Raw genomic sequence first — 69456 nt, 5'->3', positions numbered from 1 at the left:
GTGGTCCCAAAGGCATGAAGAGACAAGGACAGAAAGCGACTCACTATGAGTGTCAGTGATGAGCCTCTGATCAGCTCCTGCCCTAAAGAGACGACGTTTACATTTTCGTGGAAAATACAAGAAGCTCTTCCTCTGGTGGCAGACTAGACGTGGCCTGAAGCCCATCTCCCAGGTCAGTGACTCCTTTGTCTGCTGTTGACCTTAACAAGAGTCTGTCCCCTCGGGTGGACGCTGAGGCTCGAGGGAGCTAGGAGCACCACAGACACATCTCTCAGGGAGCAATTACCCCTCCTGAAGGCAAACAAGGGCCTCTGTGGGCACAGTCCCCAGGCTGAGCAGAACCAGGACCCCAACAGGCCCAGCGAAGGGCCAGGGTGCCTGGTGCCGTAGGAGACGGGGCTCCAGGCAGCAGAGCTCAGTGTGAACACAGCGCTAGCTGGCGGCCTCTCTGCCAAGGGTCTTTCCCGTGTGTAAGACAGGAGCTGTGTACAACCAGATCCTGTGAGAATGATGGGTTTCATTTTAAATAGATATAATTTTTAAGGCAGTTTTTAGATTAGTTTTTAGATTTCTGTAAAAGTTGAGAAGACAGCACAGAGAGTTCCTTTAAGCCCCATGCCCAGTTTCCCTTAATGTTTAAACCTCACTTTAGTATGGTATACTTGTCACCATTAATGAACCAACATTGACATCACCAACTGAAGTCCACAGTTAATTCAGACTGCATTATTTTTCACTCAACGTCCTTTTTCTGTCCCAGGATCTCATCAGGACACCACGTGACATTTAGGGTTCTCTTGGCTGACAGTGTCTCAGACTTTCCTTAGTTTTGGCAACCTTGGCGATTTTGAGAGGTGCTGGCCAGGCATTTTGTAGCTGTTCCTCTGTTGGGACTTTGCTGTTTTTCTTGTGATCAGACTAGGGTGAAGGGTTTGGGGAGGAGATCACAGAAGTGAAGAGCTATCCTCAACACATCATATCAGAAGACACACCATCAACTAGACTCTCACCACTGATATCGGCCTTGTCAAGATGTCTGTGGCTCTTGGAAAGATAAAAAGTGGCATTTCAAGAAGCCACTTTTAAAAGGCTGAGGCTGACAACTGCAGCACCAGCACATATAGGAAGCAGCTGTTTCCTGAGCCTGGGTAACAAACAGGGTCAAAAGGGAAGCAGAGGAAGGTGTGACCCCTGCCCCTCTCAGTCCGCACCCAACACCCTCAGCTGCAGGCAGCGCCCAGCTGGGGTAAGGGGCTGTGCTCCTCCCCGAGCCAAAGCCCCTCACCTGTCCTTCATCAGTGCCTTCTTCACCACCTCCCCTTGGACAGACAGCAATTGGCCCAGAAGCCCACAGAACACATCTAGAAAGCAATCTCAGGGGTTTCAACCATTTCATTATTAAAATATTATTTTCACAGAAATATAACAGACAATATTAAAATCTGTATGGACCAAAAAAGACCCAGAATAGCCAAAGCCATCTTGAGAAAGAATTACAAATCTGGAGGCATAACACTTACTAATGTCAATCTATATTACCAAGATACAATAATCAAAAGAGTATGGTATTGGCATAAAAACAAGTATAAATATCAGTGGAACTAAATAGAAAGTCCAGAAATAAGCTCACACAAAATGGTCAAGTAATTTATGACAAAGGATCCAAGAATATATAATGAGGAAAGGACAATCTCTTTGATAAATAGTATTATAAAACTAGGCAGCCACATGCAAAAGAATAAAACTACTTTATTCCATATGCATAAAGTAACTCAAAATACATTCAAGACTTGAATATAAGATCAAAAACCATGGAATTTCTGGAAGACAACGTGGGCTAAAAACTCCTGACATCAGTCTTGGCAGTCGTGTTTTGGATGTGTCACCAAAAGGCAACAAGAGCGAAATTAACAAGTGAGACTACATCAAACTGAAAAGATTCTGCAGAGCAAGAGAAACCGTCAACAAAAGGAAAAAGCAGCCTACTGAGTGGGAAAACGTATTTTCAAAGCATATATACAATGAGGTATTGTAATATACAAAATATATATTTTTTAAAACTCCTACAACACAGTTCAATTCAGTTCAGTCGCTCAGTTCTGTCCAACTCTTTGCAACCCCATGGACTGCAGCACGCCAGGCTTTGCTGTCCATCACCAACTCCCGGGTCTTGCTCAAACTCATGTCATCCAACCATCTCATCCTCTGTTGTCTCTTTCTCCTCTCATCTTCAATCTTTCCCAGCATCAGGGTCTTTTCTAATGAGTCAGTTCTTCACATCAGGTGACCAGAGTATTGGAGCTTCAGCTTCAGCATCAGTCCTTCCAATGACTATTCAGGGCTGATTTCCTTTAGGATTGACTGGTTGGATCTCCTTGCAGTCCAAGGGACACTCAAGAGTCTTCTCCAACACCAAAGTTCAAAAGTATCAATTCTTCAGTGCTCAGCTTTCTTTATGGCCCAACTCTCATATCCAAACACGACTACTGGAAAAACCATAGCTTTGACTAGATGGACCTTTGTTGGCAAAGTAATGTATCTGCTTTTTAATATGCTGTCTAGGTTGGTCATAGCTTTTCTTTGAAGGAGCAAGTGTCTTTTAATTTCATGGTTGCACTCACCATCTGCAGTGATTTTGGAGTCCAAAAAATAAAGTCTGTCACTGTTTCCATTGTTTCCCCATCTATTTGCCATGAAGTGATGGAACCTGATCCATGATCTTTGTTTTCTGAATGTTGAATTTTAAGCCAAGTTTTTCACTCTCCTCTTTCACTTTCATCAAGAGGCTCTTCAGTTCCTCTTTGCTTTCTACCATAAGGGTGGTGTCATCTGCATATATGAGGTTATTGATATTTTTCCCAGCAATCTTAATTCCAGCTTGTGCTTCTTCCAGCCCTGCATTTCACATGATGTACTCTGCATATAAGTTAAATAAGCAGGGTGACAATATACAGCCTTGACATACTCCTTTTCCTATTTGGAACCAGTCTGTTGTTTCATGTCCAGTTCTAACTGTTGCTTCCTGACCTGCATACAGGTTTCTCAAGAGGCAGGTCAGGTGGTCTAGTATTCCCATCCCTTTTGAAATTTTCCACAGTTTCTTGTGATCCACACAGTCAAAGGCTTTGGTATAGTCAATAAAGCAGAAATAGATGTTTTTCTTTAACTCTCTTGCTTTTTCCATGATCCAGCAGATGTTGGCAATTTGATCTCTGGTTCCTCTGCCTTTTCTAAAACCAACTTGAACATCTGGAAGTTCACGGTTCATGTATTGCTGAAGCCTGTCTTGGAGAATTTTGAGCATTACTTTACTAGCGTGTGAGATGAGTGCAATTGTGCGGTCGTTTGAGCATTCTTTGGCATTGCCTTTCTTTGGGATTGGAATGAAAACTGGCCTTTTTCAGTCCTGTAGCCACTGCTGAGTTTTCCAAATTTGCTGGCATATAGAGTGCAGCACTTTCACAGCATCATCTTTTAGGACTTGAAATAGCTCAGCTCCAATTCCATCACCTCCACTAGCTTTGTTTTGGTGATGCTTCCTAAGGCCCACTTGACTTCACATTCCAGGATGTCTGGCTCTAGGTGAGTGATCACACCATCGTGATTATCTAGATCATGAAGATCTTTTTTGTACAATTTTCTGTGTATTCTTGCCACCTCTTCTTAATATCTTCTGCTTCTGTTAGGTCCATACTATTTCTCTCCTTTATTGAGCCCACCTTTGCGTGAAATGTTCCCTTGATATCTCTAATTTTCTTGAAGGGATCTCTAGTCTTTCCCATTCTATTGTTTTCCTCTATTTCTTTGCGTTGATCACTGAGGAATGCTTTCTTCTCTCTCCTTGCTATGCTTTGGAACTCTGCATTCAGATGGGTACATCTTTCCTTTTCTTCTTTGCCTTTAGCTTCTCCTGGAACTGTTTTGGAGAAGGCAATGGCACCCCACTCCAGTACTCTTGCCTGGAAAATCCCATAGGCGGAGGAGCCTGGAAGGCTGCAGTCCATGGGGTCGCTAAGAGTCGGATACGACTGAAGCGACTTAGCAGCAGCAGCAGCAGCAGAACTGTTTAGTTCTTCCTACAACTCAGTAGCAAACAAATCAATTTAAAAATGGGCAGAAGATTCGAATAGACATTTTTTTCCAAAGAAGACGTACAGTGGCCAACAGATCCATAGATCATTAATCAAAACCACCATGAGTTATCATCAAACACCAAACATCAAACACTAAAGTGACTATTATGAAAAAGACAAAAAAATAACAAATGTTGGTGAGGATACAGAGAAAAGGAATTCTGGTATACTGTTGGTGTAAATGTAAACTGGTACAGCCACTGTGAAAGAGTATGGAGTTTCCTCAAAAATTAAAGATAAAGCTAGTATATGGTCCAGCAATTCCACTTCTGGGTATTTCTCTGAAGAAAATGAAAACATTAATTCAAAAAAATACATGCACTCCAATGTTCATAGCTGCATTATTTACAACAGCCAAGACATGGAAACAATGTAAGTGTTTATCAACGGATAAATGATATACACACACACAATGGAATATTATTCTACCATAAAAAAGAAGATCTTGCCATTTGCAACAACAAAGGTGGGCCTTGGGAGCATTATGCCGAATGAAATAAGCTAGACAAAGACAAATAACATGACCTCACTTACAAGTCCAGCCTTGAAAAGAGAGAGAGTTCTTGGACACAGAAACAGAATGCTGGTTGCCAGATGTGGGACAGAGACAGGGGGGCGACACTGGCAAAAGGCACACATTCTAGTCATAAACAGGTCATGGATGTAATACACAGCAACCATTGTTAACAATGCCAAACTTCATACGTGGAAGTTGTGGAGAGAAAAATCTTAAAAGTTCTCATCATGAGAAAAATATATGTAACTATGTGATAGGACAGATGTTAACTAGACCTACTGTGCTGATCATCTTACAGTGTGTACAAATGAATCATGGTGTATATCTGAAACTGATATAATGCTACATGCCTACTGTACCACAATAAAAATATATTTTATATAGTTCACAAATAAAAAAGAAAAATTACTACAGATACTAATGTAGACTGGATTTTGAGTGATAATGGGGTGTCAGTGGAGGTTCATCCGTCTTAATGACTGCCCCTCTCTGGAGGGGCACTGACAGTGTGGCGGGGGGGCGCTGAGGGGGCAGGAGGTACGTGGGACATCTCTGACTTCCTGACCAATTCTGTTGTGAGCCTGAAAGTGCTTTAAAAATAAAGTCATTTTTTAATTTTTTTTTTATTGAAGGATAATTACTTTACAGAATTTTGTTGTTTTCTATTAAACCTCAACTTGAATCAGCCACAGCCACACAGGACATTACATATGTCCCCTCCCTTTTGAACCTCCCTCCCATGCCCCGCCCCATCCCACCCCCTCTAGATTGATACAGAGCCCCTGTTTGAGTTTCCTGAGCCATACAGCAAATTCCCATTGGCCATCTATTTTACATATGGTAATGTAAGTTTCCATGTTACTCTCTCCATACATCTCACCCTATCCTCCCCTTTCCCCATGTCCACAAGCCTATTTTCTATGTCTGTTTCTCCATTACTGCCCTGAAAATAAATTCTTCAGTACCATATTTCTAGATTCCATGTATATGCATTAAAATACAATATTTATCTTTCTCTTTCTGACTCACTTCACTCTGTATAATAGACTCTAGGTTCATCCACCTCATCAGAACTGACTCAAATGAATTCCTTTTTATGGCTGAGTTATATTCCATTGTACAAATGTACCACAACTTCTTTATCCCTTCATCTGTCGATGGACATCTAGGTTGCTTCCATGTTCTAGCTATTATAAAGAGTGCTGCAATGAATAATGGGATACATGTGTCTTTTTCAATTTTGGTTTCCTCAGGGTATATGCCTAGGAGTGGGATTGCTGAGTCATATGGTGGTTTTATTCCTAGTTGTTTGAGGAATCTTCATACCGTCTTCCATAGTGGCTGTATCAATTTACATTCCCACCAACAGTTCAAGAGTGTTCCCTTTTCTCCACACCCTCTCCAGCATTTATTGTTGGTAGACTTTTTGATGATGGCCATTCTGGCCAGTGTGAGGTGATATCTCATTGTAGTTTTGATTTGCATTTCTAATAATTAGCGATGTTGAGCATCTTTTCATGTGTTTGTTAGCCATCTGTATGTCTTCTTTGGAGAAGTGTCTGTTTAAGTCTTTGTCCCACTTTTTGATTGGGTTGTTTGTTTTGCTGGCATTGAGTTGTATGAGCTACTTGTATATTTTGGAAATCAATCCTTTGTCAGTTGTTTCACTTGCTATTGTTTTCTCCCATTCTGAGGGTTGTTTTTTCACCTTGCTTATAGTTTCCTTTGGTGTGCAAAAGCTTTTAAGTTTAATCAGGTCCCACTTGTTTACTTTTGTTTTTATTTCCACTACTCTAGGAGGTGGGTCAGAGAGGATCTTGCTTTGATTTATGTCATCAAGTGTTCTGCCTATGTTTTCCTCTAAGAGTTTTATAGTTTCTGGTCTTACATGTAGGTCTGTAATCCATTTTGAGTGTATCTTTGTGTATGGTGTTAGGAAGTGTTCTAATTTCATTCTTTTACATGTAGCTATGCTGTTTTCCCAGCACCATTTATTGAAGAGGCTGTCTTTGCCCCATTGCATATTCTTGCCTCCTTTGTCAAAAATAAGGTACCCATAGGTGCATGGGTTTATTTCTGGGCTTTCTATCTTGTTCCATTGGTCTATATTTCTGTTTTGTTCCAGTACCATACTGTCTTGATGACTGTAGCTTTGTAGTATAATCTGAAGACAGGAAGGTTGATTCCTCCAGTTCCATTCCTCTTTCTCAAGACTGCTTTGGCTATTCAGAGTCTTTTGTGTTTCCATATGAATTGTGAAATTTTTTGTTCTAGTTCTATGAAAAATGCCATTGGTAATTTGATAGGGGCCACATTGAATCTGTAGATTGCATTTGGTAGTATAGTCATTTCCACAATATTGATTCTTCCTACCTAGGAACATGGAATATCTCTCCATCTGTTTATGTCATCTTTGATTTCTTTCATTAGTGTCTTATAACTTTCTGGGTATAGTTCTTTGGTTTCCTTAGGTAAGTTTATTCCTAGATATTTAATTATTTTTGTTGCAGTGGTGAATGGGATTGATCCCTTAATTTTTCTTTTTGATTTTTCATTGTTAGTATATAGAAATGCAAGTGATATCTGTGTATTAATTTTGTATCCTGCAACTTTGCTAAATTCACTGATTAGCTCTAGTAATTTTCTGATACTATCTTTAGGGTTTTCTATGTGTAGTGGTTCCAAATAGGAAAAGGAGTATGTCAAGGCTGTATATTGTCACCCCGTTTATTTAACTTATATGCAGAGTACATCATGAGAAACACTGGACTGGAAGAAACACAAGCTGGAATCAAGATTGCCAGGAGAAATATCAATCACCTCAGATATGCAGATGACACCACCCTTATGGCAGAAAGTGAAGAGGAACTCAAAAGCCTCTTGATGAAAGTGAAAGAGGAGAGTGAAAAAGTTGGCTTAAAGCTCAACATTCAGAAAACGAAGATCATGGCATCCAGTCCCATCACTTCATGGGAAATAGATGGGGAACCAGTGGAAACAGTGTCAGACTTTATTTTTCGGAGCTCCAAAATCACTACAGATGGTGAGTGCAACCATGAAATTAAAAGACGCTTACTCCTTGGAAGAAAAGTGATGACCAACCTAGATAGCATATTCAAAAGCAGAGACATTACTTTGCCAACAAAGGTTCATCTAGTCAAGGCTATGGTTTTTCCTGTGGTCATGTATGGATGTGAGAGTTGGACTGTGAAGAAGGCTGAGCGCTGAAGAATTGATGCTTTTGAACTGTGGTGTTGGAGAAGACTCTTGAGAGTCCCTTGGACTGCAAGGAGATCCAACCAGTCCATTCTGAAGGAGATCAGCCCTGGGATTTCTTTGGAAGGAATGATGCTAAAGCTGAAACTCCAGTACTTTGGCCACCTCATGTGAAGAGCTGACTCATTGGAAAAGACTCTGATGCTGGGAGGGATTGGGGGCAGGAGGAGAAGGGGACGACAGAGGATGAGATGGCTGGATGGCATCACTGACTCGATGGACGTGAGTCTGGGTGAACTCCGGGAGTTGGTGATGGACAGGGAGGCCTGGCGTGCTGCGATTCATGGGGTCCCAGAGAGTCGGACACGACTGAGCGACTGAACTGAACTGAGCTGATGTGTAGTATCATGTCATCTGCAAACAGTGAGAGCTTCACTTCTTTTCTGATCTGGATTCATTTCTTTTCTTCTCTGATTGCTATAGCTAGGACTTCCAGAACTATAATAATAGTGAATAATAGTGGCGAAAGTGGACACCCTTGTCTTGTTCCTGATCTTAGGGGGAGTGCTTTCAGTTTTTCACCATTGAAAATAATGTTTCCTTTAGGCTTATCATCTATGGCCTTTACTATGTTGAGGTAGCCATTTTTTGAAGAGTTTCAATCATAAATGGGTGCTGAATTTTGTCAAAGGCTTTTTCTGCATCTATTGAGATTATCATATGGCTTTTATCTTTCAATTTGTTAATATAGTGTATCAACTTGATTGATTTGCATATATTAAAGAATCCTTGCATTTCTGGAATAAACCCAACTTGATCATGGTGTATGAGCTTTTTGATGTGTTGCTGAATTCTGTTCACTAAAATTTTGTTGAGGATTTTTGCATCTATATTCATCAGTGATATTGGCCTGTAGTTTTCTTTTTTGGTGTCGTCTTTGTCTGGTTTTGGTATCAGGGTGATGGTGGCCTCGTAGAATGAGTTTGTAAGTGTTCCTTCCTCTGCAGTTTTTTCAAAGAGTTTTAGAAGGATAGGCATTAACTCATCTCTAAATGTCTGATAGAATTCTCCTCTGAAGCCATCCGGTCCTGGGCTTTTGTTTTTTTGGAGGTTTTTGATCACAGCTTCAATTTCAGTGCTTGTAATTGGGTTGTTCATAATTTCTATTTCTTCCTGGTTCAGTCTCGGAAGATTGAACTTTTCTAAGAATCTATCCATTTCTTCCAGGTTATCCATTTTATTGCCATATAGTGTTCATAATAGTCTCACAATCCTCTGTATTTCTGCATTGTCTGTTGTAACCTCTCCTTTTTAATTTCTAATTTTGTTGATTTGATTCTTCTCTCTTTTCTTCTTGATGAGTCTGGCTAAAGCCTTGTCAATTTTATTTTATCTTCTCAGAGAACCAGCTTTTAGTTTTATTAATCTTTACTATTGTTTCTTTCATTTCTTTTTCATTTATTTCTGCTCTGATCTCTATGATTTCTTTCCTTCTACTAATTTTGGGGTTTTCTTCTTCTTCTTTTTCCAGTTGTTTTAGGTGTAAAGTTAGCTTGTCTATGTGGTGTTTTTCTTGTTTCTTGAGGTAGTATTGTATTGCTATAAACTTCCCTCTTAGAACTGCTTTTGCTGCATCTCATAGGTTTTGAGTTGTGTTTTCATTGTCATTTGTTTCTAGAAACGTTTTTATTTCCCTTTTGATTTCTTCAGTAACCTGTTGGTTATTTAGCAACGTGTTGTTTAATCTCCATGTGTTGGCATTTCTACAGTGTTTTTTTTTTTTTCCTGTAATTGATATCTAGTCTTATAGCATTGTGGTTAGAAAAGATGCTTGATACAACTTCCATTTTCTTAAATTTACTGAGGTTTGATTTGTGACCCAAAATGTGGTCTCTCCTGAAGAATGTTCTATGTGCACTTAAGAGGAAGGTGTATTCTTCTGCATTTGGATGGAATGTCCTGAAGATATCAATGAGATCCATCTCATGTAATGTATCACTTAAGATTGTGTTTCCTTATTAATTTTCTGTTTTGATGATCTGTCCATTGGAGTGAGTGGGGTGTTAAAGTCTCCTACTATTATTGTGTTACTGTCAACTTCTTCTTTTGTGTCTGTTAGTGTTTGTCTTATGTATTGAGATGCTCCTATGTAGGGTGCTTAGATATTAACAATTGTTATGTCTTCCTCTTGGATTGACCCCTGGGTCATTATGTAGTGTCCTTCCTTATCTCTTGTAATCTTTATTTTAAAGTCTATTTTATCTGATATGAGGATTGCTACTCCAGCTTTCTTTTGATTCCCATTTGCATGGAATATATTTTTCCATCTTCTCACTTTCAGTCTATATGTGTCTTTAGGTCTGAGGTGGGTTTCTTGTAGACAGCATATATATGGGTCTTGTTTTTGTATCCACTCAGCCAGTCTGTGTCTTTTGATTGGAGCATTTAATACATTTACATTTAAAGTTATTATTGATATATATGTTCCTATTACCATTTTCTCAATTGTTTGCAGTTGATTTCGTACATCTTTTTTCTTCTCTTGTAGTTCTTGATTATATAAATCCCTTTAAGATTTGTTGTAAAGCTGCTTTGGTGGTACTGAATTTTCTTAACTTTTGCTTGTCTGAAAAGATTTTTATTTCTCCATCAATTTTGAATTAAATCCTTGATGGGTACTGTAATCTTGGTTGTAGATTTTTCCCTTTCAATACTTTAAATATATCCTGCCATTCTCTTCTGGCCTGCAGAGTTTCTGCTGAAAGATCAGCTGTTAAGCGTATGAGGTTTTCATTGTATGTTACTTGTTGCTTCTCCCTTGCTGCTTTTAATATTCTTTCTTTGTATTTAGTCTTTGTTAGTTTGATTAGTATGTGTCTTGGCATGTTTCTCCTTAGGTTTATCCTGTATGGGACTCTTTGTGCCTCTTGGACTTGATTATTTCCTTTGCCATGTTGGGGAAATTTTCCACTATAATCTCTTCAAAAATTTTCTCATACCCTTTCATTTTCTATTCTTCTTCTGGGACTCCTTTAATTCAAATGTTGGTGTGTCTGATATTGTCCCAGAGGTCTCTGAGAATATCCTCAGTTCTTTTCATTCTTTTTACTTTATACTGCTCTTCAGAAGTTATTTCTACCATTCTATCTTCCAGCTCACTGATTCGTTCTTCTGCTTCAGATATTCTGCTATTGGTCCCTTCTAGAGTATTTTTAATTTCAGTAATTGTGTTGTCACTGTATGTTTATTCTTTAATTCTACTATTTCAGAGGGCCGGGGAGGCACCAGCTGCCGCGCGGGGAGGAGGCCGAGGCCGCAGCGTGAGGGAGGCCCCGGACATATTAAAAAAAATAATAATAATAATAATTCTACTATTTCAGTTCAGTTCAGTTGCTCAGTCGTGTCTGACTCTTTGCAACCCCATGAATCACAGTACGCCAGGCCTCCCTGTCCATCACCAACTCCCGGAGTTCACTCAAACTCACATCCCTGGAGTCGGTGATGCCATCCAGCCATCTCATCCTCTGTCATCCCCTTCTCCTCCTGCCCCCAATCCCTCCCAGCGTCAGAGTCTTTTCCAATGAGTCAACTCTTCGCGTGAGGTCTTTATTAATTGATTCTTGCATGCTCTCCATTTTGTTTTCAAGGTTTTTGATCATCTTTACTATCATTATTCAGAATTCTTTCCAGGTAGTTTGTCTGTTTCCTCTTCATTTATTTGGACTTCTATGTTTCTAGTTTCTTCCTCCTTTTGTGTAGTGTTTATCTGCCTTTCATTATTTTTTTAATTTATTGTGCTTGAGGTCTCCTTTTCCCAGGCTTCAAGGTTGAATTCTTTCTTCTTTTTGGTTTCTGCCCTCCTAAGCTTGGTCCAGTGGTTTGTGTAGGCTTTGTGTAGGGTGATATTTGTGCTGAGTTTCTGTTTGTTCGTTTTTCCTCTGATGGGCAAAGCTAAGTGAGGTGGTAATCCAGTCTGCTGATGATTGGGTTTGTATTTTTGTTTTGTTTGTTTGTTGTTTAGATGAGGTGTCCTGCACAGGGTGCTACTGGTAATTGGGTGATGCCAGGTCTTGTATTCAAGTGGTTTCCTTTGTGTGAGTTCTCAGTATTTGATACCACCAGTACTCTCGCCTAGTAAATCCCATGGACGGAGGAGCCTGGTAGGCTGCAGTCCATGGGGTTGCTAAGAGTCGGACAAGGCTGAGCGACTTCACTTTCACTTTTCACTTTCATGCATTGGAGGAGGAAATGGCAACACACTCCAGTGTTCTTGCCTGGAGAATCCCAGGGACAGCAGGGCCTGGTGGGCTGCCGTCTATGGGGTCGCACAGAGTCGGACACAACTGAAGTGACTTAGCAGCAGCAACAGGGTTAGTCCTGGTCCCATCAATTCATGACAAATAGATGGGGAAACAGTGGAATCAGTGACAGATTTTATTTTGGGGGCTCCAAAATCACTGCAGATGGTTACTGCAGTCATGAAATTAAAAGATGCTTGCTCTTTGGAAGAAAAGTTATAACCAACCTAGATAGCATATTAAAAAGCAAAGACATTACTTTACCAACAGAGGTCCGTCTAGTCAAAGCTATGGTTTTTCCAATAGTCATGTATGGATGTGAGAGTTGGACTATGAAGAAAGCTGAGTGCCAAAGAATTGATGCTTTTGAACTGTGGTGTTGGAGAAGACTCTTGAAAGTCCATTGGACCTCAAGGAGATACAACCAGTCTATCCTAAAGGAGATCAGTCCTGGGTGTTCATTGGAAGGACTGATGCTGAAGCTGAAACTCCAATACTTTGGCCACCTGATGCAAAGAACTGACTCATTTGAAAAGACCCTGATGCTGGGAAAGATTGAAGGCAGGAGGAGAAGGGAATGACAGAGGATGAGATGGTTGGATGGCATCACTGACTCAATGGACATGAGTTTGAGTGAATTCCAGGGGACAGTGATGGACAGGGAGGCCTGGCGTGCTGCAGTCCATGGGATCACAAAGAGTCGGACACGACTGAGCAACTGAACTGAACTGAGGTTTAGTTATCTGGTGGTCTAGGGTCTTGGAGTCAGTGCTCCCACTCAGGGCTTGATCTCTCTCCAAAGACCAGCCTAGGTTCAATCTACCATGAGGAATTTCACCCGAAATGTAAGGGCCTTTATTTGAGTTCCAAAAGCCAGTGCACAAGAACACTATGGAGATCTCTGGCTCAGAAGAGACTCTGTACTGTCTGCCACGTGGGCAGGCCTCCGTGGATTGCAACAGATGACTAGCGCGTCTGTCCTTGGCAGTGGTCAACAGAACTAATAAAGTCAATTTTTAAAAAATGATAGACATATAAATAAACACTGAACTTAAGAAACAATAAAAATATCAAAAAGAAAGAAAGAAACTGAAAGGAAATAGGAGAGAGCATTTGATGGAGATAAAAAGAGCAAAGCAGGAACAGTGATCACTGTGAGGCTTGCCTTCCACCATCACCTGTCTGAGGAAACATCCTGATGGTCACTCAGTCCAGGGAAACACAAATTAAAACCACAATGGGGCACAACTGCACAGCCTGGAGTGGCTGATGCTGAAAAGACACAACATCAAGTGTCGGAAACGACGTGGAGCAACTTGAGCTCTCACTTGGTGGTGGGGGTGAAATCTAGTAGAACCACTTTGGAATAAGGTCTGGAAGTATCTTATAAAACTACACATATGCCAATTATATTCATGGTATATATTTATAAATATGTTCCATAAACATATGCCCAAAAAGACTTGTACAAAAATTTTGGAGTGGTGTTATTCATTCACCCATAAAGCAAAAATAGCCCAGTAAGAAAACTGAAAAAACAAACCATTGTGTAGTCATGTCATTGGAGGCTCCTCAGCAATATAAACACAACAACAGATCTCAGAAACATTATGCTAGGTGAAAGAGGCCTTACATCAAGGAGTATACATTGTATGATTCCACTTTATGTGAAATTCTAGAAAATGCAAAACTATCTTATTGTAGAAAAAATGAGAACTGTGGTTCTGTCAGGGGAAGGTATGAGATCTTCCTGTGAAAGAACATGAAGGGACCCTCAGGAGGTGATTTTCCAAAACTTGATAGGTATTGGGTTACACAGCTTTATGCATTTTCAAAGTTCAATGAATATGTAAGATTTTATTATATGCAAATTATACAACAAAAGAAAAATGAATTTTGAATTCTAGTTAACACGTGTTGAGATACTTAGGAGGAAGTATACTGAAATTTGTAATGTATTTTGAAATGCATCCAAAATATATAAATTCATGGGTGAATAGACTGGTGGATATAGAAGGTCTGACATGCTAATGTAAGTATGGAGTAGGTAACCATTCCCTTCTCCAAGAGATCTTCCCAACCCAGGGATCAAACCTGGGTCTCCTGCTTGAAGGCAGATTCTTTACCATCTGAGCCACCAAGGAAGCCTCAGTCTCACTTTACTTCAAAGTAAAAGTAAGTAAACATTAAAGACAAAATATAACAGTGGGTACATGGGTGTTTATTACAAAGTCTTTCAACTCTGCTGTATGTTTGAAACTTTCCACAATAGAATTTTGGAAAAAGACAAGTTAAAGCTTCAGTATATCTGGTTATTTTTAAATGTATGGAAACAAAGCAGAACCCAAAAGACAAAATAATTTTGAAAAAGAAAAATAGAGCTAGAAGAATCAGACGCCCTGACTTAAGGCTGTATTACAAAGCACAGTAATAAAAACAGTATAGTATGGGCACAAACACGGAAATGTAGACCAGTCAAACGGGATTAAAGTTCCAAAGTCAACTCACACCCACAGTCAACCAATCTATGGCGGGGAAAGAGTGCACCATGGAGAAAATATGGCAAGGGGAAAGAGTACACCATGGAGAAAAGACAGTCTCTTCAATACGTTTTGCTAGGAAAACTGGAAAGCTACATGGAAAAGAATAAAATTAGAACATTCTCTAACACTACACACAAAAATAAACTTGAAATGGATCAAAGGCTTAAATGTAAGGCCAGACATTATAAAACTTGTAGAGGAAAACATAGGCAGAGCACTTGACATGAATCACAGCAATATCTTTTTTGACTCGCCTGCCTTAGAGTAATGAAAATAAAAACAAAAATAAAAATGGGGCCTAGTTAAATGTAAAAGTTTCTACACGGCAAAGGAGATCATCAACAAAATGAAAAGACAACCAAAGAATGGGAGAAAATATTTGCAAATGATGAAGCCATTTACAAGGGATTAATCTCCAAAATATACAAAAGATACAGTTCATGCAACTCTATAAAAAATATCAAAAATAGGCAGAAGATCTAAATAGACAGCTCTCCAAAGAAGACATGGAAATGAAAGTGCTACTTGCTCAGTCTGAGTCTTTGCAACTCCATGGACTGCAGCCTGCCAGGCTCCTCTGTCCACGGGATTTCCCAGGGAAGAATCCTGGAGTTGCCATTTCCTTCTCCAGGGGACCTTCCCAACCCGGGGATTGAACCCAGGTCTCCTACATTGCAGGCAGATTCTTTACTGTCTGAACCACCAAGGGAGCCTCAATAGAGATGGCCAAAAGGCACATGAAAAGATGCTCAATAGCACTATTAGAGAAATGCAAATCAAAACTACAATGAGATATCACCTCACAGCAGTCAGAACGGCCACCATCAAAAGGTTTACAAACAATAAATGTTGAAGAGGGTGTGAGGAAAAAGGGAACCCTCCTACACGGTTGGTGGGAATGTAAATTGGTACTGCCAGTGTGGAGAAGAGTATGTGTGCTTCAGTTATGTCTGACTCTGCAACTCCATGGACTGTAGCCAGCCAGGCTCCTCTGTCTATGGGATTCTCCAGGAAAGGTTGCCATGCCCTCCCCTCTCCAGGGGATCTTCCCAACCCAGGGATTGAACACCTGTGTCTCCTGCATTGCAGGCAGATTCTTTACCACTGAGCCACCAGGGAAGCCCCTGGATAACAGTATGGGGATTCCTTAAAAAACTAGAAATAAAACTTCTATGTGAGTCAGCAATCCTGCCAATGGGTACATACCCTGTGAAAACCATAATTCAGAAGGATACATGCACCCCTATGTTTATTGCAGCACTATTGACATAGTCAGGACATGGAATCAACCTAAATGTCCATCAACAGAGGAAAAGACAAAGAAGATGTGGTATATATGTATACAATGAAATATTACTCAGCCATAAAAAGGAATGAAATGTGCTATTTGCAGCAACATGGTTGACCCTAGAGACTATCAGACAAAGACAAATATCATATGGTATCACTCATATGTGAAATCTAATTTAAAAAAAATGCAAATGAACAAACAGAAGCAGACTTGTAGATATTGAAAACCAACTTCTGGTTACCAAAGGGGTGATGGGGAGGATGAGCCAGGAGCTTGGGGTGAAGCTGAGGAGAACCCAGCAGGACTCAGCAGACGTCAGGAGACGTCTGAGGAGCCTCACAGCCAAGTTGCCACAGGGGTGGGGGTTGTTAAAAGAAAAGAAAACCACAGCTAAGTAAAGAAGCTGTGCCTATAAAACCACTCATCTTAAGGACACTGGGAAGGATAAAATGGGTAAGATGAAGCATGAAACAGAGTTCATGAAACCCAAGAGAAACGATGCTTCCATAACTAAACAAGCCCTGACCTCTGAAAACTGATGAACTGCTCCCGATGCTCAGTACTCACGAGCGTTCTTCTTTATTTTCTGTAAGAGGAGGGCAAATACAAGGACCCTTCCCCCAAACACACACAACACTGGCTCACTGTGTCTCATTGTAAGCACTGTTCACTGAACCCATAGTAGGCAAGGGGCGCAGAAGAAGGCTGAAAGAAAATGTGAGGAGCTATAGGAGCTGCAGATGCGTTTATTCTCTCCTGGCTGGTGCAGCTGCCGTAGCAGCAGACATAACATAACACAACACACACCCTCCAGGCCTTTCCAAGTGGAAGTTATATACGCTTACAGAACAAAAGTAGCCCCTGGCCAAGTGAATACCTCGTGACACGCATGTGCAGTGCTATAAGTGACGTCAGCTGTTACGTAATCATTATTTACAAAACGTGGGGTGAGATCAGAGGACACAGGGTTAGACTGCCTGACCGCAGCCACCTTGGCTAATTGCTGTTTCCCGACACTCCACCCCTTCAGGGCTTTCTCACCTCACAATCTGCATGCAGTCCATCTTCTGCTACACTCCCCTGGCGAGTAACGCTGACCTTTGAACCCACATCCTGCAGCAGCGGTAGATGCGACAGCAACAAACAGCTACATTCCCAACACACAGCAAACCCGACGCCAGGCATCACCTGGAACTCACGCTGCAGTCCTTGCCCTCAGGGGGCTAAAGAGCCACCCAGCGCACACGGAGCACCTTCACCTTCCACGGCCAAGTCTCGTCCACCGTCTGTCCTTGCGCAAATCAGCCCGTGTTTGCATCTGTGTCACCCCGAGGGGACCCCTGCGAGCTCGGGCCCCCTTCAGGACCTTCACACTTTCAAAATAGCATCTCACGCGCCGTCCCTGGACTTCTCTCAGTAAGGATCTGCAAAACCCCCCATAGGTGCCAGGCCCACCCCCGTATCCCAGAGTCGCAGAAGCCAAACTGCCAGGGCCTCCCCTTCTTTTGCCAAAACTGCTCATTCAAGTCGACAAACCACCGAGTATATGGTTGATGCGTCGTGAACCCAGGCGCACTGGGAGCCCCTTGAGGATGTCCCCCCAGGCCTAGGCTACTCATGCTTCCTACCTGCTGCACAACACGGCTCGCTGCCAGATGGGGACCTGCAGCCTCACAACATTCATCACCACTGTCACCTACAGCCTCACTGACAGAGGTGCTGGGTCCTTGTTCTAACTCCAATATACGCTGCTCTAGTTCTTCCAACGGAGAAGGCCCTGGCACCCCGCTCCAGTACCCTTGCCTGGAAAATCCCATGGACGGAGGGGCCTGGTGGGCTGCAGTCCATGGGGTCCCTGGGAGTCGGACACGACTGAGTGACTTCACTTCTACTTTTCACTTTGGTGCATTGGAGAAGGAAATGGCAACCCACTCCAGTGTTCTTGCCTGGAGAATCCCAGGGACGGGGGAGCCTGGTGGGCTGCCGTCTATGGGGTCGCACAGAGTCAGACACGACTGAAGCGACTTAGCAGCAGCAGCAGTTGTTCCAAGCGTCTCTGCACACTGCGCACCAGCACAGCATCGCATAGGGCACAATCCACATTCGCCTTCAGGGCAGTCAGGCAAATCCACCCTAGGGTGCCAGAAGCAGTCCGTGCCGCCTTGCTCAAGCAAACGGGAACTCACTGCTCCTAACGACTCTCAGTGCCAGCCAGTGGCCCGTCCATCGCCTCTCTGTCTCCCACTGGAGCCCACGCCCAGAGGGTCGCAGCCACATGGTGCCACATGCTGTATGGTGGCCCCTGGCTTCCTCCATCCAGTGAAGCCTCAGGCTTTTCTACCTGCTGGGTATCCTGCTGGCTACACCAACTGTCTCGCCGTATCTCACTGTGTGCACTGTTCACCAAACCCCTGGTAGGCAAGGGACAAGCTAAAAGGCAGGGAGAAAATGCGAGGACCTGCAGACACGTTTATTCTCTCCCGGCTGGTGCGGCAGCCATTAACAGTAGACACAATATAACACAACACCACACACCTGCCAGGGTTTTCCAGGTGGAAATTATACACGCTTTCAGAACAAAAGTAGCCTGTGGCGAAGCAAGTGCCTGGTGCCACGTGTGCAGTGCTGTGAGTGACCTCAGCTGTCATATAATCATCATTTATAAAACGTGGGGTGAGAGCAAGAGGCCGTGGGGCGAGAGGGCCTCAGCTGTCATATAATCATCATGTACAAAACGTGGGGTGAGAGCGAGAGGCCGTGGGGCGAGAGAGCCTGACTGCCATCTTTCCCTGCACACACGCGCACGCACGCACACACACACCCAGGAGCTGGCCTCTGCTGAGGCCACATGGTCCCAATAAAAGCATTCCTCCTCCCACCAGAAAAAAAGGAACTGAGATATGCAAGAGGACCAAAGCAAATGGAAACCAAAATAGCAGGTCTACTGCCTGAAAAGCATGGCGTGGAGGAGGGGATGAGGGCCTGGGGGCATGAGCACGCAGGCCTGGCCTGGAACCCAGCGCAGGCAGGGCCCCGAGTGTGCAGCACACGTGTGTGTGCACGTGTGTTCCCAGTGCTCGCACAGCTTTGAGGTCTGGATGTGTGAAAGCTGTCGGTTCTGGGCCAGGTGGGACCCCAGTCATCGCTACAGGCTTCATACCCCCTCCCACTCTGGCGTTTCACTGTCTGTATCCTGCCACACACAGAGTGGAGACAAATATATACCTCAGTGCTTCCGCAGGTCTTCTTAGACATGTTTTATTATTTTTACATTTTATCTGTTTAGTTAGCTATTCGGGGCTGTGCTGAGTCTCGGTTGCCAGAGCAGGGCTTTTCTCTAGCTGTGGCACGAGCCTCTCACTGCGGGGGCCTCTCCTGCTGTCGAGCGCGTGTCTCGGGCACACCGGCTCCAGCAGCTGCGGTTCCCAAGCTCCCGAGCACGGGCTCCGGAGTTGCGGCGCACAGGCCTGGCTGCTCCGCAACGCGTGGCAGTGGGCGCCTCCCAGATCAGGGACGGAACCCACGGGCTCTTTACCACCGAGCCAGCGGGGAAGCCCCTCACACGCGTTTTTAAGGAGACAGTCGTTAGCAAGTCTGACCGCAGGGTGAACATTTCTTTCTTCTGATGCCTCTTTCACACATTCTCCTCAAAGAACATCTTGTTTGTAAGAATAAAAATGTTGCCTGAGTAGAAACTATCACAATATTGAAAAATAATGATCCTTCAATTAAAAATAAAAGTCGCCTGAAAATGGAGAACTATCAGGGCAATGGGAAAAAGCGGACCCCCACTCCTCACAAATCATGTGTGCTGGGAACAAGGCTCCGCTGAAGGGTCGGAAGGGAGCGGTGGCCCCCTAAGAGCGGCACAGTGCGAGCGGGGGCACCGCCGGCGTCTGGGACCCAGCCCGCCCACTCAGAGGGGAGGTGGTGGGGGCGAGAGCCCCAGGCCTGGCACCCGTCACCGCTGGATGGGAACCGGCAGAGGCACAGACTGGGCATCTGCACCGTCCAGGGATTCTGTGGTTAATGAACCCATTCCCACGAGCGCAAGGCGGGACTCTTATTAAATCAAGGGAGTTTTATTAACGTCAGGAGAGGAGGGGATTGTTAAGGAAGCGTCCAAAGACAAATCTGTCAAAACTAGGAAAACCGAGGCTCGCCCTGGAAGCGCCCCAGGGCAGAAAAGCCGGTGGAGAAGGAGCGGTGGGCTCACAGCTCCGTGCACGCCGCGCCCACATCGTCGTAGCTGGACCCCGAGGATGCCTGCAAGGGGGGGTTCCTGTCCCACCTGCGGGGGGCCACCTCCCTGCAGCATGACAGGCGTGTCCTCTGCGGGCGGGTCACCTGAGGGCCAGAAGAAGCGTGGGTTACCAGAGCCATCAGGTCCCAGGGGCTCCCACACTCTGTGCCTGGGCAGGGCCCACCCGGAGGCACAGGGGGTTGCCCAGAACAGCCTGGTCCAGTTTGTCCAAAAGACTCACTGGAGTTCAGGCCACGTCCTGGAGGAAGTGAGTAAGGGAGGGGCTGCCTGACTTGTAATGACTGCTCACCAGTCCTCCTGGCCCGGACCCCAGCGCATCCTTGGCGGTGGGCTCTGTGCTGGGCTTCTCTGACCCACCCCAGGAGCTTCGGTTCAGGTGCTTAACTCCCCTGGGTTGATTCCAGGTATGCTCTGCCCCCCAACCCTTAACCACCAGAGCAGAGTGTGTGGGACCCCAGGATGGGCCAAGACTTGTTGACCTGTTGGCACCTTCTATTACTCGTCCTCACGGGCCAGGTGACTGGCTGGCTTGGCTGGGTCTCCTAAGGGCAGAGGGGCCTCGGGGAACCCAGGACAGCTAAGAGGGCGTGCAGCCAGCGAACACTGCATGGGCAGGGGGAGGGGTGCACACTTGTGTGTCCATGAGTCCTGGAGCCTGGCCCTGCTGCTGCCGCCCAAACATCCCCCCACAGACCTCCTGCCACCCTGGGAACACAAGGCTCCTCCCTGCTTCTGGCAAATTGGTCCCCACCCGCCCCTGAGGGCCTGCCCTGTCACCTGGGGGCTGAGGCAGGACCCACCCCATCACATCTCTGTACTTTAACTCTGCTCAGCACATGTCCTTGTCTGACCCCAGAGACCTTGTCCTCCTTGCAGCCTTTACATACAACCAGGCTGCCAGCACCTGCCAGACACTCACGCCCCGTCTGTTCATGACAAGCTCTGCCCACCTGCTGCATCATGGCCATTAGTCTCATCAGAAGTGGCAGAGGGCTTTGGGGAAGGTCATGGTGGCTATGCCTCCCCATCCTGATGACAGCCTAAAACAGTGCAAGGCCCACACGCTCACCAGTCAGGCAGGTCCCAGGCCTCAGGTGTGCACCACATGAATCCACCCATTCCTCAAGGATCTGCTCATAGATGACCTCAGAGACTTCCTCATGCCCTTGGGATTCTGCAAAGGAGCACACTGAGAGACCCCGCCCCGTGACGTCCTGGAAAAAGAAAAACAGCCTCTATACGGGTGGGGAGCAGCCCAACCTGCCAGGGCTGCCTCATGATTAAGGCGGATGTTTGCAGGTAACAGTGTCCTCGAATCAGTCTCCAATTCCAGCCTCAGCACTCTGGGCCCTTGCGGCCCTGGAGCTGAGGACACCTGTCCCAGGCCAGGGGCTCACCGTGTCTTCACCTCACTCCACACAGCACCTCTCCTGTCTGTCGGCCCTTCTGTCCCAGGCCCCTTCTATCCCAGGCCGGGGGTCACAGTGTCCTCACCAGCCCCAGGACCTCTCCTGTCTGTCCCGGCCTTTCTGTCCCAGCCTTTCTATCCCAGGCCCCTATCTATCCCGGCCCTTCTATCCCAGATCAGATCAGATCAGTTGCTCAGTCGTGTCCGACTCTTTGTGACCCCATGAATCGCAGCACGCCAGGCCTCCCTGTCCATCACCAACTCCCGGAGTTCACTCAGACTCACGTCCATCGAGTCAGTGATGCCATCCAGCCATCTCATCCTCTGTCGTCCCCTTCTCCTCCTGCCCCCAATCCCTCCCAGCATCAGAGTCTTTTCCAATGAGTCAACTCTTTGCATGAGGTGGCCAAAGTACTGGAGTTTGAGCTTTAGCATCATTCCTTCAAAAAGATCCCAGGGCTGATCTCCTTCAGAATGGACTGGTTGGATCTCCTTGCAGTCCAAGGGACTCTCAAGAGTCTTCTCCAACACCACAGTTCAAAAGCATCAATTCTTCAGCGCTCAGCCTTCTTCACAGTTCAACTCTCACATCCATACATGACCACAGGAAAAACCATAGCCTTGACTAGACGAACCTTTGTTGGCAAAGTAATGTCTCTGCTTTTGAATATGCTATCTAAGTTGGTCATCACTTTAAGCGTCTTTTAATTTCACGGTTGCACTCACCATCTGTAGTGATTTTGGAGCCCAGAAAAATAAAGTCTGACACTGTTTCCACTGGTTCCCCATCTATTTCCCATGAAGTGATGGGACCGGATGCCATGATCTTCATTTTCTGAATGTTGAGCTTTAAGCCAACTTTTTCACTCTCCACTTTCACTTTCATCAAGAGGCTTTTGAGTTCCTCTTCACTTTCTGCCATAAGGGTGGTGTCATCTGCATATCTGAGGTGATTGATATTTCTCACGGCAATCTTGATTCCAGCTTGTGTTTCTTCCAGTCCAGCATTTCTCAGGATGTACTCTGCATATAAGTTAAATAAACAGGGTAACAATATACAGCCTTGATATACTCCTTTTCCTATTTGGAACCAGTCTGTTGTTCCATGTCCAGTTCTAACTGTTGCTTCCTGACCTGCATACAAATTTCTCAAGAGACAGATCAGGTAGTCTGGTATTCCCATCTCTTTCAGAATTTTCCACAGTTTATTGTGATCCACACAGTCAAAGGCTTTGGCATAGTCAATAAGGCAGAAATAGATGTTTTTCTTTAACTCTCTTGCTTTTTCCATGATCCAGCAGATGTTGGCAATTTGATCTCTGGTTCCTCTGCCTTTTCTAAAACCAGCTTGAACATCAGGAAGTTCACGGTTCACGTATTGCTGAAGCCTGTCTTGGAGAATTTTGAGCATTACTTTACTAGCGTGTGAGATGAGTGCAATTGTGCGGTCGTTTGAGCATTCTTTGGCATTGCCTTTCTTTGGGATTGGAATGAAAAGTGACCTTTTCCAGTCCTGTGGCCACTGCTGAGTTTTCCAAATTTGCTGGCATATTGAGTGCAGCACTTTCACAGCATCATCTTTCAGGATTTGGAATAGCTCAACTGGAATTCCATCACCTCCACTAGCTTTGTTCGTAGTGATGCTTTCTAAGGCCCACTTGACTTCACATTCCAGGATGTCTGGCTCTAGGTGAGTGATCACACCATCGTGATTATCTGGGTAGTGAAGATCTTTTTTGTACAGTTCTTCTATGTATTCTTGCCATCTCTTCTTAATATCTTCTGCTTCTGTTAGGTCCATACCATTTCTGTCCTTTATCGAGCCTGTCTTTGCATGAAATGTTCCTTTGGTATCTCAGATTTTCTTGAAGAGATCTCTAATCTTTCCCATTCTGTTGTTTTCCTCTCTTTCTTTGCATTGATTACTGAAAAAGGCTTTCTTACCTCTTCTTGCTATTCTTTGGAACTCTGCATTCAGATGTTTATATCTTTCCTTTTGTCCTTTGCTTTTCACTTCTCTTCTTTTCACAGCTATTTGTAAGGCCTCCCCAGACAGGCCCCTTCTATCCCAGGCCCCTTCTATCCCAGGCCGGGGGTCACAGTGTCCTCACCGGCCCCAGCACCTCTCCTGTCTGTCCCAGCCCCTTCACAGCTCCAGCTCTGCCTCCAAATGGAGGTGTGGACTCCAGTCATGTCCCAGGTCAGCAGCTCTCTGCACCTATGAGTCTGCAAAGGCAGCTGGGTGCCCACATAGGGTCAGACAACTCAGAGAGATGGGTTCAGGGTGACAATGTGGAATCCAGGTCAGATCCATGGCAGGGGGCTTGCACAACCAACGTGCCATCCACTGCTTGTCTTTGGGAGCATCAGCCTAAACCCAGACAGCAATAAATAAAACTACCTCTTGCTTCAGATATCGGAAGATTTGCAACAGGAATTTGCCTGCCTCCATCCTTCTCTCCTTAAATGTAAGAGGATTCCCAGTGCTGATGGTTATATTTTTATTAACTTGCTGGACAACTTGTAAGGTCAGTGATTAAGTAACAATTTCCTTTCTAAGCATTTACCTACTTCTTGATAAGTCTCTGAAAGTGTCCAGGGCAGCACTACCGTGCAAGTTCCAAATAATCACATTCTGAGAATCTCTTCCTGAGACTGTCGGTTAATTACAAAGGATGGTGAAAACTGGCACAGTGATCATGTTAGAGCTATCGGTGGTTACAGTGAAGGGCCCGTAATAACACCTCACACTGATCGCCTGCGCGTGTGAACACGGGCTGACCTAACTCTACCATGGCTCCGTGAGGGTGAGGGAGCCACAGGGCTCTGGTGGGGCTGGGCTGGGACTCAACCCCACACCCTTAGTTTAATGCATCTCTGGTTGAACCCAGGGTGCTCTGATTCTGCTAATGTACTGAACAGGGGCTGAGACATCACACCCGTGTGCACCCCCTGTCAGAACCTGAGAGACAGGGACATGTCCTGAGGGGCTGTGTCCAACTGAACCCTTACAGCTGCTAACAGGAGGCTTCAAATCACCTCTAGCCCCCTGGCCTCCTAACACAATAGTCAGGCCATTGTCTATAATGAATACTGTTCCTTAAACTACACGTAAATGGAAATTCATGAAATGAACAAGGATAAGCATAACAGTTGATAACACAAAGGAGAATTCCTATCACAAGGATGCAAATACTTGAAGTATAACAAAACTGCCTGAATCATCCTCCAATGCTGCCACAGAAAATCTCAAAAGTGAACAATTTTAGATGAGTGAAATCATCAGTGAATAGAGTGTAAGTGCAACACGAGAAGACTTGCCACAGACAGGTGGACAAGAGTCATAATTACTGAGTGAGCTGTCACCACTCAGGTTAGCAAAACCTTCCCCACGTTACAATTTTGCTGAAATTTATTTTTCCTATGTAGTATTCTTCTCTATAGATGACTCATTATATGTATAATTACTAAGGAGTTAATATCTTTATATTTTAAGACTTTTTACACAAATAAATTCATAAATAAGGAAACTTCATTTGTCAGATCCTACAGGCTGGTGCTGGTTTGGAAGAACGCTCCTCATCCTATCAAACCTGCCTCTGATCCTGGAGTTCTCAACCCAGGCAGCTTTGCCCCCAGTAGACAGCTGGTCGTGTCTGGAGACACTTCTGGTTGTCACAGCATGGGGGGAAGGTGCTGCTCAGCACCCCACAGCACCCAGGATGCCTACGGCAGAGAGTTACTGGCTCCAGACCTCAGGGGTGAAGCCCTGGTCAGCAGGCACATGAACCTCTGGGATTACTGAAGCAGCTCCACACCCTCCCCCTGCCCCCCCACGCTGTGTGGGGCACATGTGTGTCCATCTCCTGCTTTCTCCACTGGGTCTCCTTTCTCACTGGCCTGGATCCCCAGCGCACTCTTAAGGGCCAGGACACTTGAATTCCCAGGACACTTACCCCTGCCCCGCAGCTTCCCAAGTAGAATCCTAGCCACCAGCCCACTGAAGACAAGGCCATGCAGTGACCCCAGGATGATGATGGCCATGATGGTAGGCAGGGTCCCCTGTGATGCTGGCAGGGGTGCCTGGCTGGGCTCCACAGGTCCTGCAGGGAGATGCTCAGAGGGGAGAAGCATGCTCAGTGTGGTGTTCAACTGAAGGCCCTCCTGTGTTCATGCTGTGGGTGAAGCCCTGGGTGTGAGAGGCACAGAGCTGTGAGGGCCTGCCTGGGGGGAGCTCAGGGGACTCTGCCAGGCAGCAGTGATGCCCTTGGGAGACCAGCTTAGAGGTGTGTGTGCGTGTGTATATGTTGTGGGTGTGTGTGTGCATGTGTGTATATGTTGTGGGGGTGTGCATGTGTGTGTATCTTGGGGGGTGCACATGTGTAATGTAGGGGGTGTGTGCATGTGTGTAAATGTGAGGGTGTGTGTGCATTTGTGCATGCTGTGGGGGTGTGTGTGTGAACGTGTATATATGTTTGGGGGTGTGTGCATGTGTGCATATGTTCTGGGGGTGTGTGTGCACATGTGTATATGCTGTGAGGGTGTGTGTGCATGTATATGCTGTGGGGGTGTGTGTGCAGGTGTGTATATGTTGTGGGGTGTGTGTGTATGTCCATATGTTGTGGGGGTGTACATGTATGTATATGTTGTGGGAGTGTGTGTGCACATGTGTATATGTTGAGGGTGCACTTGTGTATCTTGTGGGGGTGTGCATGTTTGCATATGTTGTGGAAGTGTGTGTGCACATATGTGTATGTTGTGAGGGTGTGTATGTGTATGTTGTGGAGGTGTGTGTGCATGTGTGTATATGTTGTGGGGGGGTGTGCTTGTGTACTGGTTCTGGAGGGGTGCATGTGTGTATGTTGTGGGGGTGTGTGTGCACATGTGTGTATGTTGGGGTGCACATGTGTATGTTGTGGGGGTTGCATGTTTGCATATGTTTTGGAGGTGTGTGTGCACATACGTGTATGTTGCAGGGGTGTGTAGGCCTGTGTGTATGTTGTGAGGGTGTGTGTGTGTGCATGCGTGTATATGTTGCAGGGGTGTGTGTGCCTGTGTGTGTTGTGGGAGTATGTGTGCATGTGTATATGTTGTGTGGGGTGCATGTATGTATGTTGTGGGAGTGTGTGTGCACATGTGTATATGTTGGGGGGGTGTGCATGTGTGTATATGTTGAGAGGGTGTGTGTGCCTGTATATTGTGGGTGGTTGCATGTGTGTATATGTTGTGGGGGGTTGTGTGCGTGTATGTTGTAGGGGTGTGTGTGCACGTGTGTGACTGGCGTGAAAACTCTACAGATCACTCTGAAGCAAAGGTGAGGTGCAGCTGGCTCTGCTGGGGTTGGAGAAAGGTTTGTGCCAAGATGGAGCACAGGCCCTGGGTCAACGCCAGGACGTCCAGAAAGGCGGGCTGATCCCTGGACATTAGCCCAGCTCCAGCAGAAGAGCCATAGAGCAACAGGGCATGACCCCACACGGGCCCTGAGGGTGCGCTTCAGGGGAGGGCTGAAGGTGGGAAGACCAGCTAAGAGACTGAGGAAGGTGTCCAGCCAGGGCCGGCTCTGGCCGGACCCTCTTTGAGATCAGGCTTTCCTAAGCCACTCCTCCCCCGTCCTCAGGGAGTCACACAGGCCTCCAGGTGAGGGCAGATGGGGCAGCCCATCTGTCCTTGGGCCTCTGAGATCCTGGTGTTGCCCCAGCAAGACCTCTCTGAGGATGGGCAGAGGGGACGTCTCGAAGGTGGGCTGCAGCCACATTCCAGCAAGGACAGGAGGGGCATGACGACAGCGGGGCTGCAGCCCCTGCCTGAGTCCGTCCTGAGCTGCCCAGCGGCACCAGGAGCCCACCTGCCAGCGCTCGGGTTTGCAAAGTCCTCAGCGCTGGACCTAGTGGAGTTCCCCACCCACTGGAGCCCCAGGGTTCCTGCACGGCCACCTTTATACCCAGAGCAAGTTGGGGATGCCCCCACGGGACATGGACCAACCAGGCCACATGGTTGGCAGCTCAAGAATCCAGCACACACACGCATACACACACACACACAATTTACACATGGACATGGGCACACAGTGCTCACACATTCACAGCTCCACCCATCACACTCACACACTCACAAGTATATCAAACAGACCCCATGTGTGCCACACCTCCTGGTCAGGAAAGGCTGCAGGAAAAGGGCCCGGTGAGTTCCCAAGCCCTGCACTGTGGGACTCTTGTGCCACAGAGACCCCAGTACTCCTCACAGCCACTTGGAAGCTTCCTTGGAACAGGGGAGCAGAGCAGTGGGAAGTATCGCCGGCCCCGGTAACAGTCCCGCCTGGGTAGGACACTCCCACCCACCAGGTCCCCCTGTCCTCAACTGGTTCCCATCCCTCCCACCTGTCTGCTCACCCCATGGAGGGGGCAGACGGAGCACCCCCAGATCACTCGCCCCTGGAGGGGCAGCCGGACCCCCCTGGACCACTCACCTGCACAGCGCACACCCGCGTCCTCCTTATGCCCACAGTCTCCGCGGCCCCACGGCTCCGCCGGGCAGCCCCACAGGGAGGCCTCGCTGCCCCGGCACCCCACCTCATCCAGCCACACGGGCCCCGAGCCTGGTCCAAAGGCAGCCCCCGCCACGGCGTCCACAGCCCGGCCGCACCCCAGCTGCCGGCACACGACCTCGGCGTCCGCCAGGTCCCAGGAGTCATCACACACGGTGCCCCAGGAGCCAGCGTGCCAGAGCTCCACACGGCCCGAGCAGCGGTCCTCACCCCCACGCACGCGCAGCTCGCCCTCCTCTGCAAGAGGGGCCTGTGGTCACCGGGGGGCAGGACCCGGATGGGAGAGGATGGGGAGCCGGTTGCGGGGGGAGAGGGGTACCTGGGCAGCTGCCCATTGAGGAGCAATTGAGGGCCTCCCCGGAATCCTGCGTCGCTGTCCCTGACGATCCTGTTGGGTTTAAATAGCGGTTCACCAGGTGTAAATGCTCAGAGAAGCCTCAGAAGGGAACCTGTGGAGCCCAGTGAGCCCACCACCCCCAGACATGGGTGAATGGCAGCCTCTGTGGATGACCTGTCAGGACACTGAAGCTGCCTCGAGGGCCCCCAGAGTCTGCCCACCTGCAGTAGGTGGCAGGGCCTACCTGCACAGGTGATCCAGACCTCCTCTCCACGGGTGCAAGAGTGCGGGTGCCAGGGGGCTGAGGGGCACTGCCACAGCGTGGAGCTCCGCAGCCGGCGGCACTGGATGTTGTCCACCCAGGAGGTGCCCAGGCTAGTGTGCCCCGGCCTGTTCTCCAGCCAGCCCCGCTCCCCACAGCCCAGCTGCTGGCAGATGATGGACAAGGAGGCGTCCTTCAGGGCGTTACTGCACACGGCCCCCCACGTTCCGTTGTGGAACACGTCCAACCACCCAGCACAGGGCCCGGCGCCACCTCGCAGCCTCAGGGCCACTGACTCTGGAAGACAAGCCACTCGGGTCAGACAATCTCTGAAGGAGGAGGCCAAAACCAGGGGCTCCCAGCACCAACACCCATGCCAAGCTAGGGCATCTGACATCCAGCTCACATCCACCCCACATCCCCATCCACCCCCACCCAAAGACGGGAGCAGCTGCCCACAGGGAGCCAATTTAAGCCCCAGCTCTAACACTGCAATCCCTAGTAACTCCACTGACTGTAGAAACCTGTCCCTGGAAATCACTCACATACAGAATAACCCTTTTAAGCAACTGTAAAAATTCAACAACAAAAAAGGAATTAGCCCGATCTCCGAGTGTGTCACTGGCCCTGGCTGATCAGCGCCCAAGTAGTGTCTTGTCACCCTGGGGCGGCGAAAGCCCAGGAACAAGGGGTGTGTTAAGCCGACGACAATATGACCACATAGTGGAGTAGGACACAGCCCTCTGAAAGTAAGTCAAAAGGGCCCGCAATACATCAAAATACACACATGGGGATAAGCCGAGGCATTGAGGCATGAATTGCATCTGACGGGATCCTAACGAAGTGAAATAAGTTAGAAAATAAATGGCAGGAATCACACCTGTGACAGAATACAAGCGGCCACTCAGACCCCCGCCGTCCCCGCCCCTCACCGAGTGCACTCCCAGCCCTGGGTCTGGGCTGACCTCTGACCTTCCGCCAGCCAAACGCACGGGTGAGGGTGACCGGTGCGCGCTCCACGCCTGGGCCTCATGAGCGCCTGCCTGCCTCTGATCTCCCCTGGGAACCCCGCTGCTGCCAGGCGGAATCGGGACAGCAGAGTCCCCACCCCTGCCAACAGCCAGCCCCCTGCAGAGGCCTGTCCGCCAGCGAGAACCAGCAGCTGCCTGAGGAGCCCAGCGCACAGAGGAAGGAAGAGCTGCAAGCTGAAAACACAGTGGAAGTTAGACCTGCCTCCAAGGACAGAAAGACCAGACCGGCCACGAGCGAAGTGTGAAGTGGACAGCGCCTAGAGACCCTCTCCCCCGAAGCAGGACGAACGAGCAGAGCCCCCACCCCCACCAGATGAGTGCCAAGGAGCGGCCCTGGGACGGCACTCGGGTCTCAGCACCCACCTGAGCAGAGGGCACCGGCGTCCTCCTTGTGGCCGCAGTCGTGTCTGCCCCAGCCCCTCGACGGGCACCGCCACAGCGCGGCCTCGTGGCCCTCACAGGCCAGCTCGTCCATCCAGATGCGCCCGGCCCCGGCCCCGAAGTGCGCGGCCCCCGGGGCGCCGAGCGCGTGCCCGCAGCCCAGCTGCCGGCACACCACCTGGGCGTCCCGCAGGTCCCAGCCGTCGTCACACACGGTGCCCCACTCGCCCGCGTGGAGCAGCTCCACGCGCCCCGCACAGCGGCCCGGCCCCGCGGCCAGGCGCACCTGGAGGCTCCCTGCCGAGGGAGAGGCCGAGTCAGGGCGCGGGGCCCCGGGAGGGCGTCCTGGGGGCTGGGCCCGCACTCACCCGAGCACACGACGCCCGCGTCCCGCGACGCCCCCGCGGACACCAGCGCGGCCGCCGACACGTTGCACCGCGTCAGGCGGGGCTCGGTGCCCGCACAGCGCACGCGGCTCAGCCCCAGGGGCACCGCCCCGCGCGCGGGCGCCGCCGCCTCGTACGCTCGCTCCGCCGCTCCGCAGCCCAGCTGCCTGCACACGACGGCCGCGCCGCGCAGGTCCCAGGCCTCGTCCAGGACGCGGCCCCACACCCCGTCCAGGGACACCTCCACGCGGCCATCGCAGCGGCTCTGCCCGTCCCTCAGCCGCAGGGCGTCGGGGAGACCTGGGGGCGGGGTGCGGGACACTGCAGGGCGGCCGGCCGGCGGGTGGGACCCGGCCCGTCCCGGGCCGAGGACGCCGCCTCCCGGCGCAGCCCTGTGCGCTCCCGGCCTCCCCTCCGGCCGCGCTCGTGCTGACCCACCTGAGCAGACGGCGGCGGCTGCGTCGCCGGGGCCACAGGCGGGCGCCCCCAGGGTGCTCACGGCGCAGCTCCACAGGTAGGGCTCTGTCCCCACGCAGTGCACCTCGTCCGGCCAGGGCGCGGAGGCCCCGCCCCCAAAGTGACCCCCCGGGGGTGTGGCCACCGCGTTCCCACAGTCCAGCTGGTGGCAGAGGACCGTGGCGTCTGCCAAGTCCCAGTGGGCCGCGCAGAGGGGCGCCCAGGCCCCCCGGACCTGGAGCTCCACGCGCCCCTCACAGGCGCTGCTGCCGTTGACCAGCCGGAACTCTGCAGGGGGAGGGGGTGTCGGCGTCGCTGCCCCCGCGGGCCCTGCTGTTTCTTCCCTTCACACCCAGGGTGGGGCTCCCGGGGCCCCTTCTCTGCCAGCTCCCCACCCGCCTCCGCGGCAGCGCCAGCACACACATGTGTGCAGGGCTCTGTGCCGCCTTGGGGTCACATCCCTCTGTCCCCAAAGCCTGCTCCCTCTCCTTCCTGCCAGCAGCCCCCCGAAGCAGCACTTCCTCAAGGGGAAGGGCTCACCTCCTGGCGGAGGCCCCTTGGAGCTGGGCCAGACGCACCCCGAGAGCGTGGGGGCGGCACAGAGGGGCCTGGCAGGGAGGGGGCAGGGCCCAGCCTCGGAGCCCCCCTCCTGGCCTCACCTGAGCACCTGAGCCCCGCATCCTGGCCGTGCCCACACCGGTGCCCCGGCTCCCGAGGGCAGAGGAAGAGCAGGGACTCGGTGCCCGCACAGCGGAAGGCCTCGGCCCACACGAGCCCCGGGCCCTGGCCGAAGTGGGCGCCCTGGGGTGTGGACACGGCCGCGCCGCACTGCAGCTCCCGGCACACCACGTGGGCAGTGGCCAGGTCCAGGTCAGCGTCACAGACGGTGCCCCAGGTCAGGCCACGCCTCACCTCCAGGCGCCCAGCACAGGAGTGCTCGCCACCCACCAGCCGGGCCTCCATGTGTCCTGTAGGCACAGAGAGTTCACACCATCCTTCCCTCCTCAGTGTGTTCATCGGTACTCCCTCCCACCCAGGGACCCCCCGGGGCTGCCCACACCCACAGTGGTCTCTTCTTGCATCCAGTCCCTCTTACAACTTCCTGGGGCCGTTGGAGCCCCTCACTTGCCACAGCGTTGGTCCGCAGTGGTCACAGAGCAGTTGTGCCCAGCCCTCCTAGACGGCCGTGTTCGTGTTCCTCCCCCCACAGCCAGGCTGCCTCTAAGCACTTCGTGGTGGCAAGTGCCTGTGACCCTGAGGTGGCAGGTGGAGACGGGTACACCCAGTGGGCCTCCTGAGGAGCATGGGACCTGGGCTGCCAGCTTCTCGTCCCATCCAGACCAGGGAGCCCTGCGCTGTTTTGTTGGCTCAGGCAGTTGAGTAAACTCTGAAGCTGTCTGGTGTGTTTCCAATAAGCCCCAATTACAGTTGAAGTTAGCCCAGAGATTCTCAAAGCTGGCTGCACCCTCCTCATGTGGGGGGGTGTTGAAAAATCCCCTAAAGGTTCTGATGGATTCTCCCCATGAAGGGCCCAGTGGACCCCCAGAGACAGTGATCCCCCGGAGACAGTGATCCCCCTGAGACAGTGATCCCTGAGCACCACAATGCTGGTCACTGTTGCGCCTCCTGGAGAGAAGGGCAGAGAAAGGCACCAGCCGGCTGCCCTGCACCTACTCCTCCTGCTGCTCCTGTGGCTGAGGCTCTGGATGCCAAGGTCCATGAGCACAGACCTGCCACGCCCCAGCATTCACTGTGCCCCGTGGGTGAGCCTGGGCGTGCTTTCTCATCCCTCCCGCCCCTTTCTTTATTGAGGTCACTGGGGCTGAGCTTCTGTCACGAACAAGCAGGGCCTGGGCCATCGCCTGAGATCAAGGTTGGGCACAGGCCAGCCTCCTCCCACCCCACCTCACCTCCCAAAGCAGCACCCTAAACCATCCAGCTCTTCCTTTAGACACGAAACGCACTTTCAAAATTCCATCCTGCACTGATTCTTTGATGGCAAGGCCTTCAAGCGTGTGTGTGCAGCAGGAGAGCGACCACTTACATGGCTCAGGAGCCTCTCAGAAGAAAGTACTACTACCTCTGTTAGAGAACCCTGGAAAGGCCTAATCCAAGGAGGAGGACCGTGGCATTTCTGGGGAGAGTCCTCTTCCTCCCCTGGCCTCCAGGAAGCATTCCTAAAATCATGAAACACTGGGCACCAGTTCTTCATTGAGAGGTCACCCAGCTAACCCCACAAGGGGACACAGAGACCAAGAACCTCAAAAGTTACGGGCAGCCCCAGGTCAACTGGGGTTAGGCCGTGGACACCGGATCTAAAGGGTCACAGGGCTCTAAAGGATGGGAGAGCGGCCTTCTTACCCGAGCAGATCACCTCATCATTCGAGACACAAGGCTTGAAGTTTGCCCAGTCGATCTTGCAGTTCAGGATGGTTGGCTCAGAGCCCTCACAGACAACAAACTGCTGCCCCTTTCTGGGACCTTCTGTCTCTGGCAGGGGGCTGGGGGCCTGCAGCATCGAGCCACACCCCAGCTCCTTGCAGAGGACGGTGCCAGCCTCGAGGGACTGCGGGTCACAGGAGGTGAGTGTCTGGTTGGAGTGCTGCAGCCCCGGGACGCCAGCACAGGGGCTCCTTCCACCCACCAGCTTTATCACCACCTCCAGACCCCCTGCAAAGCAGGAGTGAGTGTCAGAGAAGAAAGGCAGCCATGCCACCAGCCTTGCAGGCTCACCTCTCAGGCTGCAGGGTCCTGCCTGCTCCTTGGGGACTGGGTTCTCCCTGTTTCTCACGGCCGAGCTCCCAGGCCCCCCTGCCTGGCTCCTCCACTCTGTGTCCAGAACAGTCCCCGGGAGTCCTGGCTTCGCCTCTGAGATCCTGCACCGGCCTTCCAGCACCCACCCCTGCCCTGCCACCCCCACCCACCCCGAACATTCTACCAGAGGAGGACAGGACGCTCACCTCCCCCACCCAATAAACTCCACTTGCCACTCCCGACCCCCACCTTGTCCAGGATCCCAGTCCCACCTCAGCCTTGGGCACAGAGAACCCCACCACCCATGCTCTGACCCCTGCCCCTCACTCCCGTGCCCCCCAGCCCCCCTCGTCCAGCACCCACCCCCACTTCCTGTTGATTATTCCTCTTTTCTGAAAGTCTGCACTCCCAGCCCCATCCCTGACCCCACAGCCCTGACTGAGCCTCCTTGGAAGTGCTGCCAGGTCTGCATGCGATTCCTTGCAGCCCACCCCGCCCCCCGTGCGGGTCTTCCTCCACACACACGTTCCGAGCTTACAGCTTGATGAGTATAGGCAAATGCGTCCGCGTGTAACCACCACTCAACCAAGACCCAGCCTTCCCACTCCCCGAGGGGTCGGGAGTTTGGCGAGAATCGCTTGCCTGCTGAGAGTGTCAGGCTCGGTTCCCTGCTGAAACTTTGGGCGCCTCTGAGCGCCCCTCCACCAGCCAGGCTGGACTAGCATCTCCCTGACTCCCCGACCTGTGGAGCGGGAATCTCATCGCCACTCTCGAGTCATCAGCCTGAGGGCCACATAGATGCAACTTGCCCATATGGACACTGCTCAGAGCACTGGGACGCTTCTGAGCCCGGTCCCCAGGCCACAGGCCCTTCCTGTGCTTCTGTGATAGCTGCGCACCCATGGCTGGTGGGGCCCCTTCCCTGCCCAGTGGGAGCAGGACTGCAGGGTCACCTCTTATTCCCAGGTCCAGCACAGGCCCCAGTGTGGGCATCAGAGGAAATGGGGGGTAGGGGCAGCCCTTACCCATGCACATCACAGCTGGCACCCAGTCGTGCGGACAGGGCCGAGGGCCCCAGGCACCCAGAGTGCACTCCTGGATGGAGGACTCGTTGCCCTGGCAGGTCAGGCCGTGCAGCCAGGGCTGAGCCATGATCTCAGGGCCCGGGACCTCCTTGGGGGCACCCAAGGGGGCCCCACAGTCCAGCTCCCTGCAGACCACCGCGGCCTCCGGGAAGCCCTAGGTGTCTGTGCATGCGGTACCCAGCTGGCCCTGGTGGCGGAGCAGCAGGATCCCGTTGCAGCGGGTGATGTGAAGGAAGATGGTCAGCTGCTCCTCAGGGGCTGCTCCTGTGGGAGATGCAGACTCCGGTCAAACAGCACCATGCAGACTCTGCCCCCAGACCAGAGGGGTCTTTCCAGGAGCCCAGAAACAGGTCCCCCAGAGGCCCACGGTCCTTTCATGGGAAAAGTACAAACCTGTTTTGAGTGAGCTCCTAACACCCCCAGCAGCACTGACCGTTTCGGGGCCTCCGGGCTGGCCATGCTGGGGTCCTCCTCCCCACCCCCGATGCCTGCATCTTCATCATGAAGGTGCTGCAGAAGGAGCCCCAGGGCATCTGCCCCAACTCGGTCTGGATCCCTGGGGCCTTGGGCCTCTGAAGCAGCATCCAGGCCCTTCTTTCCAAACCTCAAGGCTGCCACCTCCACCCCCAAGAGGACAAGGGGGCTCTGAGAGCCCACCACGGGGCAGGCGAGGACCAGGCCACCGTGACCACCCTCCCAGGGCTTTCCTAGCAGGAGAGGGGAGGGACTCATGGTTCCTGATCCTCCTGGAAAAAGGCAGGACGTGGCTCGAGGTGGCTGGGGAAGCACGGGGACCTCATGAGGGCAGGCTGGGTTGGCTTGTGGGATGGTGCTCAGGCCCAGGTGAGGGTCAGGGAGAGGGGGCAGGTAGGTGAGCATCCAGAGACCCCAGGTGTGGGAGGGACCAGCAGCAAGGGGCCAGAGCAGGGCACAGCACCGTCTACACTGCCCCCAGGGCAGAGGGCCCATCCTCCCTGCCTGCCCATCAAGGCCACCAAAAACCTGCTCATGCTCCTTCACCCAGCTCTCCAGAGATGGCAGGTGCACACTCGCACACTCACACACATGTATGCACAATCGCCTGCACACTTGAGAGGATTCAGAATCCCCTCTGTCCCTGTCCTGACTCAGAGGATAAAATCCCTCCCGAGGGGCTCACTGCCTGACCAGGGCAGCCGTGTGGCCAGAACCCACCTGCAGCAAGACCAGAGTGAGGGCCAGCCCCACCCTGGCTCCGGTGAGAGGAAGGCCCGGCAGTGGCGACAGCTGGAGGAATGCCCGCCTCTCCCAGGTGGTGTGTCAGGGCACCTGTGTGTTTCCTAACAAGGCCGCAGCCGGAAGATAGGGCTGGGACACACAGCTTATGCAGGACACCTCTATGGACAGGAGCATCCCCCCCGCAGTCCCAGCCCAGAGAAGGGCAGGGAGAGTCAGCCAGGTCAGGATGTGGGGTCAGGGCAAAGCCGGCTGGGGCCACCGCTTGGCACCGTGGAGGCCTTAGGGGATTTCCTTGACATGAGAGGAGACTGGCTATCAGTCTGAGACTCAGAGAAGGAAGACTGAAGGGCTGCTGGGAGACCAGAGAGGCCAAGAGAGAAAGGTTAGGAACGGAGGGAAGCAAAGCTAAACCCGACCCCCTCCCCACCTCGCAGACCCTCCATGGCTCCAGGCCCCTGCACAGAGGGAGGAGGGGAGCTCCTGAGCCCCTTGGACCAGATGCTGGAAGCTTCGTGGGGGTGGCAGGGTGTGCGTGGGGGCGACGGGCAAAGTGGGGAACGGGAGGTGGTGAGATGGACAGTGTTGGAGGAGATCCCAGACAAAGCACCCACGGTGGTATTTTTACCAACAAACTGTATTTTTAAATCATTCTACACGGTAAAACATCTCAGGAATCATGATTAGTCACGAATGTCAGAACTGAGGCTGGACCCCTGGCACAGGGCATGGGAGCCCATTCCAGCCATACCCAGGGCCGAGCAAGGCCCACCCTTCCCAAGTCAGCCCATCTGCGCTGCCCCTGGAGCAGGAGCAAGACACTCACCTGGGGGAGCAGCCTGGAGGATGAGCACAAGGGGCCCAAGGCCCAGGAGGCAGAGAAGGAGCCTCATGGAGCCGCCTGCCCAGCTGCCAAAGTGAACGCCCCGGGGCTGGGCCTCTGCAGTACAGGCAGAGGCTGGGGCGAAGGGGCCAATGAGGGCCCAGAACTCATCAGTGGCTGCACCTGTGATGCTGCACACACAGGCAGCCAGTGGGCTGCACAGCCCCGCACACCCCCGTTACCCTGTACGAGCAAGGAGGGCGGCCCCGGGCGGTGCCTCCATCTGGACAAGCATGCCTCTGGGCAGAAGGTGCGGCTGCACAGGCCTCAGGGGGCTGCCCCGGTCACTGGGAGGTGTGCAGCTCTGGGTGCCTGGCACCATTAGGGTGCAGGTGGGCGAGGTCCCTGTGCCCAGGACAACACCAAGCCACAACCTGGAAAGGCAGCTCCGTGCCCAGCGAGTTACCTGAAGTGGGCGTTCCTCAGCCCAGGTGGCGCGGCGGCGGGTGCAGGCTGACAGTGGGGGCACAGGGGAGACAGCACGCCTCCAGGCAGGGACGCTAGGAGTGGGCACTGCACCAGTGGGAGGGGGCTTCAGGAGACCCAGGGAGGCTGCCACCCTAAGTCGAGTGGTCAGGGAAGACGCGGTAATAAGGACCTGAAGAACGGAGCTGGAGAGTGTCATAGGGAAAAGCTTCTGGAGCAGAGGGAGCCGGTGTCAAGGCCCTGGGGTGGGAGAACCTTGCCTGGTCCTGCAGCAGCCGGGGGCCCTGGGGCTGGGGCAGGGCAGGGGCAGGAGAAGGCACACGGAGATGACTGACCTCCACCCGGGGGACAGGAGCCCCAGGGGGCCTGAGAGGACATGAACAGTGTGACCCTCACTCTCGGGTTGGCAGGGGAGAGACTGCAGGGAAACGGTCTAGGAGGGCAGGCAGGGGCCCTGGCCAGGGCTGGGCAGGGTCATGGCAGGAAGGGCCCTTTTGCAAGTGAAACTGACCACATCCACCAGATGTGACGGGGGAAGAATCGCAGGTGGACCCAGGGACTGAAGGAGCAGAGGTGAACTACAGCCAGAGACAGGCTGCTTTTGATACGAGGTTGAATTTTTCAAAGATAAGATTATTTGTGTTTGCACTTCGTTCAGTCACTTCAGTTGTATCCGATTCTTTCCGACCCCATGGATTGTAGCCCGCCAGGCTCTGTCCGTAGGATTTTCCAGGTAAGAATACTGGAGTGGGTTGCCATGCCCTCCTCCAGGGGATCTTCGCACCCAGGGACTGAACCCCCATCTTCTGCGTCTCCTGCACTGAAGGTGGATTCTTTACCAGTGAGCCACTGGGGAAGCCCAACATTAAATTTACCAAGATATAATTAACATACCATAAAATTCGCCATCTGAAACTAAAATGCAGTGGCTTTTAGTATATTCACAGCACCATTTAATTCCCGAACACTTTGTCACCCCGAAAGGAAACCGCGTGCCCACTGGCCGTCACTCCCCAGCCCCTCTCCTCGCTCTCAGCCCCGCCACTCGCCTGGCCTCTGCCCCCGGATTCGCCGAGTCTGCCTGTTTCTCACAAATGGAATCAGGCAGCACGTAGCTTTCCCGTCTGTCGTTGAGCTTCGTGTGTTCAGGGATCATCCCTACTGTGTCTGTGCCAGGCCTGTCTTCCTTTTACGGCTGAGCAGCATTCCATTGGGTGGATGGGCCCCCCTCCCAACTGTCAGTTAATGGACACTTCCGGGTGTCTTCCGGGTGTTGTGAATAATGCTGCTGGGGGTGTTTGTGCACAAGTCACTGTATGAATGCACATTTCCACTTCTCCTGGGTGTGCACCTGGGAATGTAACCGCTGTGTCACGGCTGACCTGAGGCGGCCTCTGAGGCTGGAGGACTGCCTCCCAGAGCAGCTGCACTGCTCACATTGCTGTAGCCCCGCATTTTGAGAAACTCAGAAGGACAACGCAGATAGTGGAGCGCGGTTCATTACACAGGCGGGCCCAAGGCAGAGTCTCCTCGCAAGAGTTCTGCTGCTGCTAAGTCGCTTCAGTCGTGTCCAACTCTGTGCGACCCCACAGACGGCAGCCCACCAGGCTTCCCTGTCCCTGGGATTCTCCAGGCAAGAACACTGGAGTGGGTTGCCATTTCCTTCTCCATCCGAAGAGTTCAGGAAAGGTCAAAAGGAGACACCGCGGGTCCATCCACTTCCCAGAATCCCTCTCGCCGGCATCCATCTTGGCTGAGCGATCATTCTGACTCAGAGTCCTTCCTGGCGGCGCACGCATGGCTCAGCCAAGATGGATGCCGGCGAGAGGGATTCTGGGAAGTGGACGGACCCGCGGTGTCTCCTTTTGACCTTTCCCGAACTCTTCTGCTTGGTGGTGGCTTCTTAGTTCCGTATTCCTTACCAGGACCTCCTGTCATAAAACAACTCATGCAAATGGTTAGGGTTAGGGTTAGGGTTAGTTACTAGAGAGCCTGGCCAGGGTGGGCAGTTTCAGTCAGTGTGCTTCCCCTAACACTCTTAGCCAAGGACCCCAACCAGTTTTTGTGAAAACTTTATATACCTTAAGTGTACGTGTCCAAACCCACCTCCCCAAATTCCCTGACACAAGTCTGAACAAAGGAAAAGAAAGATACAATCAAAGTTAACCCGTGATTCATACGCCTTAAGCCTAGGTAGTTAACAGTGGACAATTATCAACAGGCCTGTGGTCATACCCAATAAGCATAATAGAATTTATGATTCTATTCAGTTACACAGATAATTAGGGTATTCTTTTAGGCAACAGAGAGTCTAGGTAGGAGCCCTGGGGCTCTTCCTTCCGGGGGCCTGGTTTTCCAGGTGGTATGTCGTTTCCATGCATACTGGGCATAGAGCTCAAAGTCCACAGTCCGGCCCAAGATGGAGTCCTGCTTTCAAGACGGAGCCTGTTCTGTCTGTTTCCTCCTTCATCATGTCTGCCTCCCGAGTGTGAGGGCTCTGACTTCTCCGTCTCCTCGCTGACACTTGTTAGTGCCCCCGCAGTGGGTGCGCGGTGGAGTCTCCCTGTGGCCTTGCGTTTCCTCTCTGGCTGACGACGCTGAGCATATTTTCATGCTCTTGTTGCCCATCAGCACATCTTCTTTGGCGAAATGTCTATTCAGATCTTCCACCTAACTTGGAACGGGGTTATCTTTTCATTGATACGTTGTAAGAGTTCTTTACATTTTCTGGACATTTGACTCTTATTAGATATATAATTTTCAGATATTTTCTTCTATTCCAAAGGTTACCTTTTCACTTTCTTGATATTGTCCTTTGATGCATAAAAGCTTTTAATTTTGATGAAACTCAATACACCTTTTTTCTTGGTTGTTTATCCTTTGGGTGTCATTTCTAAGAAACCACTAAGTCAAGGTCATGAAGATTTATCCCTATGTTTTCCCTAAGAGTTTTATGATTTAACTTTTAAATTTAAGTCTTTGATGTGTTTTTTCTTTTTTCTTAAATTTATTTCTTTATTTTAAATGAAACAAAGATGAATATTTTTAATGATAAAAGGTACAATTCACAAAGAAGATAGACATCATAAACCATTACACACCTTAACAACAAAGAAACAAAGATACATAAAGCAAAAATAAGAAGAAATACAAGGGAAAATAAAAGTACATAATCATAGTGAAACATATTAACATTTCTCTGAGAATGTTTTATCAAGCACAGGAAAAATAAGAATAGGAGCATCTTGAATGATATTGAGAGGGTAACCGGCAGGAAGGCCAGGGGTCTCCAAATGGAGGAGACAGGCTGCGAGTGTCAGGCATTTTTTATCTCTCTCTTAAGTGGCAGGAGGAAACAAACTAATGTTAGATTTTTTTCCTCATCTCTATACAAATTTAAAAAGAGGTTTCTCTTAAAATTCTGTGTTGCCATAACGACACCTGGGTCCACCTGAACTTAACTTTTCTCAAACCTTGAAGTAACCGATTTTCTTATGGAAATGTTTGTCTTCAACCACGTCAATGAGCCATGTATTCTGTCTTCAGGTCGTTTCTGACTAAGACCCAGAACAGACTTCACAAACCAGTATGTTTTTTACTCACGCAAATGTTCTCTTAAGCTATGTTAATGAGACTGATTGAACCAGAGATCAAATTGCCAACATCTGTTGGATCTTCAAAAAAGCAAGAGAGTTCCAGAAAATCATCTATTTCTGCTTTATTGACTATGCCAAAACCTTTGACTGTGTAGATCACCACAAACTGTGGAAAATTCTGCAAGAGATGGGAATACCAGACCACCTGAACTGCCTCTTGAGAAATCTGTATGCAGGTCAGGAAGCAACAGTTAGAACTGGACGTGGAACAATAGACTGGTTCCAAATAGGAAAAGGAGTATGTCAAGGCTGTATATTGTCACCCTGCTTATTTAACTTCTATGCAGAGTACATCATGAGAAACTCTGGGCTGGATGAACCACAGGCTGGAATCCAGATTGCCAGGAGAAATATCAATAACCTCAGATATGCAGATGACACCACCCTTATGGATGAAAGTGAAGAACTAAAGAGCCTCTTGATGAAAGTGAAACAGGAGACTGAAAAGGTTGGCTTAAAGCTCAACATTCAGAAAACTAAGATCATGGCATCTGGTCCCATCACTTCATGGCCAATAGATGGAGAAACAGTGAAAACAGTGGCTGACTTTATTTTGGGGGCTCCAAAATCACTGCAGATAGTGATTGCAGCCATGAAATTAAAAGATGCTTATTTCTTGGGAAAAAAAGTTATGACTAAACTAGACAGCATATTCAAAAGCAGAGACATTACTTTGCCAACAAAGGTCCATCTAGTCAAGGCTATGGTTTTTCCAGTAGTCATGTATGGATGTGAGAGTTGGACTATAAAGAAAGCTGAGTGCTGAAGAATTGATGCTTTTGAACTGTGGTGTTGAAGAAGACTCTTGAGAGTCCCTTGGGTTGCAAGGAGATCCAACCAGTCCATCCCAAAAGAGATCAGTCCTGAATATTCATTGGAAGGACTGACACTGAAGCTGAAACTCCAGTACTTTGGCCACTGCTGGGGACCAGCCCTGGCTGATCCAGGGTATTCGAAGGAGAGACGGCGTAGGCAAAGATCAGGAAACAACTGCTTAATTAAACGTTAATTAAGGATATAAACAGTAATAGAATAAGGATAGCTCAGTGAGGAAATTCAGTGGAGAAAAGAGGCTGAAATAAGGATAGCTCAGTGAGGAAATTCAGTGGAGAAAAGAGGCTGAATAATTCAGCCAGAAGGTAAGAGAAAGAACGACATGGTGAGACCAAATTTCAGTGAACAAGGCCCGCACTTTATTTTCCAAAGTAGTTTTTATACCTTAAGTTATGCATAGAGGATAATGGGGGAAGGGGTAGAGTCAGGCAGCAAGCCAGGCTTTCTTCCTGCAAACTTATCATATGCAAAAGCTTAGGTGATTTACATCATCTTCTGGCCCGGAGGCCTGTTAACATTTTAAGACCCTTTCTTCAGAAAACTTATTTTTCTCTAAAGGTGATTGGTCAGGAGCCACCCTCCAAAAGCATTAGATAAAGTTGCATTCCTACAGAGCAAAGGTGTGGTGGGCTATAACAAGAAAAAGAATTAACTCAAGGGTCCCAGGTTACAAACATTAAAGCTACTACTTACACCAATTATATTAATCAATACACTGCCAGGGACACAGCAGGTAAGGGATATGGAAACTTAGCAGCAAACATTGGCCCAACAAGTGAAAATCCCTTCACCAATACAATTTCTAATCAATCTTTTTAACTACTCAAAAGAATCTGTGTTTAGACAGTTTAGAACATCTCCTGCCTCTCACAGTTGGGAGGCTCTGAACAATCACATGTGGCCGGAAAAACCTATTCAGGCAGGCTAGAGGATTTCCAAAGGAGTTTGTAGGTTGAAACACTGTCACACGCAGCAATTATTAACTGGAGCTGTAAGCTAACTCTTTTTTCAGAGAGGTAGTGGGGGACAGCCCCCCGTAAAGTCAGAGGTGTAGGTGAAAGCACAAAGCAGAAAGTAGGCAGACTCTGGTTTTGGGTGTAAATGCTCGAGAATTTCCAGGGGGACTCCTGAGGCTCGATCCCGCCTTTGCGTGTGCCGAGCCTCCTTCCTCATGACCTTTGTCATGGGCGGAGCTCCTCACGCTGGCTACCGGCAGTGATAGAATTCCAGTTGAGCTATTCCAGATCCTGAAAAGTGCTGCACTCAATATGCAATATGCACTCAATATGCAATATGCCGGCTCCCGGCAGGCCACCAGATGCAAAGAAATGACTCATAGGAAACAACCCTGAAACTGAGAAAGATTGAAGGCAGGAGGAGAAGGAAATGACAGAGGATGAGGTGGTTGGATGGCATCACTGACTCAACAGACATGAGTTTTAGTAAACCCCAGGAGTTGGTGATGGACAGGGAGGCTTGGTGTGCTGCAGTCCATGGGGTCGCAAAGAATCAGACATGACTGAGCAACTGAACTGAACTGAAATTTATGAGACTGTATTTGCTTGGAAACCTGCCTTTCTTCAAGATTCATGTCAATCATTTTATGGCCCAGGACAACTCACCTTGTGCCAATGTTATCTCAAAATGCATGTTGTGGGTGAGGGGCCTGGTGCCAGTCTCTGAGTTTTGAGACATTTCCTTTCTCTAATTAGCAGCCTGCTAATAGCTATGAAACATCTGGCTAAAGACTAGCAGGGGGCACTATTTCTGCCCGCTTCTGATGTCTATGTAAGAAGCTGTCTCTATCTCTTTTATACTTTAAACTTTAATAAAACTTTATCACACAAAAGCTCTGAGCGATCAAGCCTCATCACTGGCCCCAGATTGAATTCTTCTCCTCTGGAGGCCAAGAATCCCAGCATCTTTCAAGGTTCTGCAACAACCTTTCAATGTCACTAACAATTCAAATATAATAGATTTATATCTAATTAATTTATGTTAATCATATCCTACAGAAATCTATTTAAAATTTGGTATCTCATATGTTGTTATTAGATGTCCACAGGACATTTAGAAAAACTGGCAAAGTAGAATTCTTTTTTGTGTGTGTGATCCAGTTATACGTATACACATGTATTATTTTTGAAATTATTTTTCACTGGAGATTATTATAAGATATTGACTACAGTTTCCTGTGCTATACAGTAGGCTTGTTGTTCATTGCATATCTATTTTTTAAAGTTAGAAATCTAACATTCTATTTATACTAAGTCAAACAAGTGGAATCAAAATGTCATAAATGTTTTGGTTAGGCAAAAATTCATAAGTTTTCTAAAATATATATATTATACCTATTATTTATATATATGTATAGAAAAGCTTTTCTACTATGTTTAATAAAGGCTTGAGAAAGAACGTAGAAAAAAAAGAAGAGATAAGAAATTAGACAACTAAACTAAATGAAGTGGGAGCACTGGTTATGAAATAGAAAAAGTGAAACAAACTGGATAAAAGTAAAAATCCTCATATAGTCCAGGTGTTTTTAAACATGGCTGCTCATTAGAAACACATCTGGAGCTCTGACAAAAAAGAAAAAGCAATACCTGGGCACTTGTATTTTTCAAAAAATTCCAAGATAATTTTAAGTTTTGTTTCTGGTGAGCTAGGGGTCCAACTTTATTCTTTGTATGAGTATGTCCAGTATGTACAGGGCTTCCCAGGTGGCACTAGCAGTAAAGAACACGCCTGCCAGTGCAGGAGACATAAGAGACCTGGGTTTGATCCCTGGATCAGAAAGATCCCCTGGAGGAGGCCATGGTGACCCACTCCAGTGTTCTTGCCTGGAGAATCCGATGGACAGAGGAGCCTGGAGGGCTACAGGCCATGGAGTCACGAGCCGGACTTGGCTGAAGTGACTTAGCACGCACGCAGTCCAATTGTCCCAGCATCGTCTGTTGAAGCGACTGTCTTCTCCTCATTGGTCTCGGCACCTTTGTCAGAAATCAGTCAGCCGGAGGTGTGAGGGTTTATTTCTGGGCTCTCAGTCCAACTCTACATGTATCCTGACACCAGGGTAACACTGTCTTGGTTACTGTCATTTTGAATTAAGTTTTGGAATCAAGTGTGATTCTTCCATATTTTTTTTTTTTCCTTTTCAAGATTCTTTTGGCTATTCTGGATCCCTGCTTTTCCCTATGAATTTTAGGGTCAGCTGGTCAATTTCTGCACAAAGTCAGTTGGAATTTTTGTTAGGGTTAGGGTTAGAACTTTTATAAGGATTGCATTGAATCTGCAGGTCACAGAATTTGGGGATGAGGTGTCTGTTACACATCCACATGGAGACAGCCTGCAGGCAGCTGACCATGAGCAGAGAGTCCAGGGGAAGGCTGGGCTGCAGGGCTGACTCTGGGAGCCTGGGTGCCATGAATGAGGACAGAGAGAAAAGAGAAAGAAGGTCTCGTCTCTCTCAATGACGAGATCTGGAAAAGTTCTACTTCAAAAGACTTAGGGGGAAAGGAGGAAAGAGCAAAACAGCCCAGGAGGAGTGAAGAGAGAAAGGTGGAATGTTTCCATGCGCAGCGTGGGATTAACTAGTCAAATGCTGCTGGTGGTCACACAGGGTGCGACAGGACGCAGCAGGAGGCGGTTATGGTGACGGTGACCTGAAGGGCACCAGGCCAGAGCCCACCCTGTCAGTTCGGCAGGCGCCCGAGGGGGACCAGCAGGGCCACTGCCCAGGGGCCGGAGAAATGGAGTGTTGGGCTCAGGGGAGTGAGTCAGGGAGGGCGGCTGCTGGTGAGGCCCCGACAACAGGGAGCACGGAGGCTGTGGGAGGGGCTCGAGGCCGCTGGAGCCTGGCCTTCACCAGCAGGGGGCCAGGCGCGCTGCAGCCAGGGGCTGTCCTGCTGGAAGCGCAGAGCATGCAGAAGCTGGGGCGCAGAGCCTTCATCTTACTCACTGTGGTTTTTCAGTGACAGGGAAGCAAAGTCATCCGCTGAGAATAGGACCCAGAGGCTCAGGGCCTGAGGAGAAGGAGCTGTGACATCGTGGCGGCAGGAGACTCACAGACTGCGGCCCTTCGCATTCACACGGCCCCAAGCCCACCTCTGGCCACTTTCTTCTGCACGGTAACAATAAACAGAAAGTTGGCAACAGATAAGGCTGATTTAGTCCAGCCTGACCCCTGAGCGGCCTCCACGGAGATGCGGCAACCCAGGGCTCTGTCAGGAATCAGTCTCCATCAACACGAGGCGTTGACCCAGCCCTGAGCATCTCAGGGCCACAATCTCTGATGTGCTGGGTACCACTCACAGCTGCAGACAAGAGTCTTGGATGCCGGCCCTGAGGCTCCTGGAGGGTAGACACTCACATTATGGATCCTGTGGCCAAACCGTCCACGGTCCAGGTCAGCTGCAGCCTCTGATGAAGCCTCTGTCCCGGAGGGCGGGTGCTGCTGGTGGACAGGGCAGGGAGGAGCCACCTCTGCACGTCCCTGCACTCTTGCCTCCAGCCCAGTCACTCACGGAGGTGGGAGTGTGTTTCCACTCTCTAACTGATGAGAAGCCACTGAGTTCTTTCAGAACTCAGGGGTGGGCTAACTAGGTGGTTCCTGCCTGGGGTTTCTCACGTGGTTGTGGTCAGATGAGGGCTTGGCTGGGCTGCAGTCCACAGCCACTCGCCCACCTGGCTGTCAGCTGGGGCCAGCTGGCAGCGTGAGCACGTCTGAGTGGTGTCTTCCTGCAGCTTGAGTGACTCACCGTGTGGCATCTGGGTCCCCACAGGGGCCATTCTGAGGCCCACTAGAAGCTTTGAGGCTCGCTGTGACCCGCCTCAGAGTCTCACAACACCGCTTCTGCTCCCACACTGGTCAGTCAGTACCAACACAGTCCCAGACAGAAGGGAGGGTTGGCTTGCCCTCTGCGTGGGTGCAGCCTCCTCCTGTGGGTTCCACAGGCCCCAAGGGGTCAAGCATTGGGTCCCCCTTGTGAAGTGGCAGATTAATGACTTCAGTTTTTCCTGTAAGAACCTAGAAGAAGAAGAAGAAATTAAACTCAGAGTAAACAGAGGAAGGAAATAATAGAAATCAGTGTGGTAATAAATAAAAGGGAGGACAAAGCAATAAAAGTCATTAAAGGAAACAACAAACAAAAGAAAAGACAACCCACGCATTGAGAGAAAATACTTGCAGATGATGTGACCGATAAGGGATTAGTCTCTAAAGTTTACAAACAGCTCATGAGCACTGAAGAACTGATGCTTTTGAATTGTGGTGTTGAAGAAGACTCTTGAGAGTCCGTTGGACAGCAAGGAGATCAAAACAGTCAATCCTAAAAGAGATCAGTCCTAAATATTCATTGGAAGGACTGATGCTGAAGCTGAAGCTCCAGCACTTTGGCCACCTGATGTGAACAACCAACTCATTGGAAAAGACCCTGATGCTGGGAAAGACTGAAGGCAGGAGGAGAAGGGAATGACAGAGGATGAGATGGATGAGTTGGCATCACCAACTCGATGGACATGAGTTTGAGCAAGCTCTGGGAGTTGGTGATGGACAGGGAGATCTGGTGTGCTGCAGTCCATGGGGTCGCAAAAAGTCAGACACGACTGAGCGACTGAACTGAACATGACACTTAATGGCATCAAAACAAAAACCATTAAAAAAAAAAAATGGGCCGAAGGGCTTCCCTTGTGGCTCAGTAGTAAAGAATCCACCTGCTAATGCAGGCTTCAGTCCCTGGTCCAGGAAGATCCCACATGCCACAGAGCAACTAAGCCCATGAACCTCAACTACTGAGCCCATGCTCTGGAGCCTGAGAAACACAGCTTCGGAGCCCACACACCGCAGCTACCAGAGCCCGGGCTCTGAAACAAGAGGAGCAAGCACAGCGAGAAGCCCAAGCACCACAGCTAGAGAGGAGCCCCCACGCGCTGCAACTAGATAAAAAACCCTCGAAGCAATGAAGAACCAGCACAGCCAAAATAAATAAACAAAATTATTTCTTTTAAAAATGGGCAGAAGACCTAAGCAGACATTTTTCCAAAAGACACTTCCCAAGTGGCATTAGTGGTAAAGAATCTGCCCACCAAAGCAGGAGACGCAAGAGATGCGGGTTTGATCCCTGGGTGGGGAAGTTTCCCTGGAAAAGGAAACGGCAACGCACTCCAGCATTCTTGCCTGGAGAATCCCATGGACAGAGGAGCCTGGCGGGCTATAGTCCATGGGGTCGTAAAAAAGTCAGACACAACTTAGCAACTAAACCATCACCATTACAACCCCATAAGAACTTACTTTCTCCTGAGCACCTGAGCCCCGCATCCTGGCCGTCCCCACATTGGCGCCCCGGCCCCCAAGGGCAGTGGAACAGCAGGCACTCGTTGCCTGCACAGAGGAAGGCCTTGGTCCACACGAGCCCCGAGCCCTGGCCGAAGTGGGCGCTCCCAGTAGTGGACACAACCACACCACACGGTAGCTCCTGGCACACCACGTGGGTCACGGCCCTTGATCCAGGTCAGCATCGCAGATGGTGGCCCAGGTCAGGCCGTATCTCTCCTCCAGGTGCCCAGTGCAGGAGGGTTCGCCACCCCCCAGCCGGGCTTCCATGTGTCCTGGGGGCAGACCCTAGGTTGAAGCAGACCCCTACCTGAGGGGTAGGCAGGCCTCTGGGCAAGTCCCATGGGCAGGAAGGATGCAGGAGAAACAGCCCCCAGGGGCCCCCCGGGGGCTGGACGCCACTTGGACTCTGAGAGCAGTGCTCACGTCCTGCCCCTCAGGCCCCACAAGGGCCGTGGGTGGAACACAGCCACTGCAGCCCTGCACCCAGGGCCTGGGCCCTCACCCCCAAAGCTGGGGCTGCTTGTGTGACTGGCACTTTAATATTCCAGTCAGTTAAATCCTGGTGCCTGTCCTCACCTTGGCTGGTGCAGTCAGAACCCTGTGGGGGTAGGTGGTGTAGCAGAGGGTCATCTCTCCAGGTGACTTCAGGGCCACCAAGGAGAGAAGCAGAGTCCTAGGGAGGCTCCCAGTCGCTCTCCCTCCCAGGGCATGGAGGCAAGCTGGCCAAGCTGGAGGGCCCCTGCCCCTCCTCCAGGCAGTGGACGGCCCCTTAATGCACTGAGCATGGCTAGAGTGGGTGCCTCTGTCTCAGAGATCTTTGGGCTGTGTCTCCCTACCTGTGATTGTCATTTTCATTCTGTCTGCCCTCTGATGGAGAAGGATACACTAAGGTTATCCGTCTAGTCAAAGCTATGGTTTTTCCAACAGTCATGTATAGATATAAGAGTTGAACTATAAAGAAAGCTGAACACCAAAGAATTGATGCTTTTGAACTGTGATGTTGGAGAAGACTCTTGAGAGTCCCTTGGACTGCAAGGAGATCCAACCAGTCCATCCTAAAGGAAATCAGTCCTGAATATTCATTGGAAGGACTGATGCTGAAGCTGAAACTCCAATAGTCTGGCCACCTGATGCAAAGAACTGACTCATTGGAAAAGACCCTGATGCTGGGGAAAATGGAAGGTGGGAAGAGAAGGGGATGACAGAGGATGAGATGGTTGGATGGTATCACCAACTCAATGGACATGAGTTTGAGTGAACTCCGGGAGTTGGCGACGGACAGGGAGGCTTGGCGTGCTGCAGTCCATGAGGTCGCAAAGAGTCGGACACGACTGAGCGACTGAACTCCCTACCTGTACACAGCACCTGGGAGCCTGTAGGCAGCTTGCCCAGGTCCAGGAAGTTCAGATTGAACCTGTAGCTGAAGATGCTGGACTGTTTCCTTACAGTTCATGACCTTAGGCACTCGGCCCTCAGGGACCCCAAAGAGGTAGGGTCTGGATGCCTGGAGCGCAGAGCGGCTCCCCAGCCTCCTGCACAAGACACCCGCCTCCATTGCGTGCAAGCCACCCTTCAAGACAGGTCTTCCCGTCCACGGCTCTCAAAGGTCCCAGCACAGGGATGCCCACCACTCAGTCCCTGGGTGGCCAGCGTCCCACCTGCACAGCAGCACAGGAGCCTGCCTTCCTCACCTGAGCCCCGTGGCCATGAGGGCCCCACTCCACACGCAGGGATCATGGCACTGGGGCAGAAAGGCCGTTCCCTCCCTCCCAGGACCCCGGAGAGGGAGGCAGACAGCAGGTGCATCGAGCTCCCCCAGCCAGGTGCCCAGCAGCGTGGCAGGAACGCACCCCTTGCCCTCTGGCTTCCAGAGCTTCGGTGGGCTCCCCGCCAGAGCGGAGAGGGCCAGAGGCGAGCATCGCTCAGCCACAGGGCAGGCGGTGGGGTTGGCCTGGGGGTGGGGGTGGAGCGCCGCGCTGCAGATGGTCGTGAAGGTGACAGTCCCCTGAACCCTGAAAGGGCTGGGGCGTGAAAAGCAGCTGGGGAAGTGCCGCCCGGCCTTTGGAGAGGGCACACGTCTCAAGAAGGTGCCCTGTGTAGGGTCATCGTAACAGGGGGAGGGTGGAGGGTCACAGCCCAGGTCTCCTGGGCTTCCACCCTGGGGGCTCCCTCAGGCGGGAGTGGGGCGTGGCGGGGAGAGTGGCGCGTCCCACCTGGGCTGCGCGGTACTCACGCATCCACACGGGCAGCCCCAGAAGCCCCACAGCCCCAGTGCGCAGCCCCAAGCGAGGCCCACGCCCCAGCTGCTCTGGAGCAGGGAGCGAGGCCTCTCCCTGGCCACAGCGGAGGTGGGGGCGTGGCCGCCTGCAGACACCCCTGCCTCCCGCCCCCGCCCAGCGGTCGAGGGCCCGCCCTGCAGCAGAGACAGGGACTCGATGGCTAGGCCTTCCAGACAAGAACGCTCGTAACTTCGTGGATGGCGGGAAGGTGCTTCTTGTCCAGGATTTTCAAAACTTAAAAATCTTTGTGTATGGTGTTAGAAAGTGTTCTAGTTTCATTCTTTTACAAGTGGTTGACCAGTTTTCCCAGCACCACTTGTTAAAGAGATTGTCTTTAATCTATTGTATATTCTTGCCTCCTTTGTCAAAGATAAGGTGTCCATATGTGCGTGGATTTATCTCTGGGCTTTCTATTTTATTCCATTGATCTATATTTCTGTCTTTGTCCCAGTACCATACCGTCTTGATAACTGTGGCTTTGTAGTAGAGTCTGAAGTCAGGCAGGTTGATTCCTCCAGTTCCATTCTTCTTTCTCAAGATTGCTTTGGCTATTCCAGTTTTTTTGTATTTCCATACAAATTGTGAAATTATTTGTTCTAGCTCTGTGAAGAATACCGTTGGTAGCTTGATAGGGATTGCATTGAATCTATAAATTGCTTTGGGTAGTATACTCATTTTCACTATATTGATTCTTCCAATCCATGAACATGGTATATTTCTCCATCTATTAGTGTCCTCTTTGATTTCTTTCACCAGTGTTTTATAGTTTTCTATATATAGGTCTTTAGTTTCTTTAGGTAGATATATTCCTAAGTATTTTATTCTTTTCTTTGCAATGGTGAATGGAATTGTTTCCTTAATTTCTCTCTCTATTTTCTCATTATTAGTGTATGTGAATGCAAGAGATTTCTGTGTGTTGATTTTATATCCTGCAACTTTACTATAGTCATTGATTAGTTCTAGTAATTTTCTGGTGGAGTCTTTAGGGTTTTCTATGTAGAGGATCATGTCATCTGCAAACAGTGAGAGTTTTACTTCTTCTTTTCCAATTTGGATTCCTTTTATTTCTTTTTCTGCTCTGATTGCTGTGGCCAAAACTTCCAAAACTATGTTGAATAGTAATGTTGAAAGCAGGCACCCTTGTCTTGTTCCTGACTTTAGAGGAAATGCTTTCAATTTTTCACCATTGAGGATAATGTTTGCTGTGGGTTTGTCATATATAGCTTTTATTATGTTCAGGTAAAACTCCTAGAGGAGAACATAGGCAAAACACTCTCCGACATACATCCCAACAGGATCCTCTATGACCCACCTCCCAGAATGCTGGAAATAAAAGCAAAAATAAACAAATGGGACCTAATTAAACTTAAAAGCTTCTGCACAACAAAGGAGACTATAAGCAAGGTGAAAAGACAGCCTTCAGAATGGGAGAAAATAATAGCAAATGAAGCAGCTGACAAACAACTAATCTCAAGAATATACAAGCAACTCCTACAGCTCAATTCCAGAAAAATAAATGACCCAATCAAAAAATGGGCCAAAGAACTAAATAGACATTTCTCCAAAGAAGACATACAGATGGCTAACAAACACATGAAAAGATGCTCAACATCACTCATTATCAGAGAAATGCAAATCAAAACCACTATGAGGTACCATTTCATGCCAGTCAGAATGGCTGTGATCCAAAAGTCTACAAGTAATAAATGCTGGAGAGGGTGTGGAGAAAAGGGAACCCTCTTACACTGTTGGTGGGAATGCAAACTAGTACAGCCACTAATGGAGAACAGTGTGGAGATTCCTTTAAAAACTGGAACCAGAACTGCCTTATGACCCAGCAATCCCACTGCTGGGCATACACACTGAGGAAACCAGAAGGGAAAGAGACACGTGTACCCCAATGTTCATCGCAGCACTGTTTATAATAGCCAGGACAAAGAAGCAACCTAGATGTCCATCAACAGATGAATGGATAAGAAAGCAATGGTACATATACACAATGGAATATTTCTCAGCCATTAAAAAGAATACACTTGAATCAGTTCTAATGAGGTGGATGAAACTGAAGCCTATTATACACAGTGAAATAGTCAGATAGAAAAACACCAATACAGTATAGTAACACATATATATGGAATTTAGAAAGATGGTAACAATAACCCTGTATATGAGACAGCAAAAGAGACACTGATGTATAGAACAGTCTTTTGGACTCTGTGGGAGAGGGAGAGGGTGGGATGATTTGGGAGAATGGCATTGAAACCTGTATAATATCATATATGAAATGAGTCGCCAGTCCAGGTTTGATGCACGATACTGGATGCTTGGGGCTGGTGCACTGGGACGATCCAGAGGGATGGTACAGGGAGTGAGGAGGGAGGAGGGTTCAGGATGGGGAAAATGTGTATACCTGTGGCGGATTCATGTTGATATATGGCAAAACCAATACAATATTGTAAAGTTTAAAAATAAAATTAAATTTAAAAAAAAAACTTAAAAATCTAATTTCCTCTTCCTTTCCAATTTGTGCGCTTAATTTCAACTTTCCCAAGTTTTCTCGTGCTGTATTTTGATGGCATCAACAACATTAACAAATGTTGTTAACACAAATGAACATCCAAGGACCAGGTTCGGTGGGATCTCTGGAGCTGGGGCCCCACCTTTGACACTGCGATCACTTCCCCTCAGGTGGCCCTGCTCGGCCGAGCCAGCACCCCCGGTGGGCCCTCACGGGACATCCTCCCAGCCCAGGGCCCACAGGGCACCCTCCCCGGGAGGGAGGGTCACAGCCGGGGAGGGAACAGCACCAGCTTGGCCCCTCAGCCCCTGCAGCCGCCCAAGCACAGGCCAGCGTGCGGCCCTCGGGTGCAGGAGACAGCCTCCCGCTCGATGGGAGCCGGCCCGAGGAGTCAGCCTGTGAGCCCCACCCTGTCTCCCCAGCGCATCCACCAGTCAGACACGTGAAGTGGAGACGACTGTGGTGAGACCCAGGCTGGGCTCCCCGCAGAGCTGAGGCCCCATGGAGGCCAGGCTGGAGCCAGGGGCCAAGCTCGGTGGGAGGCACGCCTTTCTGCCTACACACAGAGGTATGCTGCAGAATGAGTCCACGCTCCAGCGTGTCGTGAACAGACAGGAGTCTGATCTAAACCCTTAAAAACATGACTCTCAGAAGGCGGTGTCCTTGGGAAGCAGCCAAAGGTGTGACAGCAGAGGAGTAAACGAAAGGACGTCAGCAGCCACTGAGCATGCGGCGCGGGCCAGGCAGCGCGTTAGCGGCACGTTGTCGTGGGAAATACAGAAGCACAGAACGGGCACCACGTGCTGCTGGCGATCATGCTCGGGTCCTTGCATCTTTGAAAAGTTCTCAGTGGATATAAGCCAGGATGCTGAGGCATTATTTTCTGAGTGACAGAACACGTTTTTCATTTTCTCTCTTGCTTACATGAGTTTTTGAACGTGCATTATGTTCTAAGCAGAATAAGATCAATACAGGTTACTTTCCAAAAGATTTGCCAGAGAACCAGTTTTACAAAGAGCAGCCTGGGTTGTCAGATGAGTATGGAGAAGACGAGGGGTTTCTATAGAAGTCAGGGGCTTGTCAGCAGGCCCCTCTGTGCAGCAGCCCCAGCGCCTCCCAAACCGCAGCCTGCGCTACGCACTGAGCTGCACCCCAGCTCAGACCTCAGGGGCGCATGGACCTGCAGCAGCCTCAGTGGGGTCCCCAGTGGGCTCTACTCACAAGGTGCCTGCCTAATCAGTACCCCCAGGTGGACTGAGAGGGCTGGGAGCCCGTGGGGAAGAGCTCACACTCCGCTCTGCTGGGCGGGTAACCAGAATGCCGGGGGCAGAAGGGAGAGGCATGCGGAGAGGGGCAGGTGCACCCTTCCTGAAGTGCCCACCCTCTGACTGCTGGGCTGGCACCCTGACTCTGTTCAGGCCTCACCCCACTTCCTGCCAGCTCACTTTCCTCCAACCCAGGGACCTTCTCCCGCTGCACATCTTCTCCCACTCTCAGGACCCCCAGATGTCCAGTGCACACCATTAAGCCAGGCTGGCCAACTCTCCCGGCCAGCAGGCAGGCCTTGAACATGCACAGGGTGCAAGGTGGGCTCAGACACCCAGGAAACCCCTGTGTGTCCCCAAAGCTCTGCGAGGAGCTGCCCTGGGACCTGGTGACTTGCCCTCCTCACTGCACCCGAGGCTCTGCCCAGTCCCTCTGTACATTAGCCTGAGCATCTTCCTCATCAGGGCTCCCATCCAAGAGAGACCTTCATGTTCAGATACTCCAGCACCGTGGTCCCTGAGATCATAGCAGCGTCTCTCTTACAGCCCAAGGGTGGGGCACAGGGGAAAGGCCGGGAGGTGGGAGGCAGCAGACAGAGACACTCCAAGAACCCAGCGCAGTGGTGGCCACCGCAGGCTGGCCAGACCCTGGAGTTAAACATGGAGGGTAGGCGGTAATCAGTGCCAGTGCTGGACAGGCCCTGCAGGGGAGGGATCACAGGAGAAGGAAGCCTGGTCCTTCCCAGGGTGCTGAGGTGGGAGGTGGGGGTCCAGAAAGGTCTACACGTAGGGGAGGGGCCTGGTCATTTGCATCTGATACCAGACCAGCACAGGGAAGAAGACACAGGGCAACTAGTTTCCCAAAGAGGGTGTGGTCAGGGAGCTGTGGTCACAGGGGCTTGGTGGGGGCATCAGGGCTGGACATGCATGAACGCTAGGGACCCTGGCACACCTGAGCCAGGTCAAGCAACATCCGCAGAGGAAAGGAGGGGTGGCCCGCAGCTGGTTCATCAGGGACCCCCCCCCCCACACACACACACACACAACTCAGGAGAACCGTGAGGGCAAGACCTCGGAGCCCACCCCAGACCAGGGCGAGGCAGAGAGGGGGCCAGAAACAGACCCCAGGCCGTGGTGGGCATCTGAGGAGTGTCTGAGATGAATTATGGATGAGACATTTAATAAAACTCTTTAAGAAACAAGGAGGATGAAAGCCCCAGGCACACTGGCCTCTCCCCTGCCCTGGTCTCGCTGATGTGCCCTGGAGCCAGCTCGTGGTCAGCACGTCCTGGGGCAGAGGCCGCTGGGGTCTTCCTTCCCAGCCTGAGGTGTGAGGAGGCCCTGGCTATGAAGTGCCCCGCCTGCATTGAAAGAGAAAGACACCAGTTGGGGGCCCTCAGCAATTCCTCATAGACCCAGGACGCCTGGGCCCTGGCTTCCTGCTCACCGTGAGGCCAAAGGACAAGACAAGGGCAGGGCAGGGGCCGGGCTGCTGCTGGCGCGCATCCTCCCAAAGCTGCTCAGCCCCTACAGCGGCTGCCGCTCGAAAGGAAACCCAAAGAGAAGCCCAGGCCCCTCCCTAAACCCCGAGTCTGTCCCTGAGAAGATTCTAGTCTAAGGGACAACTTGGAGGGGGAAACCAAGTGTCCCGGCACCAAGCCTGTGCGGGAGTGAGTCACACACACACGCGGAGGAATTCTCGGGGCCTTTAGATGTAGGGGCTGGGCGGGGCGGAGCCCTGGGCGTAGCGCCAGTAGAGCAGCAAGAGCACCGTGGACGCCACGACGCAGAGCTGCGCACCCGTGGGGCCCAGGAGGGCCCCCTCCTCCGCGACGCCCTCCTCGGGCTCGGGCTCCGCCACGTCGTCATACTCCTCCTCCAGCACCGCGGCCGCGGCCGCTCCAGCAGCCTCGTCTTTCTCCCCCGCGGTAGCCGCTCCAATGTCCTCATAAACACCTTCTGAGGGCAGACTCCCCGACATTCCTGAACCTGCAGGGGTCACACCAGAGCCCTTTAGCTGAGACACTCCGAGCAGTTAAGCCCGCCCACGGGGCCCCTGCGGGGTGGACCCTGGGCTCTTCTGCCGCAGCTCCCCACCAGCAGCCACACGCTTCCCCAGGCACAGCCTGTGGGAGCCGTTCCCAGCTGCATGGAGGACAGAGGGCTGCAGATACCCCTGGAGCCCTCTGTCCCACCCAGACAGCCCTGGGACTGTGGATTCCCCCGTCTGGCCCCTCTCAGAAGTGGGGCAGGGCCCAGCGTCTCCAGTCGCCAACACCTCATGGACTTACTTCGCAGGAAGTTGCCACAGGCTGTGGCGGAGGGGCAGGGACAGGCAGAACCTGTGACGGGCTAGGGTCTCAAAGCACCCCCCGCCTCCCCACCCCCAGGGACCAGGGCCAACCCCACCCACCATGCCCACCTACCCCTGCAGGCGTCTCTGCCCCGGAACCACCGTGCCCCCAGGACCAGTGAGGTGACGAGCAGCAGGGTGCCGAGCGCCAGGCCGAGGGCCATGGGCAGAGTCCCAGCCTCGAGGGCAGGCGCCGGGACCAGAGGACTGCCTGGGAAGACAGCGAAAGGAGGGTCTCCCCTGTGTGCCTGCTCCTCCTGGGGCATTGTGACCCTTGGCCTGGACCACCGGAGCCCCTGGCGGGGGGCACCCAGAGGAGAGGTGGGCCCTGTGGTCACAGCGCTAAATCCAGGAGGGAGCCCAGGAGGGAGGGGCCAGGAGAGCAGCTCTTAGCGTCCTGACCGCGTTAGACTCCATGTCTAAGAGGACACAGTGTACCAGAACCAAACCTCGCAGTTGGCAAGAGAAAGGCCCAGAGGAGAGTCCCGGCAGGTGGCCCAGCAGGGCCCGGGCTGGCCCACCCTCCCTGGGCTCTCTGCCCGCCTGGCCCAGGGCACCTGCAGAGACGAGCGTCTCCAGCACAGCAGTCCTGGGGTCCTGACCTCCCCCCACCAGCCAGGTGGATGCGGGAGAGTCTACAGCACCTCTGAGGCAGAGCCCCTAGAAGGCCCCTCAGGGTGGGGCAGAGCCCCCATGCAGAGCCCCTTGGGTGGGGCACAGTCCCTACAGGGCCCCTCAGGGTGGGGCAGGGCCCCCATGCAGAGCCCCATGCAGGGCCCCTCTGGGTGGGGCAGAGTCCCTACAGGGCCCCTCTGAGTGGGGCAGGGCCCCCATGCAGAGCCCCTCGGGTGGGGCAGGGCCCCACGGAGGGGCCCTCCAGTTGGGTTGAGGCAGGAGGGCCAGAGCTGAAGCCAGAGGAAGTGCTCACCTACCTGATGCTGAACGTGGGGTGACGGCCCCTGTGTCACCTGCAGGAGAAGTGGGTGGGATCCAAGTAGGAGCCTGGGCTATGGCCAGCCATCACCCCGGAGCAGCACCCCAGCCCCCTCAGGCTGAAACAGAGCTCATGGAGACGGCCTCCGCCCCAGCATCCAAGGGACCAGCATGGAGCAGCCTCAGGGCTGGATTCTGCAGCACCCAGGGCTGAGAGGGCCTCCAAAAGAACCCACCAGGCGTTCCATCCCAAGGCCCTAAGAAGGCCTCACCTATCCACTCACCCCATGGAGGGGCAGGCGGACACCAGGATCACTCACCCCATGGAGGAGGAGACAGAGCCCCCCTGGACCACTCACCCCATGGAGGAGGAGACAGAGCCCCCCCGGATCACTCACCCCTGGAGGGGCAGCCGGACCCCCCTGGACCACTCACCTGCACAGCGCACACCCGCGTCCTCCTTATGCCCACAGTCTCCGCGGCCCCACGGCTCCGCCGGGCAGCCCCACAGGGAGGCCTCGCTGCCCCGGCACCCCACCTCATCCAGCCACACGGGCCCCGAGCCTGGTCCAAAGGCAGCCCCCGCCACGGCGTCCACAGCCCGGCCGCACCCCAGCTGCCGGCACACGACCTCGGCGTCCGCCAGGTCCCAGGAGTCATCACACACGGTGCCCCAGGAGCCAGCGTGCCAGAGCTCCACACGGCCCGAGCAGCGGTCCTCACCCCCACGCACGCGCAGCTCGCCCTCCTCTGCAAGAGGGGCCTGTGGTCACCGGGGGGCAGGACCCGGATGGAGAGGATGGGGAGCCGGTTGTGGGGGGAGAGGGGTACCTGGGCAGCTGCCCATTGAGGAGCAATTGAGGGCCTCCCCGGAATCCTGCGTCGCTGTCCCTGACGATCCTGTTGGATTTAAATAGCGGTTCACCAGGTGTAAATGCTCAGAGAAGCCTCAGAAGGGAACCTGTGGAGCCCAGTGAGCCCACCACCCCCAGACATGGGTGAATGGCAGCCTCTGTGGATGACCTGTCAGGACACTGAAGCTGCCTCGAGGGCCCCCAGAGTCTGCCCACCTGCAGTAGGTGGCAGGGCCTACCTGCACAGGTGATCCAGACCTCCTCTCCACGGGTGCAAGAGTGCGGGTGCCAGGGGGCTGAGGGGCACTGCCACAGCGTGGAGCTCCGCAGCCGGCGGCACTGGATGTTGTCCACCCAGGAGGTGCCCAGGCTAGTGTGCCCCGGCCTGTTCTCCAGCCAGCCCCGCTCCCCACAGCCCAGCTGCTGGCAGATGATGGACAAGGAGGCGTCCTTCAGGGCGTTACTGCACACGGCCCCCCACGTTCCGTTGTGGAACACGTCCAACCACCCAGCACAGGGCCCGGCGCCACCTCGCAGCCTCAGGGCCACTGACTCTGGAAGACAAGCCACTCGGGTCAGACAATCTCTGAAGGAGGAGGCCAAAACCAGGGGCTCCCAGCACCAACACCCATGCCAAGCTAGGGCATCTGACATCCAGCTCACATCCACCCCACATCCCCATCCACCCCCACCCAAAGACGGGAGCAGCTGCCCACAGGGAGCCAATTTAAGCCCCAGCTCTAACACTGCAATCCCTAGTAACTCCACTGACTGTAGAAACCTGTCCCTGGAAATCACTCACATACAGAATAACCCTTTTAAACAACTGTAAAAATTCAACAACAAAAAAGGAATTAGCCCGATCTCCGAGTGTGTCACTGGCCCTGGCTGGTCAGCGCCCAAGTAGTGTCTTGTCACCCTGGGGCGGCGAAAGCCCAGGAACAAGGGGTGTGTTAAGCCGACGACAATATGACCACATAGTGGAGTAGGACACAGCCCTCTGAAAGTAAGTCAAAAGGGCCCGCAATACATCAAAATACACACATGGGGATAAGCCGAGGCATTGAGGCATGAATTGCATCTGACGGGATCCTAACGAAGTGAAATAAGTTAGAAAATAAATGGCAGGAATCACACCTGTGACAGAATACAAGCGGCCACTCAGACCCCCGCCGTCCCCGCCCCTCACCGAGTGCACTCCCAGCCCTGGGTCTGGGCTGACCTCTGACCTTCCGCCAGCCAAACGCACGGGTGAGGGTGACCGGTGCGCGCTCCACGCCTGGGCCTCATGAGCGCCTGCCTGCCTCTGATCTCCCCTGGGAACCCCGCTGCTGCCAGGCGGAATCGGGACAGCAGAGTCCCCACCCCTGCCAACAGCCAGCCCCCTGCAGAGGCCTGTCCGCCAGCGAGAACCAGCAGCTGCCTGAGGAGCCCAGCGCACAGAGGAAGGAAGAGCTGCAAGCTGAAAACACAGTGGAAGTTAGACCTGCCTCCAAGGACAGAAAGACCAGACCGGCCACGAGCGAAGTGTGAAGTGGACAGCGCCTAGAGACCCTCTCCCCCGAAGCAGGACGAACGAGCAGAGCCCCCACCCCCACCAGATGAGTGCCAAGGAGCGGCCCTGGGACGGCACTCGGGTCTCAGCACCCACCTGAGCAGAGGGCACCGGCGTCCTCCTTGTGGCCGCAGTCGTGTCTGCCCCAGCCCCTCGACGGGCACCGCCACAGCGCGGCCTCGTGGCCCTCACAGGCCAGCTCGTCCATCCAGATGCGCCCGGCCCCGGCCCCGAAGTGCGCGGCCCCCGGGGCGCCGAGCGCGTGCCCGCAGCCCAGCTGCCGGCACACCACCTGGGCGTCCTGCAGGTCCCAGCCGTCGTCACACACGGTGCCCCACTCGCCCGCGTGGAGCAGCTCCACGCGCCCCGCACAGCGGCCCGGCCCCGCGGCCAGGCGCACCTGGAGGCTCCCTGCCGAGGGAGAGGCCGAGTCAGGGCGCGGGGCCCCGGGAGGGCGTCCTGGGGGCTGGGCCCGCACTCACCCGAGCACACGACGCCCGCGTCCCGCGACGCCCCCGCGGACACCAGCGCGGCCGCCGACACGTTGCACCGCGTCAGGCGGGGCTCGGTGCCCGCACAGCGCACGCGGCTCAGCCCCAGGGGCACCGCCCCGCGCGCGGGCGCCGCCGCCTCGTACGCTCGCTCCGCCGCTCCGCAGCCCAGCTGCCTGCACACGACGGCCGCGCCGCGCAGGTCCCAGGCCTCGTCCAGGACGCGGCCCCACACCCCGTCCAGGGACACCTCCACGCGGCCATCGCAGCGGCTCTGCCCGTCCCTCAGCCGCAGGGCGTCGGGGAGACCTGGGGGCGGGGTGCGGGACACTGCAGGGCGGCGGGCCGGCGGGTGGGACCCGGCCCGTCCCGGGCCGAGGACGCCGCCTCCCGGCGCAGCCCTGTGCGCTCCCGGCCTCCCCTCCGGCCGCGCTCGTGCTGACCCACCTGAGCAGACGGCGGCGGCTGCGTCGCCGGGGCCACAGGCGGGCGCCCCCAGGGTGCTCACGGCGCAGCTCCACAGGTAGGGCTCTGTCCCCACGCAGTGCACCTCGTCCGGCCAGGGCGCGGAGGCCCCGCCCCCAAAGTGACCCCCCGGGGGTGTGGCCACCGCGTTCCCACAGTCCAGCTGGTGGCAGAGGACCGTGGCGTCTGCCAAGTCCCAGTGGGCCGCGCAGAGGGGCGCCCAGGCCCCCTGGACCTGGAGCTCCACGCGCCCCTCACAGGCGCTGCTGCCGTTGACCAGCCGGAACTCTGCAGGGGGAGGGGGTGTCGGCGTCGCTGCCCCCGCGGGCCCTGCTGTTTCTTCCCTTCACACCCAGGGTGGGGCTCCCGGGGCCCCTTCTCTGCCAGCTCCCCACCCGCCTCCGCGGCAGCGCCAGCACACACATGTGTGCAGGGCTCTGTGCCGCCTTGGGGTCACATCCCTCTGTCCCCAAAGCCTGCTCCCTCTCCTTCCTGCCAGCAGCCCCCCGAAGCAGCACTTCCTCAAGGGGAAGGGCTCACCTCCTGGCGGAGGCCCCTTGGAGCTGGGCCAGACGCACCCCGAGAGGGTGGGGGCGGCACAGAGGGGCCTGGCAGGGAGGGGGCAGGGCCCAGCCTCGGAGCCCCCCTCCTGGCCTCACCTGAGCACCTGAGCCCCGCATCCTGGCCGTGCCCACACCGGTGCCCCGGCTCCCGAGGGCAGAGGAAGAGCAGGGACTCGGTGCCCGCACAGCGGAAGGCCTCGGCCCACACGAGCCCCGGGCCCTGGCCGAAGCGGGCGCCCTGGGGTGTGGACACGGCCGCGCCGCACTGCAGCTCCCGGCACACCACGTGGGCAGTGGCCAGGTCCAGGTCAGCGTCACAGACGGTGCCCCAGGTCAGGCCACGCCTCACCTCCAGGCGCCCAGCACAGGAGTGCTCGCCACCCACCAGCCGGGCCTCTGTGTGTCCTGGAGAAGGAGACGGTTCCCACAGTGACGGGTTCTCAGCTCAGAACTCAGCCCTGAGCCCCGCCCCCAACCATGGACCCTGAGCATCCTGCCAGAGGCGATCATCCGCCAGCAGCAGGGGCCTGCTGAGCAATGGGAGAACCGATGGTCACAGGCCACTCTGCCCCATCGGAACAGACGCCGCACATCCTCTGCCTGCCCGGGGTGGTGGCACCAAGACCCTCCTGTCTCAGAGGCTAGGTCGAGGTCCCCTGAGGGCATGCCCCCGAGGGCACCGAGGAAAGTGGACACTTTACCTCATTTCCACCCAGAATGTACCAGGATCCAAGAGACCAGATTACTCCCACTACCGACCCTGACTTGTGTGAGACCCACAGCGGTCACAGCCAGCACAGCGCAGACGCGGCACCCGGCCGGGACTGGAGCCCTGGGCTCCCCGCCCACGCCTCTCCTGGGCCGCCCTGCGCCCCTGCAGCAGCTCCGGAGGCACTGGCTGTGCGCACCCCAGGCTCCATGCTGTGCCCTCACCTCTCGGTCTCTGTCCAAAGCGAGGAGGATCTACAGAGTCCGTTCTCAGGGAGACTGTCCTGTTTGCCTTCGCTCACCTTCCCCGGCCTGCTCTTGCCTCCCTCACGACAGGTGAGCTGCACAGGGGCCGCCCCCTAACGATGGCACCCCAGGCCTCAGGCGGGACTGGGCCAGCGGGAGGCACTTCTGGGGCACACTCTGCTGCAGCCCACTCGGAGCATGGAGGGACGGCCAGCCCACGGCCAGCTCCCTGCTGTCCCCACCCCACCCCACGCCAGGGTGGAGGGTCCACCTCACCTGAGCAGACCACCTGGGCATCTCGCTGGAAGTCGCAGCCGCTGCGGAACTTGTTGTTCAGTCTGCAGTTCCGGATGGTCAGCTCGTCGCCCCCACAGGTCATGTACTTCCTGGCGACACTGCCGTCTTGGCGGGGGGCCTGCAGGGCAGGGCCGCACCCCAGCTCCCGGCAGAACACTGTGGCCTCCTCCCGGTGCAGGCCACAGAGGCGGTCCACCCCGTTCACATTCCTGATCTCAGGGAGCCCTGCACAGGGGCTCCGGCCCTTCACCAGCCGCACCTCCCGGAAAGTGCCGTCTGCGAAGCACACAGGGCGTGGCACACAACACAGGCTCTGCCGACCTCGCGGCCTCGGGCCTCGGCGACAGCCGTCCCCAGCAGGGCCCTGCCGGGGCCAGACCAGCCCTGGGCCTCACTGAGGGGTCAGCGCCGGGCCGCTCAGAGGCCCTCCTGACTCAACGATCTCTGGACACCCTCGCTGATTTTTCAGCACAGACGCCTGCGTTCTTGCTTTGCTCTGGGCCCCACAAACCGCCCAGTGGGTCAGCTCAGACAGGACGTGAAGTGCCGGACACAGCCCTGGGCGCTCCAGACAGACCTCCAGGGAGAACATGTGAGCTGGCGACGCTGACAAGACGCCTGCACAGTCCGCGGGGCCCCTCGAGTGTCGCCCCACCCCTGCCTGCATGTCCACCCCCTCACTGCTCTTCTACCTGCCTGCGCATTCCCTCTCGGTCCCTCCCTGGACAGCAGGCTTTGTGCAGCCAATTTCATAGTTGACTCACGGCTGCATCCCCAGCACCCAGTGCACTACCGCTGCCTTCTAAGAAAGGATTTGTTAAGCAAAACACTGGGACTGCTGACACAGGAGGAAGGGAGAGCTGAGAGCCGGCCTGTCTCAGGTGGCTCTGGGGCCCCCTCCTCCCCGCACACCCCGACCCATGACTTACTGGAACACAGAGCCACCACCACCCACTCATAGGGGCACTCGCTCTTCGTCCAGGCCCCCAGGCTGCACCCCCAGAGGGAGGCCTCGTCTCCCCTGCAGGACACGTTGTGGAGCCAGGGCTGCACCGTCTCTCCGGGCAGCGGGACGTACTTGGGGGCACCCACGGCCCCGCCACAGCCCAGCTGCCTGCAGACCACGGACGCCTCCTTCAGTGTCCACTCCCGGTTGCACACGTGTCCCCACGTCCCTTCATGCCGGACCAGCACCACCCCGTCGCATGGACTGGGCCGGTAGGCCAACCTCAGGCTGTTGGGTCCACCTGCAGATGGAACGGGCCAGTGAGGGCCGGCGACAGTGGAGAGTCAGTAGTGACGACACGGCGCCTGGGGCCCCTGCCGAGGCCCAGCGCCGAGGCCTCTGTGCAAAGCCAAGTCCCGCACCCCGCAGAGCAGTCCAGACGGGTGGTGGGGCAGGGGCCCTGAGTGCCTTCCTTGGCCCGCCGGAGCCCCCACGTCCTGGGTGACCGCAGGCCTGAGGCATGGAAGTCCCCTGTCCTCTACCTGAAGCGGGGGGCTCCTCCCACCACCCACCCCAGCCTCCAGCCGAAGGTCATTTCCTAGCAGCCCTGCAGCCCCCCATCTTCCTGCTCACCCCTGCCCCACCCCCGACTGCCCACCACCTGTCCCCCAGCTCACTTTCCTGGGGGCTGCTTCCTGGGTCTCTGAGAGGCTCAGCCGCCCCCTGACCTTCCAGTCCCACTGGGAGCAGGGCTGCATCCTTCACTAGGCCCCTTACCCCAGTCTTTCCTGCACAGCCCCCTCATCTCGGGCCCTGGACCATCTGTCCTCCCCACCGCACCACAGCCCCGGAAGCCCCTTGTCTCAGCCCCTGGACCGTCGATCCTCCCACCGAGCCCTGGGCTGATGCAGGGGGGTGAGATAGCCTCCACAGGGAGTATGCCCAGCTTGGGCCAGACCACCTCCAGGGCCTGGGGGGTCTCGTTGGGGTACTCATGGGGCAGGAGAGAGTCCAGGACTCACCGGGGAGCAGAGAGAGGGAGACCCCCCCCAGCCCTCAGTATAGAAGAAGGCACAGCACTCCCACCACCCGCCAGGCCTCATCCACCGCGCCCACCCACCCCCAAAGCCCCTCACGCCCACCCCTTCTCCTCTGGACATTCGCGGGCACAGCGTGTGCCTTTTTAACACCAACCAGCGCCCCTCCCGCAAGCCGACCTCACTGCGCTTCAGAGCCCAGCTCCCTGCTTCACGCGCTCCAGCATCACCACCCAGATCCCAGCCCACCCAGCGTGCCCCTCTGTCCAGCTTTCTGTCACCTCCTGCTGGACCCTGGATCAACCTGCCCAGTGACCTTTCCTCCCATCAGCCCCCAGGGCACCGCACAGGGCCACCCTCATCCCCTCCCCAGCCCCAAGACACACTCACACACGTCCGCACACAGCTGCCCAGTCTTCTCTCACATGCATCCCTGCCTGTACTCTGCATTCACTCTCCGCGGTGCCCACACGCAGACCGCACAGCACACTCTCACCCCAGCCTCTCTGTGCTGTCTCCCGCAGGACACCTGCCCACAGCTCCTGCCGTGACTTAGCCTCTTGGCTTCTGGACACAGCAGCCCCCACCCCACCCCCACCCTGATGTGGCATCTCTCCGGGGCTGGCTCTCCTCCGTGGCCCAGCACCAGACCATGCTTACCATCATGGCCGGGAGCCCCCAGCTTCCCTACACCCACCCACCACCGCCTGCCCCGAGGGAAGGAGACCGGGCAGCTCCTTGCAGAACCCATCAGCGTCCCCTGTCTGTCTGGGTCACTGGGGCCAGACACCAGCCATGCCCCTCACTCCGTCTGGACTCTGGCCAGCCTTGCAGCCTGGACTCCGAGTGGCAGGGCGGGGGGCTCTGGGCTTACCCCAAGTGGAACCTGTTCAGTCCGCGCAGGGACCAGAGTCTCTGGGTGTCTGCACTTTGGAGCCCACGTGTCTTCTGCCCTAGGATGTGCCCCCACTGGGGCTGAGCAAGACCCCAGCAGACAGCTGATCACAACAGGGGACCCTCACACCCCAGGGCCTCAGCATCCATGGAGCAAAGCCTACAGAAGGTTCCATGGACGGAGGAAGGAAACTCTTACCAGTGGGGGCGGCCCTGGCCCTGAGGAGGAGGACGCCGAGTCCCAAGGCCCAGAGAGCCACCCTCATGGCCCCGCAGCTGCGAGCCTCAGTCAGCTCCCGCGGCTCAGCCTGCGCAAAGGCGGGGATCTCAATCCAGGGCAACACACAGAAGCAGAGCCGTCAGCGGCCCCTCAGGACCAATGCCACCGTGCGGGCCTTTCCAGAGCATATCAGTGGCTCCGTCTCTCCATCTGTGGGCAGAGCAGCCAATGGCCTGGCGGCCCTGAGCTTCACCAGACCGAGCGGGGGCCCGGCCCTTGGGTTTCCTCATCTGCTGATAGCGCTGACAGGGTAGCTGCACTCAGACCCCACAGACAGGCAGGTGGTCCAATGGGCTCACAGCCACAGCAGCAGCCAAGCCCTGCCCTCCACCCAGGCTTCAGCTCCCCATCGTGGGTGGTGAGACAGTGACCCCCGATGTCATGGGGGCTAGCAGGGACACAGCAGGAGCCCCAAAGCACAGAAGAACAAAACAGGGCATGACGGCTTTGCAAGGGCTCTGAGACCTAAACTGTCACTGGAACTGAGGCCACAAAAGAAGTCTGGAACCCACACATTGAGTCTAAACAGAACGGCCGCCTGCTGAAATAGAAGACTTAAACAGAAGCAGAGTGTCTGACATCACAACCAGCGTGCCTGGGGTACAACTGAAAACCACTCGCCATGAGAAGAACCAGGGGAACCACAGCTGATGGTAAAAGACAATCAGCTGCCAATCCTCGTCAAAATTATCTGATGAGGACTTTCAGTCACCATAAAGATGCTTCTATTATAAACTGCAAATTCTTTTTAAATAAATGAAAAAAACTCCAGCAAAGAAATAGAAGTTACAAAAATGAAACTGGAACACTCACACTTTGCAGTCAGAATGGTCAAACGCTGCAACCACTTTGGGCAACCACCTGGCAGTTCTTCCGAATGTTAACACGGAGCTTCCCTGGGGCTTCTCAGTGGCTCAGACGGTAAAGAGTCTGCCGGCAACGTGGGAGACCTGGGTACGATCCCTGGGTTGGGAAGATCCCCTGGAGGAGAGCATGATAACCCACTCCAGTATTGTTGCCTGGAGAACCCCATGGACAGAGGAGCCTGGTGGGCTGCAGTCCGTGGGGTCGCAAGGAGTTGGACGTGACTGAGCGGCTAAACACAGCACACAATCTTCCCTATGACCCAGAAATCCTGTGAATCAAAGAGAAGTGAAGTTATGTCCAAGATAGGCAGCAGGCTATATGGTGCAAATCGGAGAATTACAGACATTACTTTACAAAGTAGTAATCATTTAAATAGAGTATAATCTGTAAAAATACTGAAACTCTGCTGTACAACTGAAGGCTCAGAAGATAAAGAATCTGCCTGCAATGCAGGAGACCTGGGTTCGATCCCTGGGTTGGGAATATCCCCTGGAGAAGGAAATGGCTACCCACGCCAGTACTCTTGCCTGGAGAATTCCATGACAGAGGAGCCTGGCAGGCTACAGTCTGTGGGGTCACAAAGAGTCAGACATCATTGAGTGACTAACAGATACACCTGAAACTCATATAAAACTGCAAATCAGCTATCTTGGAATATTTCAAAGATATGTTCACATTAAAGCCTGTGCATAAATGTTCATAGTAGCATTATTCGCAATAGAAAAAATAGAAACAACCTAACGCACTCCAGTCAACGAGCAGATAAACTACCACATGTCTACACCACAAAACATTCAGCTCAGTTCAGTTGCTCACTCATGTCCGACACTTTGCGACCCCGTGGACTGCAGCACACCAGGCTTCCCTGTCCATCACCAACTCCCAGAGCTTGCTCAAACTCAAGTCCATTAAGTCAGTGATGCCATCCAACCCTCTCATCCTCTGTCGTCCCCTTCTCCACCTGCCTTCAATCTTGCCCAGCAGCAGGGTTTTAACCAATGAGTCAACTCTTCACATCAGGTGAGCAAGGATTAGAGTTTCAGCTTCAGTATCAGTGCTTCCAAAGACTGATTTCCTTTATCTCCTTGCAGTCCAAGGGACTCTCAAAAGTCTTCTCCCATACCACAGTTCAAAAGCATCAATTCTTCAGCTCAGCTTTCTTTATGGTACAATTCTCACATCCAAACATGACTACTGTAAAAACCATAGCTTTGACTAGATGGACCTTTATCAGCAAAGTAATGTTTCTGCTTTTTAATACACTAATTTTGTCATAGCTTTTCTTCCAAGGAGCAAGCGTCTTTTAATTTCATGGCTACAGTCACCATCTGCAGTGATTTTGGAGCCCAAGAAAATTAAGTCTCTCACAGTTTCCATTGTGTCTCCATCTATCTTCCATAAGTGATGGGACCAGATGCCATGATCTTCGCTTTTTGAAGGTTGAGTTTTAAGCCAGCTTTTAAACTCTCCTCTTTCACTTTCATCAAGAGGCTCTTTAGTTCTTTTTCATTTTCAGCCATAAGGGTGGTGTCATCTGCATGTCTAAGGTAATTGATATTTATCCCGGCAATATTGATTCCACCTTGTGCTTCATCCAGCCTGGCATTTCCCATCACGTACTCTGCATATAAGTTAAATAAGCAGGGTGACAATATACAGCCTTGATGCACTCCTTTCCTGATTTGGAACAAGTCTGTGGTTCCATGTCCAGTTCTAACTGTTGCTTCTTGTCCTGCATACAAATTTCTCAGGAGGCAGGTAAGGTGGTCTGGTATTCCCATCTCTTGAAGAATTTTCCACAGTTGTGATCCACACAGTCAAAAGCTTTGGCAAGGTCAATAAAGCAGAAGTAGATGTTTTCCTGGAACTCTCTTGCATTTTCTATGATTCAATGGATGTTGGCAATTTGATCCCTGGTTCCTCTGCCTTTTCTAAAACCAGCTTGAATATCTGGAAGTTTACGGTTTATGTACTGCTGAAGCCTGGCTTGGAGAATTTTGAGCATTACTTTTCTAGCATGTGAGATGAGTACAGTTGTGTTGTAGTTTGAACATTCTTTGTCATTGCCTTTCTTTGGGATTGGAATGAACACTGACCTTTTCCAGTCCTGTGGCCACTGCTGAGTTTTCCAGATTTGCTGGAATATTAACTGCAGTACTTTCACAGCATCATCTTTTAGGATTTGAAATAGCTCAACTGGAATTCCATCATCTCCACTAGCTTTGTTTGAGTGGGCTTCCTAAGGCCCATTTGACTTCACATTCCAGGATATCTGGCTCTAGGTGAGTGATCACACTATCTTGGTTATCTGGGTCATGAAAATCTTTATATACTTCCGTGTATTCTTGCCATCTCTTCTTAATATCTTCTGCTTCTGTTAAGTCCATACCATTTCTGTCCTTTATTGCGTCCATCTTTGCATGAAGTGTTCCCTTGGTATCTATAATTTTCTGGAAGAGATCTCTAGTCTTTCCCATTCTGTTGTTTTCCTCTATCTCTTTGCATTGATCACTGAGGAAGGCTTTCTTATAGCTCCTTGCTATTCTTTGGAACTCTGCATTCAAATGAGTGTATCTTTCCTTTTCTCCTTTGCCTTTAGCTTCTCTTCTTTTCTCAGTTATTTGTAATGGCCTTCTTTTTCTTGAGGATGG

The 69456-nt window shown here is 52.5% G+C and overlaps 2 protein-coding genes and 1 long non-coding RNA gene across 5 annotated transcripts; all 3 read right to left on the bottom strand.

Annotated features, from left to right (window-relative positions):
* Positions 1-20064: 20064 nt before the first annotated feature.
* On the bottom strand, positions 20065-25774 carry LOC147344604 (uncharacterized). The gene is made up of 3 exons (XR_015155821.1): positions 25627-25774; positions 21332-21451; positions 20065-20345 (listed from the first exon to the last, which is right to left on the bottom strand). It is a non-coding gene; the product is annotated as an uncharacterized LOC147344604 (long non-coding RNA).
* Positions 25775-27899: 2125 nt separating this feature from the next.
* On the bottom strand, positions 27900-49809 carry LOC147344603 (scavenger receptor cysteine-rich domain-containing protein SCART1-like). Its single transcript, XM_086378086.1, has 14 exons — positions 49607-49809; positions 48210-48418; positions 37187-37349; positions 36948-37135; positions 35300-35613; positions 34775-35060; positions 33429-33737; positions 31727-32137; positions 31050-31355; positions 30594-30911; positions 30208-30522; positions 28796-29110; positions 28534-28602; positions 27900-28451 (listed from the first exon to the last, which is right to left on the bottom strand). Exons 1-14 carry the CDS (start codon positions 49807-49809, stop codon positions 28024-28026), a joined length of 3834 nt encoding a protein of 1277 aa, XP_086234212.1. The 3' UTR covers positions 27900-28023.
* Positions 49810-55479: 5670 nt separating this feature from the next.
* SCART1 (scavenger receptor family member expressed on T cells 1) lies at positions 55480-66711 on the bottom strand. Of its 3 annotated transcripts, XM_086379146.1 has the most exons (14): positions 65858-66711; positions 63711-64028; positions 62761-63057; positions 61627-61935; positions 60950-61255; positions 60494-60811; positions 60108-60422; positions 58696-59010; positions 58434-58502; positions 58038-58352; positions 57602-57637; positions 56743-56880; positions 56117-56305; positions 55480-55677 (listed from the first exon to the last, which is right to left on the bottom strand). In XM_086379146.1, exons 1-14 carry the CDS (start codon positions 65922-65924, stop codon positions 55595-55597), a joined length of 3075 nt encoding a protein of 1024 aa, XP_086235272.1. In that variant the 5' UTR covers positions 65925-66711; the 3' UTR covers positions 55480-55594. The 3 variants fall into 3 exon arrangements, with proteins under 3 accessions (XP_086235272.1, XP_086235273.1, XP_086235270.1); XM_086379147.1 differs by lacking the exons at positions 55480-55677; positions 57602-57637 and adding an exon at positions 57744-57746 and having other exon boundaries at positions 56009-56305; positions 56743-56876; positions 58001-58352; XM_086379144.1 differs by lacking the exon at positions 55480-55677 and having other exon boundaries at positions 56009-56305.
* Between the last annotated feature and the right edge of the window lie 2745 nt (positions 66712-69456).

This window comes from Bos grunniens, chromosome 26 (genome assembly GCF_055505025.1).
Source record: "Bos grunniens cultivar Pamir isolate PY7600 chromosome 26, Bosgru_T2T1.0, whole genome shotgun sequence".
In the NCBI taxonomy this organism is placed as follows: Eukaryota; Metazoa; Chordata; class Mammalia; order Artiodactyla; family Bovidae; genus Bos; species Bos grunniens.
The sequence above is the reverse complement of the archived record's forward strand: the minus strand, read 5'-3'. Positions and strand labels throughout refer to the sequence as shown.

Excerpts from the sequence above, each read along its gene's own strand:
- SCART1 (XM_086379147.1), bottom strand. The coding sequence starts at position 65,924 with ATGAGGGTGGCTCTCTGGGCCTTGGGACTCGGCGTCCTCCTCCTCAGG. Across the intron at positions 61,936-62,760 it reads TGCCCAGGTGGTCTGCTCAG|GACACACAGAGGCCCGGCTG; the intron begins GTGAGGTGGACC and ends CTCCTTCTCCAG. Across the intron at positions 59,011-60,107 it reads CGCCGGTGCCCTCTGCTCAG|AGTCAGTGGCCCTGAGGCTG; the intron begins GTGGGTGCTGAG and ends CTTGTCTTCCAG.
- LOC147344603 (XM_086378086.1), bottom strand. The coding sequence starts at position 49,809 with ATGGAGGCGGGTGTCTTGTGCAGGAGGCTGGGGAGCCGCTCTGCGCTC. Across the intron at positions 48,419-49,606 it reads CTCCCAGGTGCTGTGTACAG|GGCCGTGACCCACGTGGTGT; the intron begins GTAGGGAGTTCA and ends ACCTGGATCAAG. Across the intron at positions 37,350-48,209 it reads GCTCAGGTGCTCAGGAGAAA|GGACCTCGCCCACCTGCACC; the intron begins GTAAGTTCTTAT and ends TCCTGGGCACAG.